Source organism: Vigna unguiculata, chromosome 10, assembly GCF_037176805.1.
Source record: "Vigna unguiculata cultivar grain cowpea cultivar isolate G323 ecotype 2 chromosome 10, ASM3717680v1, whole genome shotgun sequence".
Classification (NCBI taxonomy): domain Eukaryota; kingdom Viridiplantae; phylum Streptophyta; class Magnoliopsida; order Fabales; family Fabaceae; genus Vigna; species Vigna unguiculata.
Genome location: NC_140801.1, coordinates 6,949,599 through 7,020,681, shown reverse-complemented (window position 1 = coordinate 7,020,681; position 71,083 = coordinate 6,949,599). Strand labels below are relative to the sequence as shown.

The 71,083-nt window shown below is 34.8% G+C and overlaps 5 protein-coding genes and 2 pseudogenes across 17 annotated transcripts; 3 read left to right on the top strand and 4 right to left on the bottom strand.

Moving 5' to 3' along the window:
• Positions 1-13,239: 13,239 nt before the first annotated feature.
• On the bottom strand, positions 13,240-18,147 carry LOC114167109 (uncharacterized). The gene is made up of 16 exons (XM_028052067.2): positions 17,956-18,147; positions 17,705-17,853; positions 17,521-17,604; positions 17,321-17,392; positions 17,163-17,234; positions 16,830-17,066; positions 16,341-16,451; positions 16,141-16,251; positions 15,738-15,863; positions 15,562-15,630; positions 15,379-15,485; positions 14,887-14,970; positions 14,681-14,768; positions 14,440-14,559; positions 13,884-14,068; positions 13,240-13,773 (listed from the first exon to the last, which is right to left on the bottom strand). The coding sequence occupies exons 2-16, from the start codon at positions 17,816-17,818 to the stop codon at positions 13,491-13,493; spliced, it is 1,863 nt and encodes a 620-aa protein (XP_027907868.1). The 5' UTR covers positions 17,819-17,853; positions 17,956-18,147; the 3' UTR covers positions 13,240-13,490.
• A 6,873-nt stretch (positions 18,148-25,020) lies between these two features.
• On the bottom strand, positions 25,021-34,210 carry LOC114165110 (RNA polymerase Rpb7 N-terminal domain-containing protein). 10 transcript variants are annotated; one of them, XM_028049765.2, is made up of 12 exons: positions 30,920-32,689; positions 29,440-29,519; positions 29,162-29,222; positions 28,866-28,981; positions 28,670-28,765; positions 28,043-28,130; positions 27,176-27,263; positions 27,018-27,056; positions 26,819-26,879; positions 26,448-26,537; positions 26,081-26,157; positions 25,021-25,367 (listed from the first exon to the last, which is right to left on the bottom strand). In XM_028049765.2, the coding sequence occupies exons 4-11, from the start codon at positions 28,974-28,976 to the stop codon at positions 26,083-26,085; spliced, it is 648 nt and encodes a 215-aa protein (XP_027905566.1). In that variant the 5' UTR covers positions 28,977-28,981; positions 29,162-29,222; positions 29,440-29,519; positions 30,920-32,689; the 3' UTR covers positions 25,021-25,367; positions 26,081-26,082. The 10 variants fall into 10 exon arrangements, with proteins under 10 accessions (XP_027905566.1, XP_085524486.1, XP_085524487.1 ...); XM_085668359.1 differs by lacking the exon at positions 25,021-25,367 and adding an exon at positions 25,807-25,872; XM_085668360.1 differs by lacking the exon at positions 27,018-27,056 and having other exon boundaries at positions 30,920-32,690.
• LOC114165160 (gamma-glutamyl peptidase 3 pseudogene) lies at positions 29,554-30,297 on the top strand (annotated as a pseudogene). The gene is made up of 3 exons (XR_014984907.1): positions 29,554-29,826; positions 29,906-30,073; positions 30,168-30,297. The product of XR_014984907.1 is annotated as a gamma-glutamyl peptidase 3 pseudogene (transcript).
• A 2,257-nt stretch (positions 34,211-36,467) lies between the features above and the next one.
• LOC114166580 (uncharacterized) lies at positions 36,468-48,713 on the bottom strand. Of its 2 annotated transcripts, XM_028051327.2 has the most exons (11): positions 48,571-48,698; positions 47,703-47,818; positions 46,886-46,962; positions 46,050-46,129; positions 45,771-45,831; positions 39,382-39,449; positions 39,214-39,295; positions 37,837-37,920; positions 37,638-37,715; positions 37,159-37,278; positions 36,468-36,804 (listed from the first exon to the last, which is right to left on the bottom strand). In XM_028051327.2, exons 2-11 carry the CDS (start codon positions 47,794-47,796, stop codon positions 36,619-36,621), a joined length of 930 nt encoding a protein of 309 aa, XP_027907128.1. In that variant the 5' UTR covers positions 47,797-47,818; positions 48,571-48,698; the 3' UTR covers positions 36,468-36,618. The 2 variants fall into 2 exon arrangements, with proteins under 2 accessions (XP_027907128.1, XP_027907129.1); XM_028051328.2 differs by lacking the exon at positions 37,159-37,278 and having other exon boundaries at positions 48,571-48,713.
• Positions 48,714-55,843: 7,130 nt separating this feature from the next.
• On the top strand, positions 55,844-57,750 carry LOC114166209 (amino acid-ligase). The gene is made up of 4 exons (XM_028050900.2): positions 55,844-56,373; positions 56,693-56,827; positions 57,255-57,347; positions 57,437-57,750. Exons 1-4 carry the CDS (start codon positions 56,067-56,069, stop codon positions 57,571-57,573), a joined length of 672 nt encoding a protein of 223 aa, XP_027906701.1. The 5' UTR covers positions 55,844-56,066; the 3' UTR covers positions 57,574-57,750.
• Positions 57,751-58,881: 1,131 nt separating this feature from the next.
• LOC114167601 (GPI transamidase component Gpi16 subunit family protein) lies at positions 58,882-63,955 on the bottom strand. Of its 2 annotated transcripts, none has more exons than XM_028052705.2 (5): positions 63,583-63,955; positions 61,145-62,389; positions 60,257-60,403; positions 59,987-60,167; positions 58,882-59,251 (listed from the first exon to the last, which is right to left on the bottom strand). In XM_028052705.2, exons 1-5 carry the CDS (start codon positions 63,940-63,942, stop codon positions 59,058-59,060), a joined length of 2,127 nt encoding a protein of 708 aa, XP_027908506.1. In that variant the 5' UTR covers positions 63,943-63,955; the 3' UTR covers positions 58,882-59,057. The 2 variants fall into 2 exon arrangements, with proteins under 2 accessions (XP_027908506.1, XP_085524384.1); XM_085668258.1 differs by having other exon boundaries at positions 61,145-62,403; positions 63,583-63,722.
• A 2,976-nt stretch (positions 63,956-66,931) lies between these two features.
• On the top strand, positions 66,932-68,659 carry LOC146882069 (uncharacterized; annotated as a pseudogene).
• Positions 68,660-71,083: the final 2,424 nt, after the last annotated feature.

Genomic DNA, 71,083 nt, shown 5'->3' with positions numbered 1-71,083 from the left:
CAAGAAGAACAACAAATTAATGATCCCGAGGTTAACAATGAACCAATAGTAGAACAACCACAAGAAATATTATTAAGAAGATCTCACAGAGATAGAAAGTCTGCTATTTCGAATGACTATGTGGTTTATCTACAAGAGTCAGAAAATGACTTAAGTATTGATAATGGTCCAATTTCTTTTTCACAAGTCATTAATGGTGACAATTCTGATAAGTGGTTAGATGCCATGAAAGATAAGCTTAAATCAATGGCACATAATGATGTATGGGATCTTGTGGAATTGCTAGAAAGATGCAAGAGAGTTGGGTGTAAATGGGTCTTTAAGACTAAGCGTGACTCTCAAGGCAATATTGAACATTACAAAGCCCGTCTTGTTACCAAAGGTTTTACTCAGAAAGATGGCATTAACTATAAGAAAAAGTTTTTGCCTGTTTCTAAGAAAGGTTCTTTTAGAATTATCATGGCATTGGTAGCTCATTATGATCTTGAGTTGCATCAAATGGATGTTAAAACTGCTTTTCTGAATGAGGATTTAGAAGAGGATGTCTATATGGACTAACTAGTGGGGTTCGCTGAAGAAGGAAAGGAACACATGGTGTGTAAACTTAAGAGATCAATATATGGACTTAAACAAGCTTCTCGGCAATGGTATCTTAAGTTCAATGATACTATTGTGTCCTTTGGATTTAAGGAAAACACCGTTGATCGGTGTATATATCTGAAGATCAGTAGGAGTAAGTTTATATTTTTGATTCTGTATGTTGATGATATCTTGCTTGCAACTAATGATCTTGGTCTATTAAGTGAGATTAAGAGGTTTCTCTCTAATAACTTTGAAATGAAAGATATGGGTGAGACATACTATGTGATAGGAATAGAAATATTCCGTGACAGATCACAAGGACTGTTAAGTTTGTCTCAGAATGCATATATTAATAAAGTTTTAGAGAGATTCAGAATGGATAAATGTTCAGCATCTCCCATTCTAATACAGAAAGGAGACAAGTATAGTCTCATGCAATGTCCAAAGAATGATTTGGAACGGAAACAGATGGAAAATATCCATTATGCATCTGTTGTTGGGAGTTTGATGTATGCTCAAACATGTACGAGGTCAGATATTAGCTTTGCAGTTGGTATGCTTGGTAGATACCAAAGTAATCCAGGACTGGAGCATTGGAAAGCTGCAAAGAAAGTTTTAGGATACCTACAAGGAACAAAGAATCATATGCTTACTTATAGAAAATTTGATCACCTTAAGGTGATAGATTATACAAATTCAGACTTTGCTGGCTGTGTGGATACAAGAAAGTCTACATTTGGTTATGTGTATCTTTTAGTCGGAGGAGCGATTTCCTGGAAAAGTGCGAAGCAGTCTGTCATTGCTGCATCCAATTCATTCTCCCAATTTTATTAAATCATTCCTTTCAACCTCATTTAGGGACAAAAAACATAAAAATTTCATGCTTCCAATATTTTAACAACACCAAACTTTTACGAATTACCCAAATGAACATTACATTTTATAGATTGAAAAAACATTTACAAGATTATCTTAAAAAAAACTCTTAAACATACGAAATTAAAGTATCCGGTGGTAGAGACACTCCAACCAATAAGCACCAATATGTCATTCCACCATTGTTAGTGGAGGATGGCCAACAACCATAATCAAGTGACTCTACCTTCACCATGTTCACATACAAAGAAAATGCCATGTTTTGTGCCATCTATGAATGCCACCAAATCACATAGTGCAAATCTTCATTTTTTTTTAAAAATAAATATATTTGAAACAACCTTCCAAAACCAATTGTAACGAGATACGACAGAAGACATGACTTAATTACCACTGTCAAGTCCCCAATAAATGACTATTGATGATGTGTCACATATTACTCATGGTTACACCATTGGGAAACATAAAATATGTGAACATATCACCTTCATAATCAACAACAACATGAAATGAATTCAAACCATTATTTCCTCACAAAACGCCATTTTAACTTCCACTTCTTACAAATTCCACAACCTTTGAACATACCAACACCATCTTATACTTGAAATCCACAAGGTACAATAACACTTTACCCTGGCGTGCATTGGGGGGACATAGTGGCACAAGACATATGTCAACAAATGGATATGCACTTTGTTACCTAGACAAGATTTGTCAACTTTATTGGGTAGGTGTGCCACACAAAAGTTAGATTGGATAAAACTTAACCTTGACATGCATTGGGTGTATAGGGTGACTCATGACAAGTGTAAACAATTGGACATGCACTTTGCCTCCTAGACAAGACTTATCAACTTTATTGGATAAGTATGCCACGCAAAGGTCAGATTGGATAAGACTTGACCTTGACATGCATTGGATGGATGGGGTGGCTTAGGACATGCACTATACCATAAAGACAAGAGTTGTCAAATTTATTAGGTAAGCATGTCACACAGATATCACATGTGAAGCTGACAAACACAATAACACTTACCCTTCGGTTGTCAACTTCAAATAACACATTTTTAACCCTATAAATACCATCATACACCACACTTCAACTATAAACTACCATTATACATCTTATAATAAGCCTAAATAATCTTTTTTCTATTTTTAACGTCAAATATTGAAACTCATCATCTTTACACTAAACATTTCACTATCACTAAGACGACAAACTATTCCAATTCCTATCTCGCCGCTTTATTTTCAAATGGTAAAATCAAGCAATGTGAAGACAGTGGGCAGTTTCAATATGATTCTCCAAAACTCTTTTGGATACCATACAACTTCATCTTTACCCTCTTGAAAGACAAAGTATTCATAAGTTTGGAACTTCCAACAATACATCATTCAACAAGTTGTACTTTCAAAAACTAAGATTGACAAATGAAGTTGTGATTACATATGATGATGCTAAAAAATCAACAGAACGTAATGTCCTACAAATGATAAATTGTAGGACATTAAACCCACCTCTTGCAACCTTTTCCACAAAGCCAAACCCCATCCATCTAGACAAGCAATAATGTACTTTGGAGGACCTATCCAAAGGGCCACCACCATCATTGAAAGATCAAGTGTTTGAAAGAAGCTCAACTTCTACGGCCAAATCGTACACATAAGGCACCATTGAACTATTCATCCAAACAATATATTTACGTCCATCAAACTTTGAGGAATAACTTCAAGACTTGGAAGGCTAGACCTATATACCCGATCACAACATTTAAGATCTAAAACAAATTATAAAGTCATTTAATTTCCTCTTGTTAAATCTATTTTCTTTACAATTATTAAAATCAATGTTTAATTTGTCTTTAAATTAATATTCAAACATCTTCAAATTCAAGTTTAGTCCATCATTACGTAATCCTACTTTATTTCTAAAATATTCCATATTCTACTACTTTTATATATATATATATATATATATATATATATATATATATATATATATATATATATATATATAAAAGTAGTAGAATATGGAATATTTTAGAAATAAAGTACGGATCTATTTTCTTTACAATTATTAAAATCAATGTTTAATTTGTCTTTAAATTAATATTCAAACATCTTCAAATTCAAGTTTAGTTCATCATTACGTAATCCTACTTTATTTCTAAAATATTCCATATTTTACTACTTTTATATATATATATATATATATATATATATATATATATATATATATATATATATATATATATATATATATATAACACAACTACTAATAAAAATAATTACATAATCAAATACAATAAAAAAGACATCTTCACATTTAAATAATTAAATATAAATACACTAAATCCTAAAAAATATCTTTTTACATTTAAATATTTAAATATAATTAAAATAATCAAATTTATTTAAAGTATATTATTTAAAAAAAATACGACTAATCATAATAGTAAATAATAATATTTTTCGAATAAATCATTGTTTTTTAAATCAATTCTCTCCGATCATCATATTCTTCATTCTTATTTTACTAAGCATCTACTACTAACTTATTTAAAACAAAAAAACAAAAAATAGAACTACATAAAATTATATTTCTAATTTTAACTTTACGTTGAACTGTTTATTCAAATAAAATTATTTTATTTTATTTTTGGAACTTACTACACCAAAATATTTTTATTAAAAAAATTATTTTATCTAAATAAATATATATTTATTAAATTTAGGTTTACAAAAATCAACCATAATTACAATATATTATTATCATAATTTTCTTATTACCATAATTACAATATATTCAAATCATCTTATTTATTTTTATTATTTTTCTAATTATTTACTCCTAACTGATTTTAACACATTAAATTCATTTTTATTTATCAATTTTGAATTTATATTTACTATCAGAAATTTAAATTTTTAATAAATCATTTTCAATAAATAAATAAATTGAAAATTATTCTTCCAAAATAAAAACAAAAAATAATACTCCATTTTCTTAAAGTTAAGAAAAAAATTCTAGGAAGCCGAATTCTAGCAACCAATTAAACTTAATACATAAAAAAGCTATGTTTGATTTCGTTTAACCAAAAGTTGAAAGTATTTTTTTCAACGGTGAAACGATAAAATGTGAAAAATGAATTTGAAAAATGTGCTACACCAGGAAATTCAAGAGAGGAGTGTAAGAAGGATGATATAGTATTAGGTTATGTATACATATTGAACTAAAAATATTTTTGTTACGAAAATAATCTTTGTTATGATAATAATAACATTTGTTTATCAGGAATTGGTTGGTTTATTTTATTATGGATACGAGTAGTTGTTGATGATCCTGACATCCTATGCTGCATGTGAGGGTCTGGTATGAAATTTGATTATATATAGGTGGATCAATAATCTTTATTCTTAATGCGATGAAATTGGACTTCATATGTCTTGTTAATGGTATGGAGGTTGTATACAAGTAACATATGTCGTCATGTATAAATTGTAAAAAGAGCACACGGTTTGAAGAGCTTAAAAATGACCACAATCACACCTCTAGTTATTTAATCTAACCGTGTAAGACATTGGATAGTGGTAATGATAGGGAGAAAGTATCTTTTGAACCTCAAATTCAGAATTTTCTCGATCATATTGTGTACATGACATAAGGCCGCTTGTTGTTGATTTTTTCTACGAAATGCATTTATATCTTCTAGATATTGATGACCAACTTTTAATATTAACTCTACTTTCATACCTCGTTCAACAAACCATGATTTTGTCTTTTCAAAGATTGTCCTAATTAGAGCACAAATGAGTTATGAGTGAGCTCCCTTTAGAACAAAGTTCATACATTGAGTCAAGTTTGTTGTCATATGACCAAACCTACTGCCCATATCATAGGCTTGAGTCAATTTTTCTAATGGTATTTTGTCATAGGTTATTTTGTCTTAAATTACACTTCTTCTTTCCTAATAAATCACACACATCTAAGTTGAATACTTAAATAAACCTCACCACAAAAAACCAAGACAACTAATTTTTCAAAAAAAAAAAGAAAAAACATTAAAAGAGAAGTCATCATTTCTCCTCTCATATTCCAAATTCCAAATTGGAAGAACAAATTGAAAGTCGTCACATGACCTAACAACTTCAGTACACATATATTTACACTAAAGTTGTGCTTTTACCACAAGACTTCACTTTTTCATAATTTTACACAAAAGTCGTGTGGTGTGCATACGATTTTTGTTTAGAAGTTGTATCAACTACACGACTTAGCTTATGACGCATAATTTATTTCAAACTTATCCATTTTCATAATTTGCAGGTAAATTTGCCTCACTTATGTAAAAAAAAAAAATCAAATCATGGTATGTAAAATGCAATTTCTTCGAGAAAATTGGATCACACTTTACTTGATTGTTAACCTCTTTTGGACATTTATGTTGTGTTTAGATAAGGCAATTTAAAAGATTAATTCATATATTTGAAGAATTTGAAATTTTTTAAAGTAAAATGACTCATTTGGATGAGGAGTTTAAAAGAAAATTGAAAGTGTAAAACTTTAAGAAAGTATTTCAAATAACTAAAATAATAGAATTTGAAATTCACTAGAAAAAGAAGAAAATTGAAATTCCACGAGTCGTGAAATTCATCATTAGTCTGGATGAAAAATGTCTATAATTCAAAAAGTTGACTCATATCGACCTTTTTGGGCCAAATCATCTCGACATCAAGCCCAAGCCAACTCAGCTCAACTATGAGTTCGGCCTGACTTAACTCGACTTTCGATCAAAGAAAAAGAACAAATTGACTAGGCCTAGGCCAAGGTCGAGCATAATGACCCGAACCTGAACCAAAGGTCGAGGCGACTTCGATTGAAGTTCGAATTTAATCGGCCTAGACCGAAGGTCTAGTAGAGTCGGCTCAGATTGAGTTTAAGTCGAGCCAGTCCAAGTCGAAGTTCGAGTTGAGCCAACTCAGAATGTATGTAAAGTCGAGTTGTGTTGTGTCAAAAGTCAAGTCGAGTCACCCTAAACCGACGGTCAAGCCAAGCCACCTTGGATAGAAGGTCGAGCTAATTCGGCTTGGATTGAAATCAAGATGAGTCGTCCTAAATTGAAAATCGAGCTAACTAAACTCAAGTTCAAGGGTGAAGTTGAGTTTAGTTTAAAATAGAAATTAAATTGTTTTATCCAAACAAAAAAAATGGAAATATAAGATTTTAAATACTTCATCCAAACAAATTACTTAATAAATGAATAAAATTCAACTGTAAATAATTCTAATACTATGTATTTCAATTTCTTGGAATTGTTAAAATATCTCTCCAAACACAAGGTGAAGGATTGTGAACAAATTGTTCCAATAAAAAATCTAAATCTATGTTATCTGGTCGAAAAAACTGGACCCTCAGTTACATATGCATATTGGTGCCTCTAGTACTACATTAATGGCAAAAGTTTTCTTGATACCTTGTAACATTGTTTTCCAGATGACATGATGACTACACTGGTGAATTGAATATTAGTCTTTGGGATGTGAAATCGGTGGCTTGGTTTTTCCAAGGAACAATGATATATATGCCATGGATAATCATCATGTTCATCAACATGGTATATTTGGACTTGAAGGAGAAGATGATTCACAATGAGATTTTGACAAAATAAAGAAAACATGGCCAATTCATGTGTGTAGGAATTTGTAAATTGAAGGGAACAATTGTTTGTAACCATCATTATTCGATGCCTTTAGACTGCACCCATTGTTACTCCATAAGAACAAGAAACCTCATAGTCGAACTGTTATAGCACAACTACTATTACACTAAGATGGAGCTACGCATAAAGAAAGACAGAAACATAAAACACTTTCTTCACTCATTGCCCTAATATCACTATACATAATGATATAAACATTGGGTAGGATTGCAGTACAATTTGGCTGCAAAGTTGGGCTATAAAAACAAACCAAACATTTTCTAACAATAAAAATCTTTCATCCAGCTTGGTTTCTGGATTTTCCGTTTAGTGGGCTTGTGACCCATAACATTACCATCCGCTGTAAGAGAAACTTTGTCCATAAAGTTGGAGTTGGTTGCAATAAGTGGATAATTGGTCTAGTTTGGCACACGAAGGAGGGAAGGTATAGGCTTGGGCTAGTGGGAGTGGGAAGTGGATGCAGTAGTGGAAGTAATAGGTGCACTTTCCAAGGTGTGGTTAGGTGTGGTCGTTTAAGGATAAGGCATGTGGGTAGGGCGCACAAGTCAAGGGTTGGTGTGAAATCACGTGAGGGGAAATATTAATGGGTGGGTAGAGGCCAGCTGGATTGATTTGATGTTTGGGGCGGTAGGGTGTATTGGAAAGTGAAGAGGCACGTGGTTTAGGAATGGAATAGGTTGTATTTGTGTTAGAGAGTGTATGGGTTAAGTTATTTAGTTCAGTGGGTTCAGTTTCTGGAGAGATAGTGGTCGGAGTCGTATTTTTATTTTCGCCAGTGGGGGTTTTCAAAGGGGTTGGGTTATTGCTAAGGTTGAGTTCTTAGGGAAGGGTGGGTTTTGATAGCGGTTTGAAAGGGGTTATGGGTGGTGTGCCATGAAAGGGACGAAGGAGGGAGACGTGAAATACCGAGTGGATGCGTGCAGACGTGGGAAGATTCAACTCATAAGCCATAATATTGATTCGTCGGAGGATCTGAAAAGGCCCGTAGTAGCAGCGAGCCAGCTTCTGGGAGGGGTGACGAGTCACTGTATTTTGCCGATATGGCTGAAGGTTCAGCCAAACCCAATCGTTTACTTCAAAGGCGCGATCTTGACGATGGTTATTGGCTTGGGAGATCATGCGTTGGCGTGTTCTGCGTAGATTTTATTCTAATTGTAGTAGAACAGAACGATAATCTTGTAGGATGGCATTCAAAGAAGAAGCGGAAAGTTGAGTAACCAAGCTTGGGAGAAAACAACCATAAAGGCCTTGGAACGACGTCATTTGAATAGACGAGTGGAAGAAAGAATTATACCAGTATTCCGACAAATGAAGAAACTTGTACCATGAGCGTGGGTTATCACCACAAAAACAACGAAGGTAGGTTTCTAAACCCCTATTTAGTACTTCGGTTGGTTTGTTCGTCTGTTTCTAAGTGATAAGTTGAACGGTACTTGAGCTTTGTCCCTTGCAGTTTAAAGAATTCTTTCCAAAAGGCACTCAAAAAGATGGGATCCCTATCCAAGATAATGGATTTTAGAGGTCCATGGAGGCAACTGATGTCAACCGTGAATCGTTGTGCTAAGGTTTAAGCGGTGTAATTGGATGGAAGAGCTATAAAATGACCATATTTTGTAAGGCGATCGTAGATAACCCAAATCGTAGTATGTCCGAAGGAAGCGGGGAGGTGTGTGATACAATCCATAATTATATCTTCCCACACTTGTTCCGAGACTGGAAGGGCTTGTAATAAACCTTGTTTCTTTGTTGGCAGATATTTGCTTTGCTGACAGATAGTATAAGATTGCACAAAGAGTTTAGTGTCACGGTACAAGCCTGGCCAAAAAAAGGAAGCCACAAGGCGAGTGACTGTGGGTTTGGTGCTAGAGTGATCGCCAATGGGAGTTGAGTGGAATTCGTCTAACAAGAGGCACCGAAGGTTGACATCAACATGTATGAATAAGCGTCCTTCAAAATATAACACTCCATTAGAGACTTTAAATTTTTCTAGTCTCTTTTGGGTGGTCTTGGAAAGTAATTATTTTCCTTCAATGGTGGTGTAAAATTGGTAGAGAGTGTGGAACAACTGTGGGATTAGTGAAGAGATGGAAGCAAAAATGGAGTCTTGGGACTTGCGGGAAAGGGCATCCGTAATAACGTTGGTTCGTCTAAGTCGATAGAAATTCTCAAACTAAAATCCTTGGAGTTTGGTTGTCTATTTTTGTTGTTCTGGTGACTGAATAGTTTGGTTGAGGAGAGATTTCAGACTCTGTTGATCTGTATAGATATGAAAAAGGTGGCCTAATAGATATTGGCTCCATTTTTTTACAGACTCAGTGATAGCATACATTTCTTGAACATAAACTGAGGATTTTTGGAGGCGGGGACACATCTTCTTACTGAACAATGTGAGTGGAATTCCCTCCTGGCTCAAAACAGTGCCAATTGCAATACCAGAAGTCTCCAAGACAAATGGTTTGTCGAAATTAGGCATAACTGGAGTAGGAAGATGAGCCATGTGCCTTTGCAATGTTGTAAACGTTGTAGTGACCTTTATTGGCCAAGAAAATTGATTGGAACGAAAGAGATCAATGAGAGGAGCAACGAGTGTGGCATAATTCTGCACAAATCATATATAAAACCCGGTAAGGCCAAGAAAATCTCGGAGAGTCGTGAGAGTACGTGGCTCCGGCCATTGGAGAATAGTTGTGATTTTATCATTGTTAGGGACAATTCCTGCTGTTGAGATAATATGGCCCAGACAGTTAACTGTAGCTACCCCAAAATGACACTTTGAGAATTTGGCATAAAAATGGTTAGAAGACAATAGGTTTAAAATCAAATCCAAGTGAATCATATGAGAATCAAAATTAGGACTATAAATCAATATGTCATAAAAAAAACTAAAATGAATTTGCGTAAATAAGGTCAGAGGAGATCATTCATCGCAGATTGGAATGTAGAGGGGGCATTAGTGAGCCCAAAAGGCATGACGAGAAATTCATAGTGGCCATCGGGAGTTCAGAAAGTTGTTTTATGTCTATCTTCAGGAACCACCCGAATTTGGTGGTATCTAGAGCGTAGATCCAACTTAGAGAAAATAGTTGTTGTGTCCAACTCATTGAGTAGCTCATCAATGGTGGGAATGGGAAATCGGTCTTTAATCGTGACAGCATTGAGAGATCTATAATCCACACAAAAACACCATGTGCCATCTTTTTTCTTCACGAGGAGGACTGGGGAGGAAAAAGGGCTAGTGCTAGAGGTGATAATTTCGTCTTGGAGCATGTCGTGTATAATGGAAGTTATTGCATCCTTCTGAAAGTGGGGATAGCGGTAGGGACGAAGATTGATGGGTTGTGTTGGGTAACAGGTTAATATGATGATCATGCGGTCTAGAAGGGGGAAGGTCCCTGGGTGTGGCAAAAACATGCTCATGGGATGCTAAAAGAGATTGTATGAGGGTTGGAAGGGCAAGGAAAGTGGGGTTTTGGGTGAGGGAAAAGGTTGTGTCGTGTGTGGGTTGAGGGCTTAATACAGTTGAGCTAAAAGATAGAAGATGGAGGGAAGCAATAGCATCAGTATGGATTAAGTGGCGTAATTGATGAAAAATGGTGGGTTGGGTTAGGGGAAGAGGAGTGCCTTGTAAGGTGATGGTATTGTTGGCATAAGTGAAGGAGATGCTGGGAATTGCAAAATTTGCAATAATGGAGCCCAACGTTTGAAGTCATTCAATGTCTAATACCACATCGGCGCCTTCAATTGGGAAAAGGAAAAAGGGAATTTGAAAACAAGTGGATTGAAGTTGAATGTCAACCTGGGGACATAAGCCTTCGCAAGGGATGCGCTCGCCATTTCCTACCATGACAGAGAAGGGGGAGATTGGGGTGATGGGCAAGGCGAGGTTGCAAAATGTTGTGGGAGCTACCTATATCAATTAAGACCTTCACAAGAAGGTTGTGAAGGGTACCTCGAAAACGAAGGGTTTTAGGAGAGTGTTGGTCGGTGAGGGCTTGAGGTGATAATTAGAAGTGGAGAGGGGGGTTAGAGGAATTAGGTGGGTCAGGGTCAGGGTCAGGTGAAGGTGTTTGGGACAGTTCAACTGGGTACTTTTCATCTGTCATTAAAAGGAGAAATGTGAAGGAGAACACTTATGGTCGGGAATAAAGATTTCATCACAATTGTAACAGAGGCCCTAGGCGCGACGCTCTTGGAGTTGAGAGGTTGTTAAACGTTTAATAGGCAAGGTGGGGAGGGATTTGGTAGGGGTTGAGGAATGGAAGTCGGAGGAGGGGAGTGTGATATGTGCGTAGGGTAGGTATGGGGCTTAAAAATGTGGTGTTTAGAATCCTCGATCTTAGCTTCAATGAGTTTGGCTAAGCCAATAGCTTGGGATATTTATGTAGGGTTTTAGATGGCTAACTTGTGGCGAATTTCAAGAATTAAACCAAAGAGAAAACAATTGAGAATCACATCTGGTGGTAACCCTAAAATACGATTACATTTTTTTCAAAGTGGGCTTGATAGTCGGAAACAATACTATATTGACGAAGTTTGAATAGTGCTTGGTGATTTTCATAGAAGATGACCCAAAGCGTGTTTCCAAAGCTACAATAAAGGACTCCTAGGTGGAAAATTGGGAGTTGTGGTACATCCATTTATACCAACTCAAGGCATCACCTTTCTTGTAGAATGAACACATGTAAATACGATGTTCAGGAGGAACTTGGTATAATGAAAAATACTGCTAAGCCTGAAAGAGCCAATCTAAAGGTTCAGAGTCGTAAAATAGGTTCAGTTGTAATTTGAGAGGTCGTAGAGGGAAGGTTGGTGTGGGAGGCAAGGTATTATGGTGGAGGTGGGTGAAGGGTATAGTATTATGGTGGTTTAATGGTGTTTGGAACGGGATATGAGATGGGTATGGGCGAGGGGAAGAAAAAAAAGAATAGGTGTTTGGTGGGGGTGGAAGGGTGACAAAAGCACTATTGTGTGTGGGAGGAAGAAGGTTTGTGACGGTGAGAGAATAGGGCATACCATAAAGAGGGTTGGGAGGAATGGGAAAGGGTAAAGTGACAAGTGGGAAACTAGTGGATGGTGGAGAACTAGAAGGGGCAAGTTGGACTATAGAGGGAGAGGAGGGGTTGGTAGTGGTTGGAAGGGATAAGGCAGAAACCTGAGTTTGCAATGAGTCCATGGTTGCCTGGAAGGTGTCGTAACGAGATTCTATTGTTTGTTGGAGGAGATGGTGGCGTGTTTCTTGAGCTTCCATGTGGTCCTACATGACAATGAGGATGTCATGGATGGCTTTGAGTGACTCAACGGAATCGTTGGAATCGTTGGTAGAGGGTTTGGGAGGCATGGAGGTGGGTCAATGAAAGCACCAATTTGTTAGAGCACAACTACTATCACACTAAGATAGAATACATATAACGAAAGACAGAAATATAAAACACTTTCTTCATTCATTGCCCTAATATCACTATACACAATGATATAAATACTGAAGATTACAATACAATTAGGCCCCAAAATTGGGCTATAAAAACAATCCAAACATTTTCTAACAATAAAAATCTTTCATCCAACTTGATTAATGGATTTTTCTTTAGTGGGCTTGTGACCCATAACACAGACATTCAAAATGACTTCCCTTAAGTTAAAAGAATGTGCTTATTGTTAGTGCAAATAACACAAGACATTCAGAATGACTTCCCTTAAGTTAAAAGAATGTGCTTATTGTTAGTGCAAAGAACTGCATTGAATTTCCCCAAAAAAAATGTTCACCAATGAAATCTTCCAACAGAATCAATTTTCCAATACAAAAACAAACAGAAACAAAAATTAGTTATTTCTCATTCAACATGAATTTTTTAACTTTTAATTGATTTTAGAAACCACGTATTGATTCCACGTTAAGAAATCAATTCTATTCTACATCACTTAAACGCATAACCAAACACCAAACACGCACTAATATTGTGTTGATACTTTAATTAAGTACATAATCTTTGAATATTTAAGTTCACATCTTTAGTTCGACAGCTGTGTAAGAGAAATGTAGTAATACTAGCCAAAGTGACAAATTATCTAAGAATTACTGAATTTCATGTAGCATATCCTCCACATAAATTATAATTACAAGATAGCATAAAGGAACAAATCTTAGAAACAAAACTTAGAAAGTTGGCTACTCCTACTTCAACAGAGTACAGGATAAATACAAAAAATGATGGTACATGACCAGTACGTATGTTAACTATGCTCTCTATGAATTACTTCAATAACCTTTTTCCTCTGAATGAACTTCCTCGTACTATTGGATTCCTATCACAGAGACTCTGGACTAGTGGAAGGCCTAATTCTTGCTGGCATTCGCAAATGTTTCAAAGAATTTTTAGGCGTGATAGACATTTTGTTCAAGTCCGGGTTAAAATCAAGATCTTCAACTGTCACCATCATATCATCATCAATCATATCTTTTGTATTAGTGTCAACAAAATCATCATCTGTCAATTCACTGCCACTCTCACTGACTTCGGAAACGTTATCATCATCGTCATCGTATGTAGTTCTGACTTTTGACCACCGAACAAAATGTGGTCTTATGTAGCTGGTGATGGATTAATAATCGGAGTGGAGAGCAAAATCAGCATGAGCATAAAACTTAACCAGGTAACATGTTAAGGTCAAATGAGATAAATTCAGATAAATAAAACTAACCTTTCACTTTTCTTCAATAGACATGGATCAAACGGAAAGAACATGTCAAGTCTATCCATCCCACCAAAAGCCTTGGAAAGATCAGACTCGAGCATGTCATTGAAAACGAATGATTCTGATGCCATGAAAAGTTTAGCAGCCTTTGCCTGTCTAAGAAATTCCACTACTACAGTAGGCAAACACACCTGGTAGATAAATTTATGTTAAACTTAAAAGTTTTGTTCAAAGTGTTCTGACAAATTGCAAAACTTCACCCCTTCAAATGTCACGAGGAAAGGAATATGAAGTCAATCTGGATAATTTTTTCCATAAATACTTACAAAAAGAAAATAAAAAACTGAAATAAAGTTTCTATATGATAAAATTAGTTAATTTGTAAGCTAAAAACAAACTATTTGGAAAGATTAATCCAACAAAACCTCATTAAATTAACTGTATAAGCTAATATTAGTTTGATGATTTAACTTTTTCTTATTTTCTTCACCTATGCGTGCGCTTATAAAAAAATTTCCTTATCATTAAAAACCATCATTGTGACAACTAAAAAGTGTCTTACCTTCAACGGACACAATTTATGTTTCCAGATTGCCTCCATAGGCATATTAAGTAGTTGCAATCTAAGCCTAGGAACGTCCATGAGAGATCTCATGCGAAAACACATAATGTACATGATTGCCTGCTCACACACACAAAAAACGAAAAAAAAAAAACATAATGAACAGTGAAGAATACTGAAAAGGACATCACCATTACGGCAGTCCCCAACTAAAAAGGTCAAATGTGATAATAAGACTCACCTGACACCCAGAATAAAAAACTTGATGTGCTCGTGGGTTCATATCAGAATCACGTAACTTACAATAAGCATAACACTGATCAACCAAGCTGAAATCCCGAAAAAAGACCATAAAATCAATTAATAACAATTTGCCTCTTCTACTACAAGATAAAGATAACTTATTTGGTCATAAATGAACAGTTGACATTCAAAATGTTTTCAAACCTTTGTATGATGGTAGTGACCAATGCAGCCGAAAGGAACTTTGCACGAGAGAGATAACTAGCAAGATAAGCAACGGCACTCATCCTACAATGAACGAAGGCAATTACCAATGTCATGTTCTCTAAATATTGATTATAAAAAATATTTACATTTGAATATACATTATTTTAGGCACACGACAATTTCAATGTCAGTCCAGTTTTTTAATCATAAAAAAGCATCTCATGATTAGGAGTAGTAGAGCTCACTTCTACAACAAAAGTAAGTTGCAGCAACAAGGGCCACCATTTTTATACAGTAATCAACACATATAACAAAGTTATTAAGGGGTTATCATTCCAGTTGCAGCAATGTTGTAACTTGACCAGTATGTACAAAGTTACACATGTGGTAAAATGAAGGACCACATTAAGGACCAGTATGTACAAAGTTACACAAGACCACATTATACAGTCAAATGAATTTTAACTTTTTTACCACAACAAAAAATACCTTGTTATAGGTGGATTAACATCAGAACCAAACATATCTGCCAGAACCATGGCAAATTTCACCCCACATCCTTCAGGGTCCAGTGCACACGCATAGAACATCACAAACTGGAACAAAATAGAGCACTAATGAGAACACAAATCTCAGAAATAGTACCAGTAAGACAAGTTGTAACAACAGTACCTGGGTAAATTTTGACTTGTACGCATTAAGTACTGTTTTCTGGAATGAATGAAGTAGAATATCGAATACCTAACAGAAGATAACAAGAGTATTAAGATGAAGCCATGTTGATGCACAGTTTAAATGTGTTTTGTGCCCTAATGTTGAAACTATGCATAATTTTATAGATGGGATACCTCAGCCAAACGGCCACTGCTTTGACAGGATTCAAGGTGCAATAAAGCTAGCACAACCAGATTATCTAATTTTTCAACAACCTTATTGCCTTGCAAATTTTTCCTATTTAACAATTCTGACTGAGGCTGTAAAATGAAGACAAGAAATCCATGAGATAACACATAAGAAGTAAGAGATTAAACAACTACAATACAGACATAAAAATGCACTAATAAACATAAACCAGGCAGAAAATACAGAACCAAAGATAGGAATAAGAGATTTCTCTCCTTCGAGAAAATAAATTAAATTGACTTTATATCTTTTGAGCAACCAAATAAACTCGGCTCAGTCATTTTAATTGTCAAAGACCTCATCATTAAATCACAGCAAGAACTTCAAATAAATTAATAAGAAGCATACCATACTATGAGTGTTCTCATCCTCGTCTGCAAATTTAATAATATCTTCTAACTCCATATCAAATATGCCTCTGGTATCTTCTTGCAAGATTCCATCCCATCCAATTTCCACCTACAGCCATTTTAATAAAAGTATATGAATGGTCAAAATGATCCAGCATTTCTTTGACAAAAAAGTTCAAGGGAGAATTAACAACTTACATCCAACTCTAGCAACCTATCCACAAGAGCAAGCAGCACTGTAGAACCGACAGTTTCTCCAATTGCACCACTCTCCAACTTTAACATATTTTCAACATATATGACAATCTCCTACAAGCAACAAAAAAGTGAACCCTGATGAAAAAAATATATTAAAATATTTTTGATAAATAAGTTGCCCAATCTCTCCATAGTCTATATCAATAAATAATGTATTTGACCATACTGTTTTGAAATAAAAATGCAGACTAAGTGTAAAAATAAAATAAATAACCACTATAATTTCTGATACAAAATAATTCAAAGATGAGGAAACGGTATCTTGTCATATAAAAGTGAACAATTCAGATACTGGTCACCTAATGTAAAATTGACAAGATAAAAAAGTATAATGGCTAATTGACATCCAGCTAATTGATACAACGTTACATAATAGTGATACACAACAAATTCACTTAGTTGCCTCTAGAGAAAATCATATGAACTCACCCGTTCATTACTGAAGACACTGGGCATGGTCTGGATAACTATTGGACATAATCTTAAGGGTGCAAGAGGCACCAAATCAGCTATCTCTTTCAAAGCCGCATGCACGCGAGACAGAACTTTATTTTTCTTGTTAATCCCATTCTCGGTTTGCAGAGAATCAAAGATGTAAAAAGGGGGCACAAAATGTTTCACAAGCATCTCCAAACACCAATCAATGTATTTCCCATTAGAAACAGCCTGCAGACAAATATACAAGCACCAAACTTAACAAAATTTAACACGTGGCTCTATGATTACAAATATCCAGTGGTGACACACAAAAAAAACATGTACCAAAGATGTAATGAGTTCCAGCAGTGCATCCATAACCTCAGTTCCATAATTCCAGAGACTCATCCTTGAAACCTGAGAAAAAATTCCACCAAAATCAATCATCATTTAAGGAGGATGAATTTGAAGTCCCAAACACGTCAGAGAAAATAAAATCTTACAGCATAGAGAAGAGATGCGTGATGATCAGAATCTATATAGGACACTGCTCCAGAAAGTGCCTTCAAAGTTGTCTACAACAGTGGGATATAACATTACAAGACGATATTATCACACAGACTTGGATTTAAACCGACAAAAAAAAAAAAAAGACTATGCAACAACATCTAACGTAGTTATGATCACCAAACCAACAACCTACCACAAGAATCGCAACCTCATCAGGACTAAGATTCCTCTTCAGGTGCAAATAACTAACGAGCTCATCGTAATTCCCTCTATCACCCTGAGCCACAATAACCCAGCTTTTATTCCCTTAGGCAATAGAAAGAGAACATTTGAATTGACAAAACCCATAACACTTTCCGAAATCTACAACAGCTTACCGTTGTGACTGCATCAAGTACGCTTCTGAAGTGACGAACTAACTGCGAATCACTGTAACCACCGTTATCCATTACGGGACTCTCTTCCTTGTTACTTACTTGAACCTTCACCATGCTCTCCTAAACCCCAGACACAAACCCTAACACACCTACAACAAAAGCAAAACACAAAAAAGGAACTATAATAAATTAATAACCATAAAACGCAATAAGCACATAACGCAAACCTAAATCAAACGGAGAACGCTTACAGAAGCGCGTTGGAGACGATGAGAATAAGAAAAATCGTAGATTTGTTGAAGGGTATAGGTGTGGCAGCAAAAACGACGACGTTGCGAAAACGAAGGAAGTGTGGATCGCTGTTACCTCTTCTTTGGTGAAGAAAGAGGAATTGCGGCTACGAAGAGGGAACAGCAACCACGAAGTTGTGCACACATAAACACTACTTATAGAGAATATGTATGTAACTAATTATTAAATTGTTAAATTAATATTTTATTTTCAAAAAACAAATTGGATTAAAATCTAAAAGAATATATTGAGATAAAAAATAAGACATATATTATAGCATCTTATACGATTTTTTAAAAAATATTTTTTGGATTTAACTGTTTATGTAGTCAGAATTGAAGATGTTTGGAAAGATTTTATTAGTTTATTTATATAAGAGATAAGAGATGAAATAATTTTAGAATTTATTAGAAAAATACTCAAAGTTATAGTGGATAATAAAACCATATCATAATTTTGTAATGCATTATTGTATTTTGAATTAATGATAGATAATTTATAGTGTGATATATTTTTAATCTTCATTTAAAAAAAATAAATTTGTCGTAGAGATGAAGATGTTAAATATTATATATCGAGACAGATATTATATTTTCAAGAATTATTTTAATTTTTTAATATTTATATTTAATATTTATATATTACGTATTTTATTATTTTTACAATAGTTGTATTATATTTGAAATATGTATCATATATTCGTATATCATAAAAGAATATAAAAGGAAAATCATTTTATATATATATATATATATATATATATATATATAATAAATTTGATAAAATTTTCACAAATAAAATTAAAATAGATTAATTTTTTTATTTTTTAAGCAAAATAAAATAATAAAATAGTATATTTCTTACCTAAATAGATATTTGGTCAAAGATTGTAAAAAAAAATGTAACTATCATTTTCCAATATAAAATTACAAAAATTGTTGGAAGAAGGATAATTCTTTTATTAAAAAGTAAATTTAATATATTCTTTTCATCTTTTAATCGACAATTAGTTTTAAATTTATGCGTTTCAGTCTTGGGTATCTTTTCATATTTACTTCTAGTTTAAACCATGAATTCAAAATTATAATATCTTTTCATTGATAATATTGAAGATAAAGATTAAATAATTACAAGTCATTTAAAAATGTATCAAAAACAATAATCAAATATTATACATAAATATTTCTAAAAAATTATCAAAACTACCGTATTTGGAATTACCATCAATAAAAAGGCTCTCTTCTCATCGAACATACATTCATGGAATAAATTTAATCTTTCTTCTTGTTTTATATTTCACCCTTTGCTTTTTAAGTGAAAATAAAAACAAGAGATTAAAAACAAAATAAAATATCCACATCGAACATCTCCATATTTGTTGGGGATTGCTGTGTTTTAATTAGTTTACTGATTTTACTGTTTCACTGAACTAAACTCGTTGTATAGGTTGGTCCATTGTATATACATACTTCTATTACCAGTTCTGTGCGATTTATTTCAAATTTTTTGTTGTTGTTTTTGTAATCTTTGAACCTAACAATTTCAAAGCTGGTTAAAAATCACCATGCAACTCAAGTATTAAATTTTAATATAAGTTACGTATACTTGACAAATTTATATATTATTGTAATATAATATTGCATGATCTTACTTATTATCGTTTCGTGTAATCTAATATATATCTAAATAAAAATTAAATATATTTATTATAACAAACAAAAAAAATCATTGAGAGATAAAGGTGTCAATTTGACTCCTAATCCATGGGTCAGTCCTGACTCACTCTTCATTAAGTCCCCTTTTAGAGCTCCCAAATGAGGGGGCCAAACAAAGGCCTCAACCCCCAAAGCTCCATCTCTATTGGGGTCAGAGCTAAGGTGGGTTAGGCCCTTTAAAACTACTACATTAAGTCAGAGTTAAAGATCAAGTTGAGCGATCCCAATGGGTCTGAAGACACAAACAAGTCTAATCATCCAGACAGGCCTGAGGACGTAGACAGGATAGACGAGCCGAACAAGCCCGACGACCCCAACGGACCTAAAGACCCAAACAGACCCGATAACCAAGATGAGCCCAACGACCAAGACATGCCCGAAGATCTGGACGGGCCCAACGACCGGGACTGACCAGACTACTAGGACGATTTAGACGAGTCCAACGACTCGAACGGGCCTAACGACTCAGATGTGCCAGACCATCCAGATGGGTCCCATGACCTGGACGGGCACGTTGACCTGAATGGCACGACGATTTGAACAGCCCAACGACCTTGATAGGACCGAAGAACTGAATGGACCTGAAGACCCAAACGGTCCCGACGACCAAGACGAGCCTAAAGACCCAAACAGACCAAACAACCAAGACAAACTAGACGACCTAGATGTGCTTGACAACTCCAACAGGCCTGACGACTCGGACGGGCCTAACGACATGGACGAGCGGGACGACCCGAATGGTCTCAACGAACCAAACGTGCTCGATGTTCCAAATGGACCCAACACCTGGCCAGTCCCAACAATCCGAACGGACCAAACAACCTGAATTGTCCTGACAATCCGAATAAGCCTAATGACCCGAATAGGACCGACGACTGAGACGGGCTCAACGACATGAATGGACCTGACAACACGAACAAGCACGTCGACAAGAATGATGCCAAAGATCAGAAAGGCCTGGGGACCTAGACGGGCCAATTTCGATCATCGGGCCCATTCGGATCGTCAGAACCGTTTGGGTCATCGGGCATGTCTGAATCTTCAGGCCCATCGTGGTCGTCTAACTCGTCCGTGTCATCGGTCTCGTCCTAGTCGTTAATCTCGTTCAGATCGTCGATTATGTTTGAATCGTTGGGCTCATCCGAGTCGTCAAACCCATCTGGATTAGCGAGACTGTTCGGGTTGTTGTACCCGTCTTGGTCGTTGGGTCCGTCTGAATCGGCAGGCCTATCGAGGTCGACGGACCCATCCAGGTCATTAGGCTCATCTAAGTCGTCGCAGTCATTCTGGTTGTCAAGGCTCGTCCTAGTCGTCGAGTCAGTCTAGGTTGTTGCACTTGTCTCGGTCGTCAAGCATGTTCGGGTCTTTGAGCCCGTCCAGATCGCCGGGCCCGTCCAAATCATCGGGTCCATTTGGATTGTAGAGACCATTTGAGTTGTTGGGCCCGTCTGGGTCGACAAGCCCATTTGGGTCATTCGGGTTGTGCAGTCCGTCCAGATCATCGGGTCCGTTTGAATTGTCGATTCTGTTTGGATTGTCGGGTCTGTTTGAATTGTCGATTCTATTTGGTTTATCGGGCCCGTCTGGGTCGTCAGGTCCGTCCTAGGCGTTAGGCCCGTCCTGGTCCTCGGGTCAGTCTGGATCATCAGGCTTGTCTCGATCATCGGGCTTGTTTGGGTCGTCGAGCTTGTCTAGATCATCGGGACAACCCGACCACGTATGAATCAGAATCCTAAGAGGTACAACAAAAGTAAATAAGAGAATAATGCATAATAAGACATAAATGGAGGACGCTACAATCTAGCATATCGATAAATCAATGGAAGATTCGCCACAAAGATGTGAATCTTTGATAAGAATTAGAGTTCTAATCCAATAACCATTAGAATTCTCTCTCAAATAATACAAATGCATATAATATGACTCAAAAGTGTCTACATCAATTTTTAGTACCCTTTATATACAGGCACATAAGTTTAAAAAAATTTGAAAACCTTATAAAAGGTCCGAGCCTAAAAACAAACTAGTTTATAAAAGAAAGCCCACAAACATAGAAACATAACTAATTTCTGAAGGAAAACTTAAAGTTCTAAAACATAAACTAATTTTCCTAAAAATTATCTTTCAAATGTGCTTCATGTCATTATCTTTATATCCTTTAAATTTGCAGTTGCTTGTAGCATCAAAAGTCATAAATAAATTTGATATTCCAATCTCTTGTTCCTTATCATTGTCATAATATCTTTTGAATTGTATAGAATATAGGAATAGCCCTCTATCAATTTTAAATATTTTTCTTTAAATAAGAAAAGTAGATATATTAAAAAAATTAAATTATGTATTTTAATTGCAATTAAATATAATAAATTATTTAATATTAAATAATTGTTAATAATTTAAAAATATTAATATTGATACTTTTTGTCTATATTAATTAATGTAATTTTCCAATAAAAATTTATTAAGAATTATTTTAATGCTGAATAAAAAAAATTCATCAACTTTTAAATGAGTTGGCATTTAGAAAAAATAATAATTTTAAACATTGGCCAAAACTTTCCTTAGCATTCGAACAAAAAACCTAATAAGTTGTTCACAAAAACATAACATTATAAAAAAAAATTACATAGAATAAATAAAGAAATAATCACGAGACGTCAATTTGAAAATATAATTCACAGCCATAAAAAATAGTCTTCCTATTCAAAAATTCTAACTAATGTATCAGTGGTTCATCACAATAAAAGTAATCATAAGAATTTAAATAAAAAATATTATTAAAATTAATAAAATGAACTTAGTTTACACCAAACAACCAAATAGCACTTAAATTAATCAAGTCAACGAACACCAAATCAAAATTGAAATGAAAAACAAATACCAAAAAAATATCTAAATCTAAAATTATAAAAAATTTCAATTATCCATTTTCTCAAGTAAAAATTAAAAAAAATATATTTTTAAATAATCTAATTACTATTATACAATTTAAAATTTTCAATTTATTTTAAAATTTACTATCCAATTTAACATATTATATCATAAAATACTTCATATCCTCACTAAAATATATACCCTAATAAAAATTTACAACTTAAAATATTGTAATACTTGTACATCACTTGATAAGTACATTATTTGTACATCATTATAGAATGTCATGAACTTAATATTCATAAAAAATTCTATACCTGTATAAGATTTAATGCTGACAAACTTTTTACAGATGCGAAAAATCCTAATTAAATAAAAACATATTTCGTTGCCCATATTTCGTTGCCCTCCCTAAAAAATCATAAATATTCTAATTGATTAACCAAGTTTTTTTTTTCCAATTATTTAAAAGTTTTGACTGAATAGGATGATAACTCTTAGCATAAATAAAATCTTTTAAACTGCTTTAATGTCACGTTTTATCTTTTTACAAGGATTTAAATACTGCTTCTAGCATAGTCCCCTTCGCAATGATTCCATGTTTAATCTGATTTCTGCTCATTATTGAAGATGAAAATAATTATCTACCAGTTGCCGTTCTAGTGAAGAGATAAGAAAGATGTATGTTATAAAACTGACATCAAGAAAACCTTTGACACTGGTTCAGCGGTTTGGTTTTCATCAAAATTTCAACCCATGGATTATACAGATTCATCAGTCTGCTCTTCTTTCAATTAGGATTAATCATAATCTTGTTGGTCACTTTTCTTGCAGTAGTGGGGTTTGTCAGGGGACCCTCTCTCCCTTATGTTTTGTATTGCTGAAGAAGTTTTGAGTAGAGGGATTTCTCAACTTATCAGTTCTCAGAACATGCGCCCTATGGTTGGTCCTAAAATAATTTCTTTTCCTTCTCATGTTCTTTATGCTGATGACATCTTTGTTTTCTGCAGAGCTAATAAGAGTACCCTGACTAACCTCATGAAACTACTCTCAGCCTCAGGCCAATGATGAATTTCACTAAGAGTCTTTACATTCTTGCTGATGATTCTTCTGCCTTTAATAGGAGTTAAGTGTATTCTTGGCTGCAATAGAGGTTTTATACCATTTAACTATGGAAAATGATATTTTAACCCACTTTTTTTGACCCATTTTTAACCCACTACTCTCATCACCCTTAGATCATCTATTTTAAGTTTTTGGAGTGATGTGATATGATGATCTAAGGGTGATAAGAAGTGGTAGGTTAAAAATGGGTCAAAAAATGTAGGTTAAAGTATCATTATCCTTTAACTATTTATGGGTGCCTACTTTTGTGGGGGCTCCTAAATCTCACTTCCTTCAACCTCTTGCTAATTAAGTTAGGCTCAAGCTTACCTCTTGAAAAGGGAAAACTTTGAGTATGATGGACAGAATTCAGCTGGTAAACTCTGTCATTACTGGCTTTCTTTCCTATAGTTTTCAAGTTTATAAATGACCAGCTAACTTGCTAAAAGAGGTGGATAAATGGTTAAAATTTTATATGGACTGCTGATGTTAGTAAGCATGGTCTTGTCATTGTTAATTGGAATCAGCTCTCTTGCCAGCATATATGAAGGGGGGCAGCAATTGTGGAGAATAAAGGTTATCTTCTACAGTTGGCTTGTATTTTGCTTATATCTCTATGCCTTGGATTTTTCTAATGAGATCAAGGTTCTTAAAGTCCAAATACCCAAAAATTGCTTTATATAAATCCTCTTCGATTTGACCTGGTATTAATAATTGGTATCACACTGTTCTGGAAAACACTTATTGGACTGTAGGTGAAGGTAATCAGATAAATATTTGCAATGACCAATGGTATTCCAGGAGGTGTTTTCTTTGCTTTCTGGTGTTTCCTATGAAGAGAGACTTCAACTCTGTGCTAAGGTTTCTCAAGTTTGGAGTGGCTCTTGTTGGTCTTTTCTCCTTTATGCAGTATTCCTGGTTTGGAGGCTTTGCAGAAAATTGTTGCCACAGATGCTCTTAATATTCCTAATTGGATTTTGGATGATTCCGGTATGCTCAGTCAGAAGGTGGCTAGGAGTTTCTTTTCCACTTCTCATGGTTCTTGTGATTGGGGGAATTTGATATGGTCTGATACCATCCCTCCGGCTAAATCTTACGTCCTTTGGAAGCTGCTTCATCTTAGGTTACCACCTGAAAACGATGTCCAGCTTAGGGGACTGTATTTGTGTTCTGTGTGTTTCTTGTGTAGACAGCAAGAGGAAATCATTTCTCGCTTATTTTTTGAATGTACTATTGCTGTATACATTTAGTATTGGCTGCAGGAAATTTTCTGGTATAGCTGCTGCTACTTATTCCTTGTGGATGATTTGGAAGGTGAGAAACTACGCTAGATTTCAACAATGTATAAGTTTAGACACTGTCATTCACACTATCAAAGGCAACATCAGACTGTCACGTACTGCTTATAAGAATTACATGAATAATGATATGACTCACTTTTCTATTTTGAAGGTTGCCAAGGGTATGCGGCTTATGGTGGTATCTTTAGGGGTAGCTGTGGTGAGTATAATGGGAGCTACACTTCTTTTTGGGTGTTCACAATTCCTTATATGCTGAAATCACGGAAGTCATTCTAGCCATTGAGCTTTCTTGGGGTGTTGGGTATAGGCGTGTCTGGCTAAAATGTGATTCTTCTTTGTTGTGTCAAGCTTTTACTTCTCCTATGATTGTTCCTTGCTCTGTCAGAGATAGATGGAGAAAATGAAGGGAATCAGTGTGTTAATAAACTAGCTAATGTTTACATTGATAGGAGGCTTGAGTTTAAGTGGTTTACTTACCTCCCTGATTTTATCAGTTTAGATTCTTTTTCATTATAGGTATCAACTCCCTATGTTTCCTTTTGTGTAATTTTTTATAGGAAGTTTTCTTTGTATTTCTTTTAAATGATGAGTTTGGTTTGGTCCTCCCATGATATTGTATTTTTTTCCTTTCAATATTTTTCATGAGATGGTAGATGATAAATGAACTCTGGAATGTCTATCTAGCTAAGATGTCATATGTCATAGTTCATAAATGATACCTAATATGAGCTTTATAAAAACATTACTTTAAATCCCTAATTAAATACCCAGTCATAAGTCTTAAACTAATTGTGAAATATTTAATGCAAGTCATTAATTATGGATCCCAAAAATAGATGTATAAATTGCATTTCATCCTCCAGCATTGTAGGAATTCAGGACGCTGAAATCAAAGACAAACAATGATTCTATTGAACTAAATTAAACAATGTACAAAGCAAAGAAATTAAACAAGACCTAATCTTCAGGGGCATAAGCAAACTACTTCTATCAGACCAAACCAACTTCTAAACCTAATCTTATAGGCTGAAGAAAAGACTTAGGATTAACATCTTCACTCAGACCAAAATTTCACCACCTTTTGAACTCACCTTCACTCATCATCAACCTCAATCTCTTCTGCACACCACCAAGAAACAGGACCCAGACCATCATGATCCAACGATCCCTACAAAATAAAAATCATGATAGGTCACTATACCATTAATGTGTAATACTAGTCAGGCATGACTATTTGTTTTAATACTGCTTATTAAATAGGGTTTCAGCCAATCTCTTCCCATAACAATTTGTATATGCCCAACCTTTGTCGTGTATATCTGTGAATGCTTAAAACTAGAAAGGTAGTACAGTTCGACTATACATCACATCGATCTTATGTGGTTTTAAGTATTCATGAACCAAGGTAATGAATAAAGTATAGGCAAAGAATGGTTTGATGATCAATAAAATACTTACAGTAACCAACATAGGTGCAAATGGTTTTGATTCTTTTGGTTGCTCAACCGGAATTTGTGGATAACTCACATTTTGAACTCGGAATTTGATCTGCCATATCGGTAACAAATTTTTAGCTTATTTGTTTTCCAGTCAGACCTGTCTTAAAATTTGTGGACCTCTATACTAATCATGAAAATTCAGCCCCTCTTCCCCCTAATATTTGAAAGTAAAGACACAATTTTAATAAAAGGCTGGTACAAATTTGTGGACTTTTAAAATCTGGAAACCTCATTTATTGGAGGCTTTATGCAGACGATATACTTGTACCGGTTATTTTGCGGGCCTGTTTCCAATCATATAGTTTAACAAAAGAGGCAAAGAATGCTAACCACGTCAGTTTCTTGAATAGGATATTCTTGTTCGTTAAAATCCCAAAACCATACTCCTTTCCTGATGTAATTTCAGTAAGAACAGATAAGCATAATGTTGATCATACATAATGAGGTATGCATTACATAAAAATAATAAAAGGATGAAAAGAATACTACTGATGATGGAAGATGTTGGCCCTAAAATTAATGTCAGTACCTCACAGAATTAGTTGTTGACTCTTCGCTAGAAAATACCCTATATTCAACCAATAATAATAATAATAATAATTATAACAACAACAACAATAATAAAAGATTGCTTGTATTCAGTTCAAATATAATCCAAAAAGTCAAACTAGAGAGTGGAAACATCACCTTTTCCCTTGTTCATCCTCAACAAAGTGGTTTGGGTAGGGCATATGATGTGCAGGGACATAAATGTCATCAAAGAATCCAAGACTTACTGCCAGCCACAGATTCAGAATTATTAAGCAGGACTATCTTGAATAAATCAATATTTGACAATCAGTTAATATTTCAGATAATGCAAACAGTGGATGGTTTTGTTTCATGAAGCAAAAAAAAGGTTGTTTTCAGTGTCACACTACAGATACAGAAATACAAAAACTAGCTTTGGTAACAACTACATAGAAAAGTCACATTATTCTTTTAGAACACACTTTTAGCTTCAATTGAATTCATAGTTATCGTTCCTAGATAGGAGCAGGGAGCAGCTGAGCCAAAATTAATGAATAGAATAGCATGATGACTGACATTCTGAAATTATTTTATTATTAATATTAATTAATTTATTGTATTATTTGTTATTATTTATTTAATCTTTTGTCTAATTATTATTATTATTATTTAGTTTATATATTATATGTTACACTTTAAATAGTTTATTATATTTGTTTTTTTATTAATATTATTATATTAATATCATGATTTAAATTAAAAGAGAAAGAGAAACTAAGATGAAAGCCCAACGCAACAAACCAAAACATAAAAGGAAGAAAATACAAAAATTTTCAGGCAATATTGACTAAACAATTCCCTTTTCTAATCGGTATCTAAAAGTATTGTGCTGTGAGTAAAATGTAACAAATATATGAAACAGAAGTATGACATAAAAGCGATTCCTCCCAGCAATATGCATCATAGAACAGCGAACTATTGAGGAACTAAATCATGCATTTCAACAGAAAAAAATAAAATCAAGTAGCTAAAACAGAGACATACATTGTAAGCCATTAGAATCAGATGAAATAAGCTTTGCAGTGATAATCTCCCCCACAAATGGACGAAACATAATTAAATTGAATACAACCTGCCAGAAATATTGGAATTTAGTTATTTCATAGACACAATTAAATATATAATCATTTCTGCCATAGGTTGCTAAGTTAGGCACTGTTTGGATAAACTTTTCAATAGGAGAAAAAACTAAAAAGTATGATGAATCAAACTTCTTCCACAATTCAAAATCAATTTATGCACATTAATTTTGGACAATTAGATGAGAACTTATTTATAAGTCAAAGTGCATAAGTTGACTTTAACTTACTGGAGTTAAACTCATTTTACCACATATTTTTTGTTATAAATACTTACAGAAAATTCTATCTAAATATGACCTTAAAATACACCATAAATAGTAAATAAGGGGTGCTAAGAAAGTACAATCGTTTTGCAGGTTCCAATACAACCCAATAGCATATCAACAATTTTGTGGCCATTAATCAAAATTTAAGGATTAAACTTTAAGAGAAGCAAAGATGACTTTGTAAACATAAAAGTTTGCGTTCAAACTTTGAACTCTCATCAAATGCAGGACAACAAGTTCAAAACAAATCCATGAATTCATACCGTATAGGTTGGAGCCCCATCACCTGGGAAGATAAACCCACCGTCAATTGATCTGATATCATAGACAGAGATGCAAAGGCCCAAGTTTGCTATAACCTGGCATGATTATAGGAAACAAAAATGATGCCAAGCAAATTAAGTCAATTACACAATAATGGTTCAAAATGGAAACTGAAAACAGTAGCAACAAAAAAACCTTATCTAAGAAAAGTTTTTCAAGCTCCATGTGAATGGCTTCTCGAATGGGAAGAACAAGACGAGGAGGAGGCAGGGGCAATTTGTGTTCAATTTGACTGAGATAGAACATTGAGCCTGAACCAAATTACAGAATATTAAGGTCCAGAGTAAATACAACCAAAAAAGAATGAAAGTGTACATTGTGATTTGATTTACATATATTTTTCTTATTTGCAATTTCTGTCCACTGCAGTGTAAGGAGTACAAAGCAAAAAAAGCTAGAAATAAACAGCTACTGTAGTTGAAAAAATATACCTTCTCCCTTTCTCTCTCCAATCTTTTCTCTTCCTGCTCTTTCCTCTTACGTTCTTGTTCCCTGCAACAGCGAAATATTAGTAAGGAAAAGAAGCAGACAGAAGAAACAGAAAAATATTTGCTGGAAGGTTCAAATTAAAGCATCATATGAAATAATTATTATCTTTAGTTTCACCATTTGTAAGACAATTTCAATATGTCACAAAAAGCAACTGCTCCCATAATACAAAGAACAAAATCTAACGACTTCTATGAAAATAGTGAGCAAGGTTATAAACCTTAAACTCTGTGCTTTGATTCTGATTTCTTCTGAGATGGGGAAGGACTCGGTTGACTCTACCTCAATGTCTAAATCTACCTGTGGAAATGTAAACAACTGAATAAGTTAAACCATGCTTTTAAATTGCAACTCCAAACACAATTATGATTGTCATGAATATCTCTCAAAGCAATATAAAGCAACACAGTCACAATATTGTGGTGACAACACATTTTTCAATACCATTCACAGAATTGGGCGTGCATTGGGAGGGAAGGTGGGCCGGTCTCCGAAGGGTTGGGAAATTGGTGTTAAATCTATAAACATCTCATCATCTCTGCCATTCTCTTTCTCTTCTCTCAACCACCCATCACACCTTTCCATACACAAATGCCACAGGGACGAGGTCAGTGTCTCTGTAACTTTTTCTTTTTCTTCTTCTTCTTCTTCGAATTATGGTATATATATATTATGTTGAACTGCAGATTCTAGAGCTCCCTCCTAAAGCACACCTCATTGCTTCCTCAGAAATGACTGCAATTGAGATGTTCAGCTATGGAGATCACATCTTTTGCATCCAAGGCCACCCAGAATTCACCTACGACATCCTCTTCCACTTTATAGACCGTATTATTACCCGAAATTTGGTCCAGGTATTTCATGTTTTTTTTTTGTCTTGTCGTGCACTGTTTCTTCTGATCTGTCTATGTGGTTGAGTTTTATGGTGTTTTGTTTGGAATATTTTAGTAAGCTTTTGCTTTGGATGCAAAGGATAAGGCGGCATTACTAAAACCAGACAAGGACATTTTGAAAACATTATGCGTCAATTTTCTAAAGGGTCGATTGTGACTCTCATCACTTGCTACTATTCAATAAGATCAACACTGTAAAATAGTACCAGCGTGGTAATATTTGAAATGTTATTATAAGTGTGTAAGAGTTAATGTAGTCTGATTAATATTTGTCATGCTAATGCTATGTTGGCATCCATTATATAGAATGAGTGTAATGTACCAGAATTCCACAATAATCATCTTAGGTAAATCCGAATTTTTATTCTTAATACTTCAAATTTATTAGTATTTTACGTTATCAACAAATGATGCCAAGTCCACCCACGCTGATTAAGCCCTTCTTTTTTGGTGGAATCCATAGCATCCTATTCTCTTTTAGTTGAGAATAAACACTCCTTTGACACGTGAGGATTAAATTTAACATGAGAATCCAGATCTTTTCAATAAAATTTTATAAGAATCTCCTGCGAAATAAAAGGCGCAGAACTAAATTAATATTCCTACGAAATTGAAATTGGGGGACAATTTAAGGATGAACAGCGATTAACGGATGAACGGGATGAACAGCGCAATTGGGGGAAAATTCACAGAATGGGTCGTGGTGGTCGGAAATCAGAAAATCAGAAAGTTAGGGTTACGTCGAAAATCAGAAGTTTAGGTTACAAATCGAGAAGAAGGGAACCAGAACGCAAATTACGAACAAACCTGTCTTCGCGGTGGTCGTGGCGGTCGGAATCGTCCGCGAATCGCAGTCCGATGGTGGCTCTGCGTTCTCCGTGCACTGCGCTGCGTTTTCTCGCTGCTGCCAGCGACGTCGTGAATGTCACGGTGGAGGAGAAACGAGACGCCGTGAGTGGGCTGCTGCACTCTGCCTTCGTGTTTCGTGGTGGCCAGCGGCGACGTGGGTGGAGGAGAAACGCGGGTATGGCGCAGAGAAGAGAGTCGAGAAGAGTCGCAGAGTTTGTGAGGAATGTGTCTGGCGCAGTGTCTGAGGTAGGGATGTCAAAACGGGCCAGCCCGGCCCGTTTTGACCCGGCCCGATTTTGGCCCGATTTATACGGGCCGGGCCGGGCTGGCCCGCAAGGGTGAAACGGGTTACACTTTTGAACCCGGCCCGCAAGCTGGCGGGCTAGCGGGCTGGCCCGCGGGCTTTTTTCCATATGTTACATTTTCAGTCCAAAATCATATTTCAACAAAATTATTGCAACAAAAACAACCCTGCAGTATATAATATAACTGATCACAAAACAAACAACCCTACAATATATATAAATGACATTTTGCTCTCTGCAAGTCATCAAGACACTGTTGCAACATCAATAACAAGTCTGAATTAGAGTACTTTAGGCATGGAGCATTACCAAAGTGCAAACAGTTACATAAAAAAAAAAATAGAAGCATTAATTATGGATGAGAGGTTGTATAATTTGTTTGGCAACATGTGCTGCAGAAGCATCTAAACCCTCCAAATCAATAGGAGCATCTTCTGAAATCTCCCCATCATCAAACCCCGGTAGAGATGCCTCAAACAAATTAGAGTTCAGAACAGTTAAAAAGGAGGTGGCATTATAGTTCTACATCAAATATACTGCAGTGTATAAGCAAATTTCAGTTTAAGTTAAGGCCAAACAACTCAATCCCAGCTTTGCAAACACGGCACATACAACTTTGCAACTTGGTACTTTCTATCATATAATTCAATCATTAATGAAGAACATATTTTTGTCTCAAGGATGATAGAACAATATGAAACAGTGGCAGTATTTATTTGATCACAGTGCAACGATGAAATACATGTTCTCCACATATCTCCAACATGATTACAGATAAACAGACAAACAAAGAAAACAACCACAACTATCAGCCTATCACACAGTCAGATAAAAAATAGTAACACTAGAAAAACAAGAAAAAAAGAAATGAACATCACCACCACACCAAAACGGCAGCAACTACGAAATTGAAATTGGGGGAAAATTTAACCAACAACAGCACAACAATTATGATTCACAGAATGGGTCCAATCCAAACAAGGACAAATCGCAGCAACAACAACCACACATACACCATAACTTCCAATTACAGGAAACCAATTTTAGGGTTACGAAAATCATAAATTTAGGTTACAAATTGAAAGAAAAGGGAACCAGAACGCAAATTACAAACAAACCTGTGTTCGTGGTGGTCGTGGCGGTCGGAATCGTCCGCCAATCACAGTCCGACGGTGGCTCCGCTGTTTTCGCGGTGGTCGTGGACGCTGTTTTCTCGAAATAGCCAACGCGTGGTGGATGTGAAGGTGGAGGAGAAGAGAAGCGGGTATGGTTAGCGACGACGACGTGGTGGCCTGTGTGTTTCGCGGTGGCCAGCGGCGACGTCAGTGGAAGAGAAGCGAGCCCTGAGAATGGAAATCGCAAACAGAGAGAGTGCGCGGAGGGAGAGATTGGGTGGGTGGGTGGGGAGCGCAGACAGAGTGTGTGAGTGTGAGGGATGCTGAAATATGCACGTGCCATTTTTTTAATTAATTGGTACGGGCCGCGGACTGGCCCGTTTTGGCCCACGGGTTGGTCCGACGGGCCAGCGGGCTTGACGGGTCGGGCTGTATTGGGTTGGCAGGTTAAATTTCTTGACTCGATCCGTGTTTTTTTTGTCGGGCTAACGGGCCGGCCCATTGGGCCCGGCCCATTGGGCCCGGCCCATTTTACCATCTCTAGTCTGAGGAAGGGATGTGAAAAAATTTTGCACCTGTTCTGTGTTTCAGTAAGTCACTAGTATGAGACCCGTGCCCGGGTCATATTTTTTGTTTTGATTTTTTTATTCAGATAAAAAATTTAACATCATAATTATTATATTTGAATCAATTATTTATTTATGTAATTATATTCTACTATTATATAATTAATATAATTATTGTTATATTAAAAATAATAAAATTAAAAAATAATAATTAAATATGATTTTATTTATTTTAAATCATAAAATTGACACTAATTAATTAGTAATTCGTTACATGATTAAAATTAAAATTATATATTATATTAAAATAAAATATGTATGCAATGGCGTTGGCGTTATTAAAATAAAATGTAAGGCGACTATTAGTTGATTAAATCCTCTACCAGGATCCCGTAAACAACTATCAATGTTTAGTACAGTAGATCATACTAATAATCATAAAGGCAAAAATAAAATCTAAAATAATAATAATAATAATAATAATAATAAAATCACATGTTTCCGGAGAATTGAAGATGCACCAGGCTTTTTTTGGCACCATTTTTCATGCGTTTGTGCACTAAAGTAATATTTGAGCCAATGGGAAATCTGTTTTCTTGGTCTTGAACTTTCATTACATGTTTTTTATAAAATTTGATACAATACGAAACCATGGGTAGAGTAGAGAGATAGCTTACAAAATCATTGGCCAACTGAACGGTATAATTAGAAGCAAAGCATGTTGCACACATGCCGGAACTCATATGAAAATGGAATGAGCAAATGATTCAATGACAGGTCATACCATGTAACCACTGTATTCCAAACAATCAACAACAACAATGATAATAATCACAGCCATGATTATCAATCAAACTCAGTTGATACCCAAGCAGACTCGTTTTTGGAGCAAGACTTAGTTGGCGAGTCTATAGGGGTTTTCTATTTTAACGCAAAACGACGCAATTGATCGTTGTTGCTTAATAAAAAAAAAAACTCACTGTAGTTAGGTTCCTTCTTCTCCTCCACCTGGCAGATTAGGGTTAGTCTCTACTCGCCGCGCCGTGTTGTTCTCTTCTAGTGGGGTTTCGATCCTCTACTTGGAATTGAAGGAGGGTGCTTCGCCGGCGTTGGAAGCTGTGAATCGAGCCTCTTGAAGATGGATTGGAGAGAGGAAGAAATTATGTGAGGTGGCGTGATGGGGACGGAGAATAAAGGAGAAGAAGTTGGTTGGAGGTGGCGGTTGATTCAGTGAAACCTAAGCTAGGCGGTAGTGCGTAAGAATGATTCAGTGAGTCATGGGATCAAAATGTCAGTCCCACGTTTTTACCGGTGACCAACTTAAAAAACTAAGAAAATAAAATATTGAAAACCACCAAAAACAAAGTTAAACTTTATTTACTATTGAGAAAAAAAACAATCATCTATAATTATATATATAAAGATAATTTCATTTTTTTATCTATATTTTATAATTCCAATTTTATTTTTTACAATATAATTATTTGTTAAATTTTTAAAAGTTAACAATTTTTTTTAAATTTTTTTATAAAATTATTTACTTATCTTGATATTTTTTAATATTTTTATATTTTTTATTTTAATTTTAATAAATATAATATAATTTTATTTATTAATTTAATAACATTACAATATCATTTATTACTAATATAATATCATACATATAAAAAAATCATACACATATTACGCTAGTATATTTTAAAAATAATTAATTATTTAAAAGTTTTAAACAGGAAACTATAACATGTGTATATTTACATTCACATTAGGTTATATATAAATTATATTTTAATAATATATATATATATATATATATATAAACGTTTATAATTTGTTTATTAATTATTAATATTTTATTAATATATGTTTTATATTACAATAAAATAAAAAATAAAATAAAATAACTCAAACTTGATATTTTGTGAAAATAGTTTAATTTAGGGTTAAATATATTTTTGATCCCTCAAGTTTCATTGAATTTTAGAATTAATTCTTCTTTGAAACTTTATACCAATTTAATCATTCATCTTTAGAAATGCGCGGATTTAGTCATTCTTACCCAATTTTGTTAAGTTTATTTGACATTTTAAACTCATTTTATGTTAATATTTGAGTTAACATTGAAACGTAAATGTGTCAAATGGTGTAAACAATTCAAATATTATCATGAAATGCATTTGAAACGTCAAATAACTTCACAAAATTTAGTTAAAAATACTAAATTCACGCATTGTCAAAGGTGAATGACTAAATTGGTCAAAATTTTTGAAGAGAGATTAATTACAAATTTCACTCAAACTTGAGGGACCAAAAACATATTTAACCCTTTAATTTATGATTTTAAATCTATAACAATATATATGTCCACTTTCCAAAGTACCAATTTTACCCTTTAAAATCTAATTATTTATTAAATTTTTGAAAATTGACCGTTACTTTTACATGTTATTTATAAAAACGACTATCTATCTCTACTTTTTCTCTTTTTTCTTTATTTATCAAATATTATTATCTCATCTTTTATAATATATTTCACTTTATTTTTAATAAATATAATTTTATTTTATATATTAACTTAATAACATTACAATATCATCATCTACTAATATAATATTATACATATTTAAAAAATACGTACACACATATGTTATCGCGCCTAGATTTATGTTAATATAAGATAATAATTTTTCTTAATTTAAAATTTATTTTCATTCTTATTTATATATCTAAAAGTTATTTATTTATACTAAATTATTTTAAAAAATATATATTTTATGACATCAAACAAATCATTTCAAAAATTTCCACTCATTTGACAACACTTTCTCTTAGTCTAATCTTACTTTCTATTTTGTTTGTCTGCCACTGTTTTATTGATTAGGCCTCACTTTATCAATGCAACACTTACAAAATTATTGGTTTAACTAAACGACATTTATTAAAATGGTCGTTTTGTCTATGTTTACGCAATCTTTATTAAAACTGTTGCTTTATGCATATTGATTAACAACATTTATTATACATGTTGATTTGTTAGTGTGAAATTTATTTATATTTTTTGCATATTTTCTCTTTTGTTCATTCCATCTCAAGTATTTTTCACTAGTCTTGTAGAGATATATCTAGGGCTAATGGTGTGAGCTTACAATGACTCAACTTGTTACATGCTCAATAACTCACCCTCTTAAAAACGAATTGTTGAAATACATTTTAATGATAACAAAATGTATTAAAAAGCTTACAAAATGGATATACAAGAAGAAACAAAGGCAAGAAACTCAACGATCAATAGATTAAGAAGACAAACCATACATTCAATTCGAGACAAATGATTAGGCTCCTCCTGTTATGTTATATAGTTCTAACCAATGTCTATGTGACACATGTTTAAGTTTCTTTTTTATTTAGGATAAAATAATTTATGAATATTCATGTGTCATAAAGTTTGATGGGGACCAAGAATAAGTGGAAATCCACCATCACCTAATAATATTTTTGTTTAATTCAAGACATACAACAATGAACGAAATACTAGATATGTTTTTTATTGAGATATTGGTGATGTTAAATCTATAAAATAGGTTGTATTAGTTTCCATGCTTAAACATTCAACACTGTACATAAATGTTTTTGGCTTTTTCAAACTAATTGTAGACTATGGTCACTCAAACTTAATTGTGAGTAGTACTTAAAACTCCAAAGAAAGGGTTTGTCACTGCAGAATTCAAGACAAAACCAGCTGAATTCAGCAGTGCCATGTCAACCTTTTCTTGAGGAAGATGCAAGAAGTCACCAGTTCTCTCAAAACCACATAGCTCAAGAAACTCTACACCTCCATTTAAACTTCCAACTCTATCCTGTTAAGAAGACATGTATGAAAGAATATACTAGATGAAAATGAGTTTAATTTCTATACACTATTGTCAACCAATAAAAAATAACTTGCATTTCTCTAAAGATCATAGTGATTATTAAAATAAGAAAATAAAATTTCCAATGAGTCCAATGCAGGAGAATGAATCCTACAAAGTTCATCATCACTGAGTGAAGGACTTGGCTGTGTGTCAGAGATGTTCTTAATGAATCTTGTATCTAGTATACCCTGAATCTTTAACTTTTCTAGCTAAAATTGTTTGATGAAACACGATGAACCTAACACTCCCAAAAAAAAAACATGTTTTTGTTTAGAAAAACCATGTTTTGATAATTACCAGGAATAATGGGTTATTCAGTCGTATTTTCCTGTACTTTTCCTCCTTGGGATTCTTGGCAACATTTCCAACATAGATTAGTAGTGTTTGAAAGGCTCTTCTGACTCTTGCATCCTCACCCTAAACAAAATTTTAGAATTGGTAAAATAAAGAAAGAAAAAGTAAAAGCTATTGATGGCAAGTATCATCTCTATCAAAAAATTAAGGTGGTCATTCTCATCTATATCAGAAAATTAAGGTGGTCATTCTCATCTATATGTATATCAGAAAATTAAGGTAATAATTCTAAAGAAAATACAGTACTTCCTGTCATTATTTTGAGTGATGTTTTGGTATGTCATGATAAAATGCACAGACATTTTAAAACTTGCTCAAAGAGCAGGCATAATCAAGACAAGATTATAGAATGAGCCTGTAATTACAATTTCAGATCAAAGATTAGTAAATGTTTCATGGGAAAGAAAATATGAGTGTGTCACCTGATGATTACGCTTCAGATTCCTCAGAGATTCTCTTAACTGCTCAGCTTTTGTAGTTGTATAAACAGGATTTAACTTCTGCAATTTGAATTAAAGTCACAATTATTGATAACTTGCTCCACAACAACAAGGTGAAAAGAGTTTCTTAAAAACAAGGAACTAGGCAATCATTGTATAATAAAATAGAACTTAACCATACCTTTTCCTGTTGTAGTTTAGTAGCAGATGATCTGATGGATGCTTGGCCTTCTGAAGGCAATCCTTGTTTATATTTTCTATTTAACTGTAAAGTTATACGAATATAGAGCCATTTTAGCATTCACAAAAGCCAAGATGTATTTAGAAGAAAATTTGACTGCAACACTTTTCTACTGAGCATGGTACTTTCTACTTGAGAATGAAAAACCCCTTATTTTGAAGTTCCTTTATGACAAAATGTTAAACAATGGAAGTTTATCATATTATGTTGTGTATCATGTAAAATGTGTTGGAAACACTACATCTTCACATGTTTGATTAATACAAGTAATTAAGAAAAACATCAAGCAAATTGAAAGAAGTTCTATCCAACATGCTTACATCTATGAGTGAAAAATGTGATCAAATCCACTAAAAACTACATTAAAATACTACTTCTGAGTGTACTGAGTTGCATACACAACAACTGCAACCCTTGAACTGAAAAGCTGCACATTTTCTTCCTTGAATAATTTTGAACAGGTCAAGTTTTTTGCATCATTACTGACATTTTCTTCACCCTTGTTTCTCATAATCATAACACAAACTATTCCTTGATTGTGTATTTATATATTACTGGAACTTGGAAAATTTATTATATGAAACTAACTAATTGCCAAAATAGAAATTTGGACAAAGTCAACCAATTTCTTTGCAGAAAGATAGTCTTCAAAAGTTGTTCGATAAAACAACAATAAAAGTCTTATCCCATTAGCTGATGTTCAGTAAAACCCTAAACATAAAAATAAACTGTTGAGTTTGAGCTACATATCTTCCTGTTATATTTATTATAAACCACTAAACTGCTATGTTCCTGCCATTAAAGAAAATCTATTTCTGAAAACTGGTTGTCAGTTCCTCAAAAGCGTTATAAACCATTTTCTTAAAATGGATGACACTTTGTTCCTGTTTCTCTTCTTTGGTTGTACTTGTAGTTAAAACAACAAAATATAATTTTACAAAAGGACATCATATTTCAACTGAATGTATTGTTAGAAAATGACAGCAACAGAGACAAAAAAGATTCACTTATTTGTCCATCTGTGTTATTGATTGTGTAGTTTATAGGAATTTATATAATACAATCTCCCTAAAATCAATGCAAATATAAGGTACTACGGTTCAGCTTGTGTCTGTTAACTGATATTCTGCATCAATATCTAATACTAAGTTACTAACACAATAGAAACATATTTTAGCCTCCACATATTGATATAGTAACTTTCTGGGACTGCAGTAGAGACTATATAGATCATTGTGAAAATGAAATTTTCAACCCCAACATAGTTTATCAAAATTGATCACCCATGGAGATATTATTAGAAAATTAACTTTATACCTTATCCTGCTCTAGTTTCTGTAGAACTCTCTCTCTAGCTCTTTTCTCTTCTTCTTTTTCCGCTTTTCTCAGGGATAAATTCCTGATTATAGGATAGGACAACGTAAGTTGGAACAAATAATCTCCTTGTGGAAAATGAAATGAATCAACTAGTGAACACTAATATACCGTTGTCTTTCATTTTCTTCTGCAATTCGCTTTGCTTCAAGGAGTCTCTTACCTGCTTGAATCCTCTCCTGCATTTAAAGCTATAAAAAGGTTATAAAAATCTATGCTGATTGGTTGGATGTCTAACTTGCAGAGATAAACCAATAAAATCACAACTACCTTTATGATTAGGGAAACCAACTTGTTCAGTGGATAGAAATTCTTTTAGATACAATTTGCTCACACAAATAAAAAAGATGCAGGAATTAATTATTACTTTTGGGCCAAATAGAAATACTTAGTTTAATCTACATTACAACTTGAATTCTATTGGCATAATATACAAAAGTGTGAGGATTGATTGACTTATTATCGGTGGAATTCATCCTCATCAATATTTTAGTAGGACAGTTTTGTCACATGAATTGTCAAATTGTTATTGAATGTTTATTGACTATGCTAAAACTAGTGAACAGAAAGATGTTTCTACTTTTAAGTCAAATAAATGATTTTAACAATATGATTTCGGAATCATCAAATGAGATGGCATTGTCTGAACTGATTGAAAAACCTCCCGAGTCTTGGAAAGACTATAATAGTTTTATGAATCACCAAAACAATCAGATGTTGCCACAAGAATATATAGTCCATTATGATTGAAGAGAAAGTGATATGGTAGAACAATGAAATACAAGCGAAAGAGCTAGTCCCTAAAGCAAATCTTATGGATATATTTGGACTTAAAAGTTTAATATGCAGTCATACAATTAGAACTTCCAAAATGGTCCAAGGCATAAGCATCAGTGCAAAGCACTACATACTTAGATACCAGCAAACGGAAAAATAGCTACCAGCACACCCTGTTGCTCATTACAGGACAACCAACTAGTTGCAGCCAAAGTCAGCCTAGTCAAGACAAACGATGTAACTGTGGCAAGCATTTCCTAGACCAATCTTGTGGAGTAGAAATCGCATGTTGCACTATAGGACTATGAATCTATCAACTCAACTCAAATGCTTCATCATTTTCCATGAATTAAACCTTGCTCTATCATCAAATGATAGAGTTCAAAAAGGCATTGGAAGCATATCACAGAGTCCTTTAGAATCGCAAATAGATCAAGTGCTGATATTCTCCATGCTTCATTAAATATCTATAGAAATGCAAAATAACCCCAAATTAACCTAGACAACAAAAACTATTTGCAACTAAAAATTACAAGAAAAAGTTAATCCTTAGAATTACTAGTTTGGAAAAAATATCTATATATGTCGGAAGAATAAGAAGTGTAGGTAGGCAATAATTGTTAGGATAAACTTAAATTAGGAGTTATTGAGCAGACTTTATGAGTGGTTACATTTGTGATGTTTTAGGAGAGGAAAGGTCAAAAGTTTTATGTGTTATGTTTTGGATGTTAATGGTGATTAGTGTTATGTTTTTATAATAATTGGAGACATTATGGCTTGCAGATGAAAAGCCAAATGTAAGTCCTATAAATTGTAGTGTCTTGCTCATATGAAAAACACAAGTGAAATAAATCATATTTTCAGAGATAGAGTGCCTTTGCTAACAAAGTGGTATCAAGAGCCAGTTAGCCTGAGTGTCTGAGAGTGAAAAAAGTGTGAGTGATGGCCAACAATATGTCCTTACCCCAGCTGACACAAAAATCCGAATACGATAAGTGGAGCATGCAGATGAAGGCCTACCTCGTATCCCAAGACATGTGGGAAGTAGTTCAAGGTGGCTTCGAAGAGTCAGAGGATTTTGATGAACAGACAGTTGCCCAGATTGCTGCGTTGAAAAAAACACGAGTCAAAGATAGGAAAGCTATGTATGCATTGTACCGAGCTGTGGACGATGCAGGCCTTGAGAAGTTAGCAAACGCTACGACTTCAAAAGAGGCGTGGGAGATCTTGGAGAAAACATATAAGGGAGATGACCGTGTGAAACAGGTTCGTCTTCAAACTCTCATAGGAGAGTTTGAGAGGTTGCTGATGAAGGAGAACGAAGGGGTAACCGAGTTCATATCTCGGGTGGAGACTGTGGCAAACCAACTTGGCAAAAATGGGGAGCCGTTGCCTCCAAACCGAGTTGTGGAGAAAATTTTGAGGTCAATGACAATTGACTTCGACAACATTGTGTGTGCTATAGAGGAATCCAAAGACCTCTCAAAGCTCACGGTGGAGGAACTTGCTGGGTCTCTAGAAGCCTACGAACAAAGAAGAAGAAAGACGAAGGAGGACTACCTTGGCCAAGCTCTCCAAGCAAGGACAAATTTCAAGGAGAAAAAGGCATTTGGAACTCAGAACACTCGGGGTAGAGGAGGAAGAGATCACGGGAGTCAAAACCGAGGTCCTGGAGGCAGAGGTCGAGGACGTAGTGGTCAACGTCGAGATGATTACGAAGACGGCGCTCCCAGTCTGCAAAATTGGCGAGGCCGAGGTCAAGGTGGAGGCCGAGGAGGTCGGTCAGGCAACAATGGTGAGTGCTACAAGTGCGGCAAGCCCGGTCACTATGCAAATGAGTGTAGATCGGTCAAGTGTTATAACTGTGGTAAGACCGGTCATTTTGCAAAGGATTGCCGGTCCCAAAATAGGAGAAATGAATCAACCAATCTTCTTACAGAAGAGGTTGAAGAACAAGCTGGAATATTGTTGATGGCTAGTAGCGAAGCGAGCTCGGCACATGATATGAAGAATTTGGCAAGGGAGGAAACTGATGAGGATGAGATGTTGTTGACAAGGAGCTCGGATATCGAGCTTGGTCCGAACTCTAGCACAAACACTGAGTTTGGTTTGCGAGTCCAAAACAACTCGATCTGGTATCTAGACACTGGAGCTAGTAACCATATGTGCGGAGATGAAAATATGTTTGATGAGCTCTCCAAAATTGAAGCTGGACATGTGTCATTTGGAAACGCTTCCAAGGTGATGGTAAAAGGACGAGGTACAATATGTTTTTCTCAAAAGAATGGACGAATTGGGACAATTTGGGATGTGTACTACGTACCCGACCTCAAAACCAACATATTGAGTATGGGGCAGTTAATGGAAAAGGGGTACTCAGTCATCATGAAAGATCGAGTGCTGGAGTTGAGGGATAAACTCGGACACCTTATTACCCGAGTAGAAATGAAACAAAACAGAATGTATAAACTGGAGCTGAGGTGTTTGAAACTCGACATCGAGGATGAAGCAATGAAGTGGCATTTTCGATTCGGCCATTTGCACTTTGGAGGGTTGACCGAGCTAGTACAAAAAGAAATGGTGCGTGGATTGCCAAACATAGAATTTAAGAAGAATTTCTGTGAAGATTGTGTACTCGGCAAGCACCAGAGAGCCTCGTTTCCAAAGACAGCTGAGTATCAGGTGAAGGAACAACTCGGTTTGGTGCATACAGATGTTTGTGGACCAATTACTCCTGTATCTTTCGGTGGTAAGAGGTACTTTTTAACATTTATTGATGATTTCTCTCGGAAGACATGGGTTTATTTTTTAAAGGAGAAATCTGAAGTATTTGGAGTGTTTAAGAAATTTAAATTAATGATTGAGAATGAAACGGGTACAAAAATTAAAGCTGTTCGGTCAGATAGAGGAGGAGAATACACATCAGCCGAGTTCATGAGGTACTGTGAGGAGCTTGGCATTAGAAGATTTTTGACAGCTTCATACTCACCACAACAGAATGGAGTTGCTGAAAGGAAGAATCAGACAATTCTCAACATGGTTCGAGCAATATTGAAAGGTAAGAATATGTCAAAAGAATTTTGGGCTGAAGCAGTGCAGTGTGCAGTATATGTGCAAAACAGGTGTCCTCATGCAAAACTCAATGGACAGACACCACATGAAGCATGGAGTGGAAAGAAACCATGTGTTTCTCACTTGAAGGTATTTGGCAGTGTAGCATATGCTCATGTTCCAGCACAACAAAGAACCAAGCTCGAGGACAGGAGTAAGAAACTTGTTTTTATTGGATATGATGAAAAAACAAAGGGCTATAAATTGTTTAATCCAGTAACAAACAAAGTTCTTGTGAGTCGAGATGTTGTAATAGATGAGAAGAACGAATGGAACAACTCGGCAGTGACAGTTAAGAGCATAGCAACGACAAGTGGGAGCTCAGAAACTACCTTTGGAAGCCCGGCAAGTGAAAGAAGAAATTTGGACAATGTACCAGCCAGACAACATGAGGTCTCTGACGAGGAAGAAGAACCATTGCAGCCCAGAACTCAGAGCCTACAAGACATATATAATACAACTAACAAGGTACATGTTGTGTGTCTTTTGGCAGAATCAGAAGATGTTAGATTTGAAGAAGCCGTGGTGGATGAGAAATGGAAGAAGGCAATGGACGAGGAGATTGCTGCTATAGAACGTAACAACACGTGGGAACTATCTGAGTTACCACAAGGAGCTCGGCCCATTGGAGTAAAGTGGGTTTTCAAGAAGAAAATGAACGCACAAGGTGAGATAGAGCGATATAAAGCTCGATTGGTGGCAAAAGGCTATGGACAGAGGGAATGAGTTGACTATGCCGAGGTGTTTGCACCTGTTACTAGGATGGAGACTGTTCGTCTACTAATTTCTATAGCAGCTCAGAACAAATGGCCCATTTTCCAAATGGACGTAAAGTCGGCTTTTCTAAATGGTGTGCTAAAGGAAGAGGTCTACATTGAGCAACCACTCGGCTACATGAGGAGAGGTGAAGAAAAGAAGGTGTTGAGGTTGAAGAAGGCTCTTTATGGCCTGAAACAAGCTCCAAGGGCGTGGAATGACCGAATCCACACTTATTTCGTGGAAAATAAATATGAACAATGCCCGGTTGAACACACACTATATATAAAGAAGCATGGAGGTAGGATAATGTTTATAGCTCTTTATGTTGATGACCTTGTGTTCATGGGTAATGATGCAGAGTTAATCAAGAAGTTCAAAAGAACCATGGAGAAAGAGTTTGAAATGACAGACTTGGGACACATGAGATACTTTCTCGGGCTGGAAGTCAAACAACTTGAGACAAACATCTTTGTGTCTCAAGAAAGGTATGCCGAGGACATTCTGAGTAAATTCAAGATGGCGAGGTGCAGCCCGGTTTCAACCCCAATGGAACCAGGTACAAAACTTTCAAAGTTTGATGGAGGAGATCACGTAGATGCCAACAAATACAGAAGCTTGGTTGGAAGTCTTCGTTACTTGACGAGTACAAGGCCGGATTTGTTACTAAGCGTTGGTATAGTTAGTCGATACATGGAGGAGCCGACCTACACACATTGGAGAGCACTGAAAAGAATATTGAGGTATGTGCGGGGAACAACATCACTCGGATTATACTACACTAGGTCGGACGATTACCGATTAGTAGGGTACTCGGACAGTGATTGGTGCGGAGATGTAGATGACCGGAGAAGCACATCCGGGTATGTATTCTTCATGAGCAACACGGCGTTTACCTGGCTCTCAAAGAAGCAACCTATAGTGACGTTGTCTACATGCGAAGCTGAGTACGTTGCAGCATCATTGAGTGTATGTCATGCAATATGGCTTAGAAATCTTCTAAGCAAACTGGAGATGAAACAAAAAGGAGGGACTGTAATTCGAGTAGATAACAAGTCGGCTATTGAGTTGGCAAAGAATCCAGTCAACCATGGAAGGAGTAAGCACATTGATGTGAAATTTCATTCCATCCGAGAACAGGTGAAGGAAGGTAATGTAGAGATGGTGCACGTGGGAAGCAAAGATCAAATTGCAGACTTATTTACAAAGCCATTGCCAACTGTGTTGTTCAATAACTATAAAAATCTAATCGGACTGAAGGATGGAAGAAGTATTTAAGTTTACGGGAGAGTTTTGTTAGGATAAACTTAAATTAGGAGTTATTGAACAGACTTTATGAGTGGTTACATTTGTGATGTTTTAGGAGAGGAAAGGTCAAAAATTTTATGTGTTATGTTTTGGATGTTAACGGTGATTAGTGTTATGTTTTTATAATAATTGGAGACATTATGGCTTGCAGATGAAAAGCCAAATGTAAGTCCTATAAATTGTAGTGTCTTGCTCATATGAAAAACACAAGTGAAATAAATCATATTTTCAGAGATAGAGTGCCTTTGCTAACAATAATTAGGAGGAAAGGGAATGTTTTTTTGGTTAGAGGGGCAGTGCATCTGCTGAATTATATTTATCTTTTAGTTTATGCAATTATCTGCTCTTGTAAGGAGTTAATCTCCATTGTATATATCAGTAAAAATCAGTTTCTATCATATAATTTGTTGCATAATCCAGGACACTGGCAATTGCACCATTTGATTTACATATATTTTTCTTATGTGCAATTTCTGTCCACTGCAGTGTAAGGAGTACAAAGCAAAAAAAGCTAGAAATAAACAGCTACTGTAGTTGAAAAAATATACCTTCTCCCTTTCTCTCTCCAATCTTTTCTCTTCCTGCTCTTTCCTCTTACGTTCTTGTTCCCTGCAACAGCGAAATATTAGTAAGGAAAAGAAGCAGACAGAAGAAACAGAAGAATATTTGCTGGAAGGTTCAAATTAAAGCATCATATGAAATAATTATTATCTTTAGTTTCACCATTTGTTAGACAATTTCAATATGTCACAAAAAAGCAACTGCTCCCATAATACAAAGAACAAAATCTAACGACTTCTATGAAAATAGTGAGCAAGGTTATAAACCTTAAACTCTGTGCTTTGATTCTGATTTCTTCTGAGATGGGGAAGGACTCGGTTGACTCTACCTCAATGTCTACATCTACCTGTGGAAATGTAAACAACTGAATAAAGTTAAACCATGCTTTTAAATTGCAACTCCAAACACAATTATGATTGTCATGAATATCTCCCAAAGCAATATAAAGCAACGCAATCACAATATTGTGGTGACAACACATTTTTCAATACCATTCAAACCACAATATTGCAGTTACAATTGTGAACGAAAATTCTGTGAGGTTAATAATCAATCCTTGACTTGGAAAGCTAATGTAGATGAAACTAGGACATTGCAGATATATTTATGAGCTTAAACTAGATTAACAAGTAACTTCAGTCACTCCCAGATCATCAACTTAAATGTAACTGTAATTTAAAAACCAAGGTGTAGGCATGTCTTGTTAGAAACAGAACACAAGCATCTTCTTTCCCTGAATGATGCCACACCCTAATCATTTATGAATGTATATGAGGAGCATGAGACCAATATGCATCTGATGAAAAATTAAAAGCTAAATTAAGTTTTTAGCTTCTGAAAATTTATATGAATATAATATGATCTCTTAATTTTATAAAAAAATAATAATCATTTTACCATCCTTAGAAAAAAAAAGTTTTGGTCAGTCAAATTCAGTATTTAAGGATTAAAAGCATTTTTTTTTTAAATTTGTTGACCCAAAATAACTTTTTTAAATTTAAGAAACCAAACACGGAATCATTCCAAATTATAGCGACAAAAACTGTAATTAAGCCACAATTAAATAATGAATAGTCCCAAAGAAAAATGGTGTATGATATACCAATGGCATCTCATCAATATCAATGTCATTCTCATGATCAACTATCCAATTTATAGCATCCTCTAAGCTGGTATTGCCTGGTAAAGCAAAACATCGGTATCAGACGAAGTATACATATGAATGGGAAAATATCAAATCCTAAAGAACTTAAATGAAAACCATAATACACAACTTTTCTATGATAGAAATAATGCTACCAAACTGTGAACACTATCTGTGTTGCACAGAAATGGAGTAATTACATGGTAAAACTGTTCAGTGTGTACAATACATGTGCCTATTTGAACTTTTAATTCAAAACTAAAAGCTAACTCGAGCCAGAAGGTATCTGGAGCCTTGAAACTACAACAACTTCTGGAATCTGCTGACTTAGTTTTTCTCCTTTACAGTTTATCATAGTGTAGAAAAAAATTCTTACAGACAAATGCATCGAACAGAATTGTGTGTTTACATATGTTTTGCTTTGGAGTTCATGTTATTTCAGTTTCCTTAATTGCAACTGTTTGAGACATACCAGTGTAAGGATTTAAAAAGCACTAAGTCATGTTACACAAAATTTACTGAAAACTTTGTCATCTTCAGTCAAAGCATTAATTTTTTTCTTGCAAGAACAAGCCTGAAGTGAATTTACACAGTACACCGTTGTACATCAGTTTCAATAAAGTTTTAGATTGATGAAGTTCAGGTATCCCTTCTAACATTTGCCTCTTAGTAAGGAATAAAATAACGTACTTAAGTTCTAGCACATTAAAATTAAACACGACACATAATTTTCAATCTACATATCTTAACTTATTTATATAGTGAATCAACGTACCAGAATAATGAAGTGCTCTGGTTGCCTGTGCCTTTGGAAATCCCATTACTTCAAGGTCTTCAAGCAACTTTTCGTTAACTTTTGGAACAGACATTTTTATAAAATAAGATGATAGACTGCAAAGAAAAAAAAAATCATTCCTTGTAAAATCTAATGGTGCTTACTTAGTTTGTTTGCTATAGTCGCTAAGACTCCAAGATTATGAGTAACAATGTGCTGAATAAATAAGAACAAAACAGCATCACTTCTCAGAGATAAAGACAATGAAAACCACACTCAACCAACACACAAATCCCTGGATGCATGGATTTAATTTGTGATTCCTGTCGTGGCTGCCATGTGATTATAAAATTCCACATCACAGTATGTGATATTCAACTGCAATTATAATTTATTTGAATTGCAATGACATTCAAAACCATGAATATGTTTGGACAAACTCCTATGAACATTTCTTGAATAGAAAAATAAATAAATCAGATTTTGAGAAGTATGTAAGAAAACTTCTACAGACTAACTTGTGCACAATGTAGATTTCATTTCAGTTTTATTCTTCGTTTCCTCTTTTAGACGTGTATATGAATAGGTTTCTCCAATCAAACCTATGTTTTGACAGACTAACAGATTTGTAGAACCACAATACAGCAATTACAAGAAATTCTCATTAGACCATCCAACTTTCAGAAACCAAAAAAATGGAATATCATTTTCAGTGAACTATACAGCAATTACAAAAAGGAAATTGGTGAATAAAAGAAGGATTAAAAACCATGGGGAAAATCTTGCAAACTGAACACTGACTTGTGACATTAAACAACATTTAAATGAAAATAAAAAAAGTAGCATTAAAGTTTGAGTCTTGAAATACCGTTTTCAAAAGGTTGTTTTGTGGTGATGAGAAGGCAACTGAGAAAGCCCTGAAATGGTATAAATCTGCTCACAACTCTTCCAGTAATTTCAGTCAAGTTCAGGCAAAACTCACCAACCAAGCAACCAAACAATTGAAATGCAATGGAAGAAGATTCTTCAGCTGCTTCCAGAGCTGGAGGAATGTGAAAAAACCTGAAACCAAAATTCTGTTTGTTTCTTTTACCATCAACATTCTCATTCTGATTCTTTTTCCTTTTGGTTTTCTTGTTTACTGGGAAAAGAACTTTGTGGCATGCATTGTGTTGAAGCACCCATTCATGAAGTTAAGTAGAAAGTCTAGAATAAACTTTCAAACTTTTTTGGAGTAGACCGTTACTTGCAAGAAGTTCTTATCTATGCAATGGTTATAATTATTTTAGCCCGTATTTGGATGCAGAGATTTAATGGGGTAATTTGTTTTTAATGAATTTATAATTTCTTAGGATGACTTAAGTTTTTTTTTTTGTTAGAAAATTTTGAAAAGAAATTAAAAATTGGTGATTTTTATAGAGTATTTTGGTAGATTAAATTAGAAAGGGGTTGGATTTTAAAAGTTAGAACGGTTATTGATCAAGGTGAAATATGAAGTTATTGAAGTCCAATTAGTGGATGAACCACATGAATAGGTTATTAGAAAAAATATATTTAATAACTACTATTCGTATTTTTATTATATTAAAAAATATATAATTTTATTATTTTTATGAGTAATAACTTTACAATAAAAAAAAATATAATTTAAAATGTATATAATGAAAAAAATCGTATTATTAAATGATCATTAATTTAAGATTGATTTAAAACTTGATTTTCTTGAAAAATATTTTTATTGTTATACCTCTATACATACAAAATTTGATACTTCATATATGAAAATAAACATAGGCAAGATGACATGATAAATAAATGTTATTAGTACCCACATTAATATACTCTCATATCTTATTAAAATGTCATATTATATTAAAATGTCAGTTTTAAGTATACTTAACTTTATAAAATTATATTTGTGTATACTATGAGTTTAAGATAGTTTTACTTATCTATTTTACCAGATTATTGATTTTCTATATAAAATGACTTTTTCTATTACCATATTATTAAGTCATCTTTTAATATAATAAAATTCAGTTATGTCTCGGTCTTGATATCTTTTTCTATTATTATAATATCAAAATCATTTTAAATTTATTTTAATAAAATTTAGTATTTATTAAGTCTATTATTTTACTGAATATATTTTTTTATTAAATTGATATAAAATATGACATTTATATTCTACTCATATATTATAATTTATAATTTAGTTATAACTTCAATATTTAAAAAAGGCTCAACAAATCTTCTTTGAAAAAAGAGTATGTCAAATCCATTCAAATAAAAACAACGCCATAAATAATCATAAAAATTAAAATAATATTTTTGAAAGATAAAACAAAAGATCAAATGAAAAAAAAAATGTAATCATTTCACATTATAAATCTAATTGAACTCAATCTAATTATTTTCTTTTTCTAATTATATTTTCTCTTGCTAGTGATGAATCATTCCATTGAGTTAGTTTTCTATCAAAATGTTCATCAAATTAAATTACACAATAAATATATTATAAAATATTGATTATCTAATAATGTGATTGTAAAAAAGTGTTTTAATGTTTTATCAAATGAATTTTATTTTACAAACATTAAAGTAAATATTTTATCTCATAATTATTATGAGTAAATGTCATGTTTTAATCTATTATTGTGTTTGACTTTCTCTTACAACCCAACCATTAAGTTATAAAATATATTAATGATTATTGTTTTAATTTTTTAGTGGTTTGGTCATTATTGTTGATGTTTGCTATAATTATTACTATAAATAAATAATAATTAAATAGATTGACTTTGAAGAATTTATTTATTTTTTGTTAAGAAATAAAAATTGAACAATTTTTAAAAAATATCCAGACTGAACATAATCCAACTTCAGTTAGATTTTTAAGAGTGTAAAATCATATATTAATTCACTTATTTTGAATATTAAACTAAAGTTTAATATGATCACTCACTTTAGGGGAGAGATGTACAAAGAGAAAGTGTAGAAATATTTAAGTAAAGGAAAAATAAAAAGATGCATAACCCATAAGAGTGTTAAAGGTCTCCACTGTTGATATAACTTAACAAATTATTTTGAATTATATAATTTATAATTTAATATATTCTAGATTGGATAGTTTAAAAATATATTATAAATTATATAATTTAAAATATTTTTCTTTCAAACTAAAAAATATATACTTTAAATTACCTAATGTATAAAAATATTTTAGATTATATATTATAAAATATATATTTTTAGTTATATAATCTAACAATACATTCTAAATTATACAAGGATATTACATAAATTAAAAACGTACTTTAAATTACACAATTTAAAAATAGGATTAAATATGTTTTTGGTCCCTTAACTCTCAGTGAATTTTGGAATTAGTCCAGTTTGAAACTTTGGACTAATTTAGTCTTTCTGTTAAAAGCAGATCTGTCTAATTATCTTAACCACAAAGGGATCTGAATTGATTAACAAGCTTTTATATGGTTTAAGATGAATCTTGAATAAATCTTTAGGTTTTAAAGCTCAATTAATCAATTTCGCAGTTCTGGGTTAATGGACTGTTTAAATCAATCAAGAAAGATTATGAGAGAGAAGAAAGAAGCAAGATACACAATTTATACTGGTTCGATTCAAAAAGAATCTACATCCAGTCTTCTCCTAAGTAACACACTTAGGAGGATTCCACTAAACAGAAAGGTTCCAAGAATTACAAGCACACCTATGTAATTCTAACCCCTAAAACCCAAGAACTTGATTCAACAATCAAGAACTCCCCCTAGGAGCAATGCATCCACACAATTGCACCTAGGTCCACACTTCAAACACTGAAGCTACTGTAATCAGAAATACAGAAAACAAAACAAGAAACGAAAACACCTAAGCTGTGCAGATTTGACTTGATGCTCCTTGAATCAAGCAAGATCCATCATGGTAGAATCAACCATCAATTCTTCTTGGATCTGTACTTGAGTTATCTTGCAGAATCTTCTGAAACTTTGTGTCTCTCAGATGGCTCTATCTCAGATGAAAACTGCGTGATCTTTCTGATTTTTTCCAGACCCAAAACAGATTCCAAAACAACTTTTATACAAAGGTTTTTGCTGTCACTAATTCGATTAGCAATTTACCTAATCGATTATCGTGAGTATACTTTCACTTACTTTGTACCATACTCACAACTAATCCATTAGTTAAAAAATTAATCATATGCAGAATTACACAACAGGCCTGAAATACATTTGATAAAGAGAAGCTAATTGCCTAATGCATATCCTAACTGAACCAAGCTATGTTTTATCCTAGATCAGTAGACATCATCAAAAGTGTTCTTCATTTATGGATGAAAGGCTCACCCTTCCAACAATCTCCCCCTTTTTGATGATGTCCAAAACATGGACTGTGATAAGCCTACCTGCAGCACATTAAGCAAACAACAACAGCAGTACAGGCACACAAAGTAAACAACAGCATAGGCATATAACAGATATCATTTTCATTACATACTCCCCCTACCAATAAACCATCAATATATCAAATTCTCCCCCTTTTTGGACATTAGCAAAAAAATCAGACAGATTTAGGATGCAATACAGGACAACAGGAAAATTGTATCTAAACAGCGCAGCAATGTAAGAGATGCAGCAGCAGATAATGCATAACAACCAGGATAACAACTAGAATGTATAACAATTTCGCATAATGGATTAGCGGGTTCCTTTTGAGAAATTAAGTAGCAACTATGTGATGCAGAACTTAACACAAACTAAGCTTCAGACAGAACACGATAATGGATTAAGGCCAAGGTTAGGCAAGCAGCTACACAGTTTGAACACAGTAGGCATACAAAGTATGACAATACTAACAACGCAGCAGGTGAAATCAATAGCACAGGTTAACATCAGAGTGCAGACATTTATGGAAGTATAGAGCAAATATAAACCAAGACCAATGTGATGGATAAAAAATTTGACCTTTGTTATTATCACCTCTTGTAACATGACCAATAATTGGCTTTGTAAGATATCATGCAGAAGTTCTTCACATCTCCTTTCATGTGTCTTGAGCATCCATTATATAATACATTGTTTTCCTTGCATCAAGACACATCTGAAACAAAGATTAAAGAGAAGATGCAGGTACCCAATTGAACTTGGGTCCTTTCATGTTAGTGGTTTGAGGTGTTCCTTTAGGTACCCATTTGTACTCTCCTTTAGGAACCCCACAATTTTTAAAATAGCAGGAATTTGATGCATGACCAAGTTCAGAACAGTAGGAGCAAATGACAGATGTTGGTTTACTCATATCTAGAAAACTTCTGGTGCCTAATGGATTAGATTTGCCACTGTAACCTATTCCCTCTTTATTAAGCACACTCCTTTGAGATCCTAACACTGCATCAAGGTTTGATCTTCCCAAAGTGAATTTTGAGAGAGTTTTCATTAGGTAATCTATCTTTTCTAGCTGTCCTGGGCATTTTTCACATTGGGGAGAGCTTGTGTCATCTTTGGACCTAGAGTGTTTCTTAGATTTCTCTAGTTTTTCAAGACTTGTTATCAGATTTTCATTTTTCTCTTCTAGTTGCTTTACTCTACCTTCAAGCCATTTAATTTCTCCTCTACGCTTATTATTTGACTTTTGCAATTTTGTGGCTTCCTTATGCAATTCATTAAAAGCATCAAGTAATTCATAGTAGTTATTTTCATCATCATTGGAGTTGAAACTACTCACACTGCTCTTAGAAGAGCTTGTTCCAGCCATAAGACAGAGGTTGGTCTCTTCCTCAATGCTTCCATCAGATTCACTGGATGAGTTGGAGTCACTGTTGTAAGCTTTCCTTTTCTTCTTGTGCTTGTCTGCCTCACCTTTCTCTTCTAGTTTTTGCTTCAGCTTGAGGGCAGGGCATTTAGGTTTGATGTGTCCCATTTTTCCACACTCATAGCAGGTTGGAACATGTTTTTCTTGTTTCCTAGAAGATCTTTTAATTTCTGCAGAATTACTGTTAGATTTGTTCTTGTGCTTTAGAAATTTTGAGAACCCCTTTACCATTAGTCTCAAAGCTTCACTGTCAAAGTTATAATCATCATTAGAGTCATCTGCAGATTCTGCTTTCTTCAGTTTTCATCCTGAACATCTCATACTCTTGAATGAGAGTGTTCTTCCTTGCTCTTTTTACCTCATCCGTGCCCTCATGGGTGACCTCCAAAACATCCCACATCTCTTTGGCGGATTCACACACAGATACCCTGTAAAATTCATCCAAAGTTAGTGCAGAGGATATAATATTTTTGGCTCTAACATCATAGTGTGCCCTTTTATTTTCATCAAAAGTCCACTGTGAGAACTCTTTAAGAACAGTTTTGCCTTCCACAACTTTAATGGGTTGAAAAGGTCCATTAACTACAGCATCCCAGACCACTTTGTCCACTGATTCAAGAAAAATTTTCATTCTAATTTTCCAAAAAGGGTAGTTTTCACCAGCAAACAGAGGTGACCTGTTGATGGATGCCCCTTCAGCAAAGGTTTGAGATGTATTAGACATATCAGGATCTTTCTAATCGATTATCGTGCGATTAGCCAGCTCTGGTGCCAATTGTTAAAAGCAGATCTGTCTAATTATCTTAACCATAAAGGGATCTGAATTGATTAACAAGCTTTTATATGGTTTAAGATGAATCTTGAATAAATCTTTAGGTTTTAAAGCTCAATTAATCAATTTCGCAGTTCTGGGTTAATGGACTGTTTAAATCAATCAAGAAAGATTATGAGAGAGAAGAAAGAAGCAAGATACACAATTTATACTGGTTCGATTCAAAAAGAATCTACATCCAGTCTTCTCCTAAGTAACACACTTAGGAGGATTCCACTAAACAGAAAGGTTCCAAGAATTACAAGCACACCTATGTAATTCTAACCCCCAAAACCCAAGAACTTGATTCAACAATCAAGAACTCCCCCTAGGAGCAATGCATCCACACAATTGCACCGAGGTCCACACTTCAAACACTGAAGCTACTGTAATCAGAAATACAGAAAACAAAACAAGAAACGAAAACACCTAAGCTGTGCAGATTTGACTTGATGCTCCTTGAATCAAGCAAGATCCATCATGGTAGAATCAACCATCAATTCTTCTTGGATCTGTACTTGAGTTATCTTGCAGAATCTTCTGAAACTTTGTGTCTCTCAGATGGCTCTATCTCAGATGAAAACTGCATGATCTTTCTGATTTTTTCCAGACCCAAAACAGATTCCAAAACAGCTTTTATACAAAGGTTTTTGCTGTCACTAATTCGATTAGCAATTTACCTAATCGATTATCGTGAGTATACTTTCACTTACTTTGTACCATACTCACAGCTAATCCATTAGTTAAAAAATTAATCATATGCAGAATTACACAACAGGCCTGAAATACATTTGATAAAGAGAACCTAATTGCCTAATGCATATCCTAACTGAACCAAGCTATGTTTTATCCTAGATCAGTAGACATCATCAAAACTGTTCTTCATTTATGGATGAAAGGCTCCCCCTTCCAATACTTTCATCTTTCGGAATACGTGGATTTAGTCCTTTTAATCAAATTTTGTTAGATTTATTTGATGTTTGGTACGGATTGTATTTGAGTTGTTTATACTGTTTGACACATTTTTGCTTTAATGTTAAGTCAAATACTATTGTGAAACGCGCGCTTGAAATGTCAAATAAACTTAAGAAAATTTGATTAAAAGGAATAAATCCACGTATTTCAAAAGATGAAGGACTAAATTGGTTCAAAATTTCAAAATGCACTAATTCCAAAATTCACTGAAAGTTAAGAGACAAAAAACATATTTAACCCTTAAAAATATATAATGTAAAAAATGTATTATACTTTTAAATTACTTAATTTCAAAATATTTCAAATCATACCATTAAAAATATATTTTTACATCACATAATCCAAAATATGTAATAATAAAATCTAAACTATATCTTCGAATTCTAGATTATATACTTTGGAGCATATTTTCAAATTTCATAATCCGAAAATCTACTTTTCTTAAAACTTCCATGGTGGTGGTGCAAGAAGAAACCTAAATTTAAAAAACGTACATTGAGGCCTAGTATATGTCACAGGGTCCAATGATCGGTATGGTGGGTATTATCATAGACAATTCGAGAAAGCACTCACAGTAATGGTAAGTTCTGGAGATGGAAAGAAAGGGAAAGCTCATAGGCATGATCATGAGTGATGATTTTGCATCACAACCTGAACCAAACTTAGAAGCAACACAGAACAGTGCCCTCTGATTCTCTTGCAGAGTCACGAACACTGTTTGATTTTGTTTCCCGTTGCTGTGTTGTGTGTGGATGTCAGAGAAGAAACCCAGAGAGATAACCATAAAGCTGCTATGCCCCTCCCTCTCGAAGGTGGCCCAAGTGGTGGCCTGGGAGGACCAGAGAATCGACTTGGGCTCCATTTCGCGGGCCTTTGGGCTTGACCCATCAACGCTGAGGCTGAACGGTTACTTCATCAGCAGAGGGGTGGACCTCATAGCTTCCTCTCTCACTTGGAACTCTCTTCTCTCTTTCTTCTCTTCCAAAGGCTTGTCCACTGGCAGAGACCAATGCGATGCTCTTCTCGTCACTGGCAAACTCTGCAAAGTAGGACTCAAGAGTATGTCTTTTCACTTTCACCTTTTTCTTCTTTTCAAATCTCAGAGTTCAAAGTTTTCTGTTACTTAAGCAATTTCATTGGGATTATATGTTTTGATTTGAATGTTGGTCGTTTATTGTATTTCATTAAGGTATTGTAATTGGGGTTTTACCTAGTTTCCTGTCATGTCTTTATGTCTTCCTGAACATGGACTCCATGAGGGCTTAGTCAATTATATTTTTTTCAATTTTATTCCTTTCTGTTACTTATATTTTCTAAATAGGATGTGTGTTTTGTTTAAGAATGATGTAACTTCTAGTTACATGGTTGTGATAATCAGGAGGACATGACTCACTAGATTTTCAAGATGGGATTGGAAAGATGATTGAAAGTGAGAATGCTGATAACAATAAAGGAATTCAACTGCAAGCTATCAACTTGATCAAGAATAAAAAGTTGAAAGAGAGCAGCTCAGGTACATAATTCAGTTCCATGATTATAAATGGGTTTTATTAATAAATACGCATATTTTCAATTGAGTGCGCCTGAATGTTATCTTGCTTCTTAATCTTGTTTGCTTTCTCCTTGTGTAAAACTAAAACAATATTGAAGTAATAAAATTCACCAATCATTTATTAATCATTAAATTTCATATTTTTTAAGACATGGAAGTATAAAGAAGCAAAGCATGATGAATCTCATATTTCTTAACATACCATGTGGCAAAATATAATAACAATTATGTCTGACGAAATTTAAAACTTAATTAAGCCTTATAAATGACATTTTACAATTCTGTTAGTTACATCTATAGAAGTTTGTCAAGATTTAATATCTGAAGAAAGGATGAGGAAATAGTTTGCAATTTATAAGTAGCAATTCTGTTTTCTTTGCCCTTTTAGGCGAGATTCTGAAAGGCCAAAGCTGCAAGAGAAAGCAACTATGGGAAGATGTCAACCTATTCAAGAAACTAAAAATAGATGAGGACAAGTCAGGCAAGTTCAGCATTCATTACATTTTATGGCATTGCAGTTTCTTCTCCAACTGCCTCTACTATACTAACATTTTAATGGACTCTTCTCAGATATTGGAGATAAAATTGATGATCACTCTGGGAGCATTGCACGCAACCAGTTTACATGCAGCTATTCAAGTAAGAATATGAAGCGGATACGAGAAGATGAGGCAATTGTGGCAGCTAACTACAAAAGGATTAGATAAATTATGTGTCATTGGGTTAAAAAAAAAAGAACAAAGTATAATCCACATTTGCCATTTTGTTGTTAGTTACCTTTTCTCTTTCATTTTTGCCCTTTTTGGTAAAAATTACTGTACATTTGTGTATATGTATGATATGCTGTGAAAATATAAAGAAAGATAACAGATCCTGTTTAGCAAGTGCAGAGGATGAAAAGATTGAACCTTCCGAGTGCTTGGAAAATGAAATTTCTTGCTCAAGAATTGGGAGTAAAGAATTATTCGCAACCTAATCTTTCAAAAGTTCCATTAACCAAAAGTTTAATATCCCTAACTTGCATAAACATAAAACCTATAATTTTCTGAGTAAGCTAGTGCAGTCTCGGAAGTCAGTTGGTCCGAAATCAATAGCATAGCGTTTTGATTCATTTGGGCATCTGAAAATGATATCTCATTCTGGTTGTTTACTTTGAAGAGTTGGACCAAAATAACAGTGAGCTTTCATGCCACATTAACGAGATAGGTGCTCAATGGAGGGTATAAATGTGCTCTCATGATGACTCAGTTATTTTGAACTTCCATTTCATCCAAAGACTAATAAACTGTGTATACCTTTTAATTGGCTTGCTAGATCAGGAAAAACATGCTTGATTTATTGCTGCAAATGACAATCGTGAGATATAGTTATAAAATATATGTTTAATGTACGGTGAAAGACAGCAATGCTTTATTTAAGTTGTTTTAGTGGGAAATTATGACAAATGATGGATTATCCTACCATTAATGCCGGCCAAAACAAGTGTGCTTGAAGGATGGTGATCTCCTCAGTCAGTGAGTGAAACCAATCGAGATATACTAAACAAAGATTGAATCCCCTTGTGGTTAATCTGGAATGAACTACGGATTTGACCATTTTCCCATAATTCCTAGAACTATTTTATGTCAGTGACGTATATGTTCACAGCAGCCATGGACGGTACACCACCTCTTAACATGCCCTGTATGCAAGCTCCACTATATAGGTACATGCAACACTGTGTAAGACGGTTACTGCTACCATGCTAGGACACTTTTAGAAGATACACTAATACTCGTGTAAATAGGTATGATACCACTCCTAACACACCAAGATATCCCCTACAAATAGACCTTACTGAGGTTTCTTAAATTCCTCTGGGTTTAAGACTCCTCCGAAAGCAATGTCCACTAATGTGAACGCTTACTTCCATCATAAAACTCAAGCCGTCGACCACAATGACTACCAATCATCGAGTTACAAGTGCCCTCTAGTGTGAAAGGGTATTGCACATTTTATTACTTAAAACCTGTGGAAAATCAGAAGGACAATTTTGTTTTATAATCAATCAATTTGGTCGTGTACATTGTTTTGGTCGACTAAAAACAGGTATGAATGAAAGTACACGGTAAAGTGGAAGTAAGGTTTGTATTGTACATAAAATATATGCAATCAGACTATAGTACACGGAAAACTACCGGGTTGGAAGTTATCATTGTGAGTAGTATTGCCATGCAATTGCAATTCCTGCAACCAGTAATACTCTGAGAATCAATTTTGGACTAACAAAGGAGGAGGATGATGATGATGATGATGAAGGGGACGAAGTTGATTCCAATGGTCTGCCTCTAAGCTTGGCAGATAATTTATTTAGTATTCGACGAAGGAAAACAGCTTTGCTGGCATCTACAGGTACAAAAATAGAAAACATTAGCAACTCAATAAGAATTTTTAACCATAAGAATGAGGGAAGGCGGGCCAAAAATATATACCACTAGGTCTGTAGACAATAATGTATCATATAATGTACAAGTTAATCTCACACATCAAAATTTATATTATTAAATCCTCCCCACAAACTTGAGCATATATATCAGATATGTACCGATTAGTTTGATTTTAGAAATAAGACATGTTGCCTGTTAATCTTGGCATTTGCACAGGGAATTGGAGCTTTTCGGCATAGGGAGATCCAGAACTCGGTTGTTCTACAGCTTAGGCACCGTGCTCAGGAAAGAAATCCCTTATTCTTCCTAGCGAGATATTAGGTTTCTAGCTATAATACACTTCAATAATGACGATACATAAATATTCATATTCATGGATCACTATATCCAAAAGAGCTCAAGTAGATTAATCTAACAAAAGTACTTATTTCTTTAGTTTGCTATTGAATTTGCATGTCTAGTTTGTGATGACAGCATGCAGTCATAAATAACATAGAAGGTATTAGTCAATAATATAGAAAACTGGCACAGAGAGCAAGGGGAAGCTTAAAAGATGAGGATGTTTTTGTTTTCGACGGCTATCAAGGTAGGACTTATTAATTAAAAAAGTACCACGCTTGAGGATTAATCATTGTTGCACAAAATTGATTAACTAATGTCTCAATATGCAGACACGGCAAGAGCAGAGGTTTACCTTTGTTTTTCAAAAGTCTTTCCTCCTCTCCAACTCGTCTTCGGAGAACATTTAACAAAGATCCAAAATACAATGCAAAAACTGTGCATGTAATTGTGATGACATTATATGGCATACTGAAATCAGGAGTTGTCAAGGGTACAAGTAAGACTTCTGTGTAAGAGAGAACTGGACTCTTTTCCTGCAACATAGATCCGGATAGTTAGAGGCATGACAAAGAATATTATACGTGTAAGTGTCATGAGAAGAAAGAGTGTAGATTCAAAAAACCTGTAATTTAGACAACAACGGTGACTTGCTTTGAGATTTATCATAAAATTGCAAACCAGCATTTAAGTCAGGAAAGCTTATTATTGCGGATGGAATGTCGAATCCTTGATTAGCATCTGGAGGGTACTCATCAATGTGCAAGAAGCCCTATGCAGGCCAACAAAAGCAAGTCAAAATTTATTTTGATACGAAGAAACCGATTTCCTAATCATCCATCTTAAAAATGATCTTAAGTGAACATATTCGCATTCCACATTTATGAAAAAATAAAACAAGTATTACTTTTATGCCGTGGTGTCATACCTAATTGTATGCTATAAACGGATCAGCCATGCCCATTTAAGCATAGCTGCCAAAAACGCAAAGGATTAATTGCGCCTATATTTTACCGTCCTGACCAATTTAAGTGAAGCCCATAACCTAAAAGGGCAATTTACCTTTACTCAAGAAGGGTCAGGTTAAGCATGGCTCAGTCACTTCGATCACTACTTTTAAAAGGTTGTATTACAAATAAATATATCCTTTATTCCTCCTCCTGCTTTCATATGGTATTAACAGCAATCTAACTTTCATATTCCCTCTGTTCCACAATGACTACAGTTTAGGTTATGCACACGTGTTGAAAACAATAATAAATATTGAGGACATACTGGGAAGAAAAAATTTAATGCTCTATTTAAAAGTGAGACATTAGTCAATTTGAAACTTTTATGTGGCTAAAAATGCAGTCATTTTGGAACGGAGGAAGTATAACATAATGAGTTCCTTATTAACATTTCTGAGGTGACTAACAGACATTAAATTAAATAGTTTGATGTCCGTAAAATAAGTTACGCAAATATTGAGAGGAAGAAGAACTACAAATGTAAGAAAAGAATTCGGGCAAACCTTGTCAAATTCTATACTCAATACAGCTGACTTCATTTCACAAGGAAATTGAAGGACAAGCTCCATCATCCCTGGCGATACTTTGTCTTCAGAAGGCAAAACACGCATTCTCTCAACAAAATCTGTGAGTACTCGAGGTCTTTCATCAACTAGTAATTGCAAAGTATGATAATATACTTTAACATACCAAGGCACAACTTGGAGGACATTAACTTGCAACTTACACCTTTCTTCAATATTATTGGTTACAAGTCCCTGTGTCATTTCCGTTGATTTCAAGGATATTGCAATAGCACCCCTTTCATTTCCACTTCCCATCAAGAATCTACTAGCATAAAAAGGAGCATGTGGGCTGGACCAAACAATTGGATGCTCCCACGATAGGCCTAAATCAAATTGTTCAGTATCCTTGTAATCTTTGATTGGGTATTCATACAGAATTGAGGAGCCCTTTCCCAATTCTGTATGCATCCTCTTGGGAGTAACAGACAATTTAAAGCCACTGTTCACTCTATAATCTTCGGGACCTGTGTCATTATTAGCAAATTGAGTAGTATTCTTATGGAGATTCTCAAGTTGAGCAACTAGACCTCTATCAGCATGAAGGTAAACATTACTCAACTTGGCAAGGACACACCTTCCACTGATTTTTCTTCCAAATATTGAACTCAGGGACCAGCTTGGTTGTACCTTTGCTTTGCTGACATGGTTCATATCAGCATTCTGATCATCAGGCTGGAGTACAACTGTTAGTGTTTGTTGTAGAATAATTCCTGATCTTGACCCATCTGAAGCAGCTGAGGACATTGTCAAGTGCAACCGCTGGGAGTGGTAAAAGCTTCTGTAAATAGACGGTCTATCCATTAAGGAAGAGAGTCCAGCTTTATCTCGACAGGGAAGGAGTTTCAACCAGGGTGTAAGATTCTCAGTACAGACAGCTTCACGTGGCAGTGTACCATATCTTAAACTACCCAGAGCTGATTGAAATGTCCATTCAGGCGCAGAATAAGTTGTAGAAGACTCCAGGAAGTTGATGGAAGCACAAAAGAGACCTGATAGTGAATGGGTTAAATTTTTCCAAGAAGCATCAACCTGATGTGGAGGGACATCAAAAACTGCCCACAATTCAACTCCTGGAGGCTTTGCATTATGACTTGATATTGGATCAAATCCACCCCATCTTTCATAGTTCCATCGACCTTGTGTAAAAGATAACTCCATTGCCTTAATATGAAACTTCTGAACCTGTCCATTAAACACTAAACTCGGGTTACTTAGTATATTCAGGACAAACTCTATATTCTCTAAGCAACCAGAATGTAACAAACCTATACAATGTTGCTGCTACAAGAGTAAAAGCACAAAAAGCAGCAAAAACTAATGAGTAAGCAAGGGAGACTTGACTATAACTATTAGAACAGTAAAACCCAGAATGTCCATTAGTGTTTGACATCATATAATTGATTTCCTTTAAAATAATTTCATCGAAGGTAAAGGCTCTTGTTCTTAATTCTTATTCTGAATAATAATATTTAAGTCAGAGCCATAGTCAATTTCCTTCTTCAGCACATTTTTTATGCATGATAAAATGAAATGTAAGAAAATATTCCCAACAAAAACCTGAAAGGCACAAATGAAAATTGAAAAGCAAAGAGAACTACAAACATCAATGTTTCATTTAATGATTATACATGAAAAAAATAATGATTAAAACTTAAATCTACAAACTTAAACCCTAGTCCTTATTTGATAACGAAACAATCAAATACTGAAACCTGTATTTTACACCAGGAAAACATCTCAAAACTAATTATTGAAGCACATAGAGTGTGTTTCACAAACAAAGCATTCTATATCGACAAAAAAGTCGATTCACAGACAAATGTCAAGTTGCAGCAGGACAAAGAGTGCTATAGTTACTGCATTGGATAAATCTCTCATTTCCCGTTTCACTTGTCTACCTCCCTTCCCGTTGACATTTCTTCTTTAAAAAGAACCACCAATAACTACTTGCAGCAGCGGGGCAGCCATATATGCTTCCCTAAAATATACGAACAATAGCAAAACGCATTTTTCCAAACTCTACACCGACTTTCTGCCTTCTATCACAAACCCTTTTTACTTAATAAACAAGATTTCTCAGAAACCAAAACAATAATTTTTCCTTGTTCAAACAATTAAGAAAAGTGTTCATCTCTCGAAATTTAGACAAACGAAAATGTCGACACACAATTAAGCCAATGGTTATGAATCCCCACATCCGACTTCAAATATTTCTTAGAAGGTTGTTTTGCATCTACATTATTTTCAAAAACTCAACAGCATCCCTCACAACCAAATCCACCGAAACTGAGGCATGTAAACAATTAAAAACTATTCGTACGTTTTCTTTCACAAAAATCACATAAAAAGAAAAAGGAAAAGGAGAAGGCACGAACCAGCTGAGAAATAGATTTGGGGAAGAGGTGGTGGTGACGAGCGAACGAATCGGCGTCGAGAGGAGCTTCATTTTGGAAGTGGAAATGCGCGAGAATCTTGCGATCGGGCAAGGGCTTCAGCAGCAACTCCTCCGAGAACTCTTCTTGTTGTGTTGATGTGGCTAAAACCAGAGAGAGGAGAAGAAGAGGAAGAAGAAGGAGAAGAGAGAGAGGGAAAGTGGCTTTGGGAGGAAGAGCCATTGGTTGCGTCGCTTCGGTTGGTCTTGGAAATGCGCGGCGAGTGAGAGTCACTGTGCGTGTCTGTGTTGTGTGCTGGTTACTACAGAGATTCCGCCATGGAAATTGGAATCGTAGTTGCATTCCTCGTTTCAGATATGGGGCCCTTGCTTACTGCACCCCTTAATTACTACCCGCAGCCCCATGACATTTTGAAATGGTTTATTTCAATGGTGAATTTCATATTGCATATTATAGAAATCTTTTGAAACAAGCTTTTTTAACAGGTTTTCTAGAATAAGCTTTTCCAAAATATATGAGATGTTTTTCAAATCAATTATTTCTTAACAAGCTTTTGATGAGATGCCTCTAACCAAGGGACCCACAACAAGAGAATGGCCAGGAGGATACAAAAGGAATGGGTCTTCAATGCACATACAAGGCCCAAGATGAACTTTACATGGGCCAAGGAAGATGTGAAGACCTAGCCTAAAACTCTTTGTTTGTAAATATTAGGATAGGGTTTATTTTTTGGGCCTTGTATTTTGGGCTTTGTAGAATAAGGTTTTTGTTTGGGCTATGTATTGGGCCTTAAAGGGTTTTTAGACTTTGAAGAGAATTGGACCAAAGAAGAGTTGGGCTTGAAATTGGCCTAACAAGAGACAGAGCACATTTGTGAGAGAATCTAGATCCTTCTTGCTCCAAGCTTGGTCACCAAGCTTCTCTTATGCTCCTAGAAGCAAGTCCGTTGTGACTTGCTTAGGTGGCAAGTCACACTTGCCTCATGCTCTCCTTTTGGCTCCAAATACCACATTCTAGATCCTTTTTCCCTCCATTTTCTAGACCACTTGGCTCTCCTTTTCTACTATAAATAGAGAGCTTAGGACCCTTGTATTTTCATTCATGAATATAGTAGAGAAACTCTGTTGAGATGACTCCAGACTCCTCTCTTTTTGTGAATCAACTTAGGCTAGAGTTCTCCTTCTTGGTTTCCTCTAGCCCCCTTCCTTGAGTGTTGGCCCAACCTCACTTGAGAGCTTCTCCAAACACCATTGTCGCACCACTTCTCCTCTCATTTTCTAACTTTCGCACCTTCATCCTTCTCCATGGAAGCTTAATCAATTCCGCATGGCTTCTCCTTGGCTTCCTTACTCTTGAAGATGGACTCATCATGTGGTATCTAGAGCCTTGGTTGATCAAGCTTGACGTCAAGAGATAAGTTCATCTTCTTTGTAGTTTTTCTTTCAATTTCCGTGTTGTTCATTACTTCCTTTGATTGTTTTGTTGTTTTTCTTCTTTTCACCTCATTGGTTATATGGTTCTTATCATTGTTCCTTTGGAACCATTCGGCCATATTGCCTAAGAACTCAACCATGGTGAATTTGTATGCCTTTTAAATTTTCGTTTGAGTCTTGTTCATTTTCTATTTCATCTATTTGAGTCATTTTAATTTTCTCATCCATATGTTTTGTCTAGAGTAACGTGTAGTTCAATTATGTCTTAAATTCCTTTGTTTAGCTTTCCATTTTGCTACTGTTTTGCTGTTGTATTGCTACTGTGTTGCTGCTGTTTTTGGTTCATAAATACACCTTCTTTTCTCCCTTGGAGCCTTGGAAATGAACCTTCACATCTAGATAACCTTTGTTATCTTAATGTCCAGTGGGAATTTTCCTTGTGCTTGCTTAATCACCTAAGTTTCATTTTTCGTTTGTAGTGTGCTTTGTGTGCTTTTAATTTTCGCATTTGAGTTCATACTTGTTAATTAGTTCTTGGCAAGTTCTTTAGAGTTAATTTCCATTGTGTTTCCTTGAGTTTCATAATCTTCCTTTGATTCCTTTAAGTTTCCTTCTCTTCTTGTTTCTATTAAAATGCAAATGATCAAGCATAGTGTGGTGGTGATTCTAATTTGTGGTGGAAACTAGCTACTGTAAGAGCTATAAAAAAAAGAAAGAAAAAGAGCACAAAAAGAGTACAAGCAAGTGCCAAAAATAATCAAAAGAAAAGATCAAAAGAAAGTGGCAAAAGAAGTACACTAGAATCACTACCATCATTTGAGTTTGAGAGCATTTTTCTGTTACATTTTACTGTTGTTCCAATTCTATTTGTCTGCACACTTTCTGTATTTGATTTATCACAAACAATTGGCTATTGCAAATCCAGATCCAATTTTTGCCTCTTTTAGCTAAAACATAGACGAAGTAAAGAAAACAAAAATCATTGAAAAATGTTGAGAAATGAAAAAATGATAAATCACTGAAGTAGAGGCTGAATTTCACGTTTTTGGATTGGCAGTGGCTGAAAATTCAAATTCTGTGCAGATTTCTAACTTGTTTTTGGTTGTTTTTTAATCCATTCTAGTGTCATTCTTTAGGTAATTCATTTGAGTGCTTAACTTGTTTCTTTGCCTTATTTCTAGTTTGTCTTTCTTTGTTAAATCTTTGAGTATGTTTCATCTATATTCCACTTGAGTTTAGCTCTTCTTTCATTTAAGCTTTTCTTGTTGTTCTTTATTGGCTTTTTTGTTTGGTGTTACATTCTTGGTGGAAGATTTCTTTGGAGGTAACCAAATACTCAAGGTAGCATCCTAGGAGGTGGAAACCAAAGTGGAACTCCAAGCTACAAGTGAAGTTCACAAAGGAGAAAATTCAAAGCAAACACTTGAGTGAGACAAAAGAAGAAAGAAAAGAGTGGAGCGAAACACTTGAAGACTTTTAAAGTTTGCGCAAATTTGTGATTGTATTCATTTGAGTTGTATTTGTTCAAGTTTTCTTTCTTGTATCTCTTTGGACTAATTAAGTGTCTTTGGGGAGCCTTAGGTGTTCTCTCATCTCTTAATTAGAACCTTCTTAAATAGTAAAAGCGCTTGTAGACAGTGAGTGTGTTTTGCAACATCAAGCCTCACTAAAGTAGGTCGCATAGTTAGACTCCAAATCTTTTTGTTTTTGTTGCTTAATTGTTAGTGTGTGTCTAATTCTATTTTAGAAGTTTTGTGCAATATTCTTTGAATTACTTTGGCAAGGAAAGACTTGGTAAGTAAGCAATCCAAGTGATTCACCTCTCTTTCCTGAAAGATAATTCAAGAAGTTTTCTATTTACTTCTTCTTTAGAATTTCTTAGTTAGCTTTTAGTAATCATGGCTAGTCAATCCTCCCTACATAGTGCAAGTGATTATGAGGATTCAATTCATAGTTTAAAACATGTTTCTCAACAACTCAAATCACTTGAACTATGGAGACAACAAGAGGCAATTTACAAAGTGAAAGATCAATTGGAAAGAGATGGCCAAATTGCTCTCTTGAAGGAACAAATCAAAGCTTTAAAGAAAAGAGATGAGAAAATCCAAAATAAGCTAAAAAGTAGGAGTAATTCTAGCAAAAGGTCTAGAAGTGGAGCTTCAATATATGGGGAAGAGGGAGGATTAAGATTAGGAGAATATTATCAACAACCTTCCCACATTAGGAGACAAAGAAAAGACCCTACTCCTAGAGAAGTTAAAGTAGACTTGCCTCACTTTCAAGGCAAGGATGATGTTGAAGCTTATTTGGATTGGGAGATAAAGGTCGAGCAACTCTTTGCTTGCCATCAAGTTAGTGAAGAAAGGAAAGTGCCTCTTGCTACCCTAAGCTTTCAAGGGTATGTTATGTATTGGTGGACTTCTATAGTCCAAGAGAGGCTAAGAAGTAATGGACCTTCAATTGAATATTGGAATGATCTTAAGTCAGCCCTTAGGAGGAGACACATTCCCTCCTACTACAATAGGGAGCTCATAGGGAGCTCATGAACAAGCTCAAAAGAATCCAACAAAGAAATATGTCTGTGGAAGAATATAGACATAAAATGGAGTTACTTATGATGAGGGCAGAAATAATTGAGGAAGAGTCCATTACCATTTCTAGATTCTTAAGTGGCTTAAACCTTGATATAAGAGATAGAGTTGAGCTTCTACCTTACCAAGATTTGAATGATTTGGTGCAAATATGCATTAAGGTAGAACAACAAAATTTGAGAAAATCTTTTTCAAAAAGAAATCAAGCTCAAACTAACTCTTAAGAAAGATTTTAAGAAAGAAGAGAAAAAGGAGGAGCCACCTAGGAATCTAGGAAAAGGTAAAGAGGGGAGTGCATCATCACACACTCGCACAAGTGAAATCAAATGCTTCAAATGTCTTAGTAGAGGTCACATAGCATCTCAATGCCCCACCAAAAAGACCATGATTCTTAGGGGTGTTGATAGATATAACAGCTAGGATGAAAATGAAAGTGAGAGTGGAAGTGAGGAATCCAACGAGTCTAATATAGAAGATGCTCACCCTTGTGATGGGGACCTTTTAATGGTTAGAAGGATCCTCAACAATCAACCTAGTCCACAAGCACTAACACAAAGAGAGAACATATTTCACACGAGGTGTAGAATTTTGGAAAACACTTATTCTCTAATTGTGGATAGTGGCTCATGTTGTAACTGCTGCAGTACTAGGTTGGTTGACAAGTTGTCTTTGACTGTCTTACCTCATCCAAAACCTTACAAACTTCATTGGCTTAATGAAGATGGGGATTTGGCAGTCAATCATCAAGTAAAGGTCAAGTTTTCCATAGGGAAATATGAAGATAGTGTGCTATGTGATGTAGTACCTATGGAAGCTTGTCATATCTTATTGGGGAGACCTTGGCAATTTGATAAGAAAACCATGCACAATTGTCTCACCAACGAGATTACCTTTACTCACAAGGTTAAAAAGTTTGTTCTTCATCCTCTTTTGCCATCACAAGTGGTTGAGGATCAACTTCAAATGAAGAACAAAAGAGAAAAAGAGAAAGATGAGGACAAAAAAAATTCCTCAAAAAGTCCAAAAGCTAAATAAAGATGAATTTGAGGCGGGAGAGATTGGTGTTCCTTCTCCCAAGGTCATTCAAAATGAGAACATTTTAACCATGAAATCTTTAAATCAAGTTCTCAATGTTGAACAACCTTCATGCCTCCTGCTATGTACAGGAACACTCACATGTACTGCCACAACTTTTGAGCTTAAGAATCTACCTCCTAAAATTGAAAATCTTTTGAAAGAGCTTGAGGATATATTCCCTAAGGAAGGGCCTATTGGGCTTCCTCCCTTTAGAGGAATTGAACATCAAATATATTTAGTGTTTGGGGCTAGTCTACCAAATAGATCAGCCTATAGGACAAATCCTCAAGAAACAAAGGAGATAGAGTCTCAAGTCCAAGAGTTGTTGAAGGGTTGGGTTCAAAAGAGCCTTAGCCCTTGTGCTGTGCCTGTTTTGTTAGTACCTAAAAAGGATGGGAAATGGAGAATGTGTTGTGATTGTAGAGCCATAAATAACATCACCATTAAATATAAGCATCCCATTCCTAGGCTTGATGACATGCTTGATGAATTGCATGGGTCCCTCATGTTTTCTAAAATTGATCTAAAGAGTGGTTATCACCAAATAAGAATCAAAGAAGGTGATGAGTGGAAAACCGCTTTTAAGACAAAATTTGGATTATATGAGTGGTTGGTGATGCCCTTTGGGCTTATTAATGCACCTAGCACATTCATGAGGCTAATGAATCACGTTCTTAGAGAGTGCATAGGAAAGTTTGTGGTTGTCTACTTTGATGACATTTTGATCTATAGCAAGAGCTTACATGAGCACATAGACCATCTGAGGTTTGTCCTTACCATCCTTAGGGTAAATAGTTTGTTTGCAAATAAAGAGAAATGCATTTTTTGTGTAGATAGTGTTATTTTCTTAGGTTTTGTAGTAAATAAAAATAGGGTCCATGTTGACCCTACAAAAACAAAGGTCATCCAAGAATGGCCTACTCCTAAAAATGTTGGAGAGGTTAGGAGCTTCCATGGTTTGGCAAGCTTTTATAGGAGGTTTGTTCCTAACTTCTCTACTTTGGCTTCACCCCTCAATGAACTTGTCAAGAAAGATGTATCTTTTAATTGATGTGAAAAACAAGAGTCTACTTTTCAGCAACTCAAGGAAAAGCTCACCAATGCACCCATTCTAACTTTACCAAACTTTTCAAAAACCTTTAAGCTAGAGTGTGATGCATCCGATGTAGGAATATGTGTTGTGTTATTGCAAGGAGGGCACCCAATTTCTTATTTCAGTGAAAAACTTCATGGTGCTTCCCTCAACTATCCCACCTATGATAAGGAATTGTGTGCCTTAGTTAGGGCCCTTCAAACTTGAGAACACTACCTTATGTCCAAAGAGTTTGTCATTCATAGTGACCATGAGTCGCTAAAATATTTGAAGGGCCAACACAAGCTGAATAAAAGATATGCTAAGTGGATGAAATTCTTGGAACAATTTCCTTATGTGATAAAGTACAAGAAGGGCAAAAGTAATGTGGTGGCTGATGCCTTGTCTAGAAGGCACACTTTGTTTTCAAAATCGGGAGCCCAAATTCTTGGATTTGATCACATTCCAGAAATGTATAATCAAGATTTTGAGTTTTCCTCTACTTATGCTGAGTGTATGAAAAGACCTCAAGGAGGTTTCTATGTGAATGAGGGGTATTTGTTTAAAGAAGGAAAAATTTGTATTCCCCAAGGTTCACAAAGAAAACTCCTTGTTCAAGAAACACATGAAGGGGGATTAATGGGTCATTTTGGGGTAGAAAAAACCCTAGATCTTTTAAAAGAGAAATTCTTTTGGCCCCATATGAGGAAGGATGTCCAAAGGCATTGTAATATATGTTTCTCATGCTTACAATCTAAGTCTAAAACAATGCCTCATGGATTATACACCCCCTTGTCCGTTGCTTCAGCCCCTTGGGAAGATATAAGTATTGATTTTGTCTTAGGACTCCCAAGAACACAAAGGGGTTTTGATTCCATTTTTGTGGTGGTAGATCGTTTTAGCAAAATGACACACTTTATACCCTGCCACAAAGTGGATGATGCTAGCAACATTGCTCGGCTTTTCTTTAGAGATGTGGTCAAGCTTCATGGTATACCCCGCACCATAGTTTCTGATAGAGATACTAAGTTCCTTAGCCATTTTTGGAAAACTCTTTGGTCAAGACTAGGAATTAAACTTAATTTCTCTACTTCATGTCACCCACAAATTGATAGGCAAACTGAAGTTGTTAATAGATCTCTGTCTACTATGCTAAGGGCAATTTTGAAAGGAAACTACAAATCTTGGGATGAATACCTTCCTCATATTGAGTTTGCCTACAATAGAGTAGTTCATAGGTTTACTAAGATCTCTCCATTTGAAGTTGTTTATGGCTTTAATCCTCTCACTCCTATGGATTTGTTACCACT

What these genes read in the sequence shown, in the direction of transcription:
- LOC114166209 (XM_028050900.2), top strand. Translation starts at nt 56,067, where the DNA reads ATGTCAGAGAAGAAACCCAGAGAGATAACCATAAAGCTGCTATGCCCC. An exon ending in GTTGAAAGAGAGCAGCTCAG is followed by an intron (nt 56,828 to 57,254) that starts GTACATAATTCA and finishes TTGCCCTTTTAG; the next exon opens with GCGAGATTCTGAAAGGCCAA. An exon ending in AATAGATGAGGACAAGTCAG is followed by an intron (nt 57,348 to 57,436) that starts GCAAGTTCAGCA and finishes GACTCTTCTCAG; the next exon opens with ATATTGGAGATAAAATTGAT.
- LOC114167601 (XM_028052705.2), bottom strand. Translation starts at nt 63,942, where the DNA reads ATGCAACTACGATTCCAATTTCCATGGCGGAATCTCTGTAGTAACCAG. An exon ending in CCAAATCTATTTCTCAGCTG is followed by an intron (nt 62,390 to 63,582) that starts GTTCGTGCCTTC and finishes TTTAATGGACAG; the next exon opens with GTTCAGAAGTTTCATATTAA. An exon ending in CGTTGTTGTCTAAATTACAG is followed by an intron (nt 60,168 to 60,256) that starts GTTTTTTGAATC and finishes TCTATGTTGCAG; the next exon opens with GAAAAGAGTCCAGTTCTCTC.
- LOC114167109 (XM_028052067.2), bottom strand. Translation starts at nt 17,818, where the DNA reads ATGGTGAAGGTTCAAGTAAGTAACAAGGAAGAGAGTCCCGTAATGGAT. An exon ending in GCAGTGGCCGTTTGGCTGAG is followed by an intron (nt 15,631 to 15,737) that starts GTATCCCATCTA and finishes ATCTTCTGTTAG; the next exon opens with GTATTCGATATTCTACTTCA. An exon ending in ACAAGTCAAAATTTACCCAG is followed by an intron (nt 15,486 to 15,561) that starts GTACTGTTGTTA and finishes ATTTTGTTCCAG; the next exon opens with TTTGTGATGTTCTATGCGTG.
- LOC114165110 (XM_028049769.2), bottom strand. Translation starts at nt 28,976, where the DNA reads ATGTTCTATCTCAGTCAAATTGAACACAAATTGCCCCTGCCTCCTCCT. An exon ending in TGATTCTAATGGCTTACAAT is followed by an intron (nt 27,264 to 28,042) that starts GTATGTCTCTGT and finishes TGTGGCTGGCAG; the next exon opens with TAAGTCTTGGATTCTTTGAT. An exon ending in GAGGATGAACAAGGGAAAAG is followed by an intron (nt 27,057 to 27,175) that starts GTGATGTTTCCA and finishes GGTTGAATATAG; the next exon opens with GGTATTTTCTAGCGAAGAGT.
- LOC114166580 (XM_028051327.2), bottom strand. Translation starts at nt 47,796, where the DNA reads ATGTCTGTTCCAAAAGTTAACGAAAAGTTGCTTGAAGACCTTGAAGTA. An exon ending in ATATTGATGAGATGCCATTG is followed by an intron (nt 46,130 to 46,885) that starts GTATATCATACA and finishes ACATTTCCACAG; the next exon opens with GTAGATGTAGACATTGAGGT. An exon ending in ATCAAAGCACAGAGTTTAAG is followed by an intron (nt 45,832 to 46,049) that starts GTTTATAACCTT and finishes TCGCTGTTGCAG; the next exon opens with GGAACAAGAACGTAAGAGGA.